The sequence below is a fragment of the Vipera berus genome (genome assembly GCF_964194415.1).
Source record: "Vipera berus genome assembly, chromosome: 3".
In the NCBI taxonomy this organism is placed as follows: Eukaryota; Metazoa; Chordata; class Lepidosauria; order Squamata; family Viperidae; genus Vipera; species Vipera berus.
In genome coordinates this window covers 53,706,252-53,778,340 of record NC_138204.1, presented here as the reverse complement: position 1 = coordinate 53,778,340, position 72,089 = coordinate 53,706,252, and the positions used below count along the sequence as shown (strand labels likewise).

General features: G+C 38.6%; 3 protein-coding genes across 5 annotated transcripts in view; 1 reads left to right on the top strand and 2 right to left on the bottom strand.

Annotated features, from left to right (window-relative positions):
- GNAT2 (G protein subunit alpha transducin 2) overlaps positions 1 to 20,914 on the top strand; it is a gene marked incomplete at its 5' end in the record, with an annotated part of 22,238 nt that extends 1,324 nt beyond the window's left edge. The window contains 8 exons of one of the 2 annotated variants that reach the window (XM_081323180.1): positions 8,351 to 8,393; positions 9,568 to 9,709; positions 12,130 to 12,287; positions 15,017 to 15,145; positions 15,798 to 15,927; positions 18,533 to 18,686; positions 19,727 to 19,941; positions 20,874 to 20,914. In XM_081323180.1, coding sequence (XP_081179306.1) covers positions 8,351 to 8,393; positions 9,568 to 9,709; positions 12,130 to 12,287; positions 15,017 to 15,145; positions 15,798 to 15,927; positions 18,533 to 18,686; positions 19,727 to 19,917 — 947 coding nt within the window. In that variant the 3' untranslated portion in view covers positions 19,918 to 19,941; positions 20,874 to 20,914. Of the gene's footprint in view, positions 1 to 8,350; positions 8,394 to 9,567; positions 9,710 to 12,129; positions 12,288 to 15,016; positions 15,146 to 15,797; positions 15,928 to 18,532; positions 18,687 to 19,726; positions 20,626 to 20,873 lie in introns of those variants that run through there. The other variant, XM_081323179.1, reaches the window with a different exon arrangement.
- A 3,119-nt stretch (positions 20,915 to 24,033) lies between these two features.
- On the bottom strand, positions 24,034 to 55,712 carry GNAI3 (G protein subunit alpha i3). The gene is made up of 9 exons (XM_081325734.1): positions 55,506 to 55,712; positions 38,088 to 38,130; positions 36,190 to 36,331; positions 35,178 to 35,335; positions 28,766 to 28,894; positions 25,853 to 25,982; positions 25,190 to 25,343; positions 24,477 to 24,688; positions 24,034 to 24,388 (listed from the first exon to the last, which is right to left on the bottom strand). The coding sequence occupies exons 1-8, from the start codon at positions 55,621 to 55,623 to the stop codon at positions 24,498 to 24,500; spliced, it is 1,065 nt and encodes a 354-aa protein (XP_081181860.1). The 5' UTR covers positions 55,624 to 55,712; the 3' UTR covers positions 24,034 to 24,388; positions 24,477 to 24,497.
- A 6,107-nt stretch (positions 55,713 to 61,819) lies between these two features.
- Positions 61,820 to 72,089, bottom strand: part of GPR61 (G protein-coupled receptor 61) — a 10,688-nt gene continuing 418 nt past the window's right edge. The window contains exons 2-4 of one of the 2 annotated variants that reach the window (XM_081322805.1): positions 70,717 to 70,840; positions 70,075 to 70,198; positions 61,820 to 63,783 (exon numbers count right to left, since the gene is read on the bottom strand). In XM_081322805.1, coding sequence (XP_081178931.1) covers positions 62,042 to 63,406 — 1,365 coding nt within the window. In that variant the 5' untranslated portion in view covers positions 63,407 to 63,783; positions 70,075 to 70,198; positions 70,717 to 70,840 and the 3' untranslated portion in view covers positions 61,820 to 62,041. The remainder of the gene's footprint in view (positions 63,784 to 70,074; positions 70,199 to 70,716; positions 70,841 to 72,089) is intronic. The other variant, XM_081322806.1, reaches the window with a different exon arrangement.

Below are 72,089 nucleotides of genomic sequence, written 5' to 3'. Positions count from 1 at the left end.
AGCACTCTTCAAGATACCAGTAGGTTGGGACCCATTTGAATTTTGAGAACTCTTATTCCAGAAGGCAGGCACTGCTACAGAGAAGACCAGCTTCTGGGTTCAGACAAATGGCTTTATTTAATTGGTGGAATTCAGAGCGCATACAAATCGAACTGGCCAGATGGATACTATGGGAGGTAAAGTGACCCCAGGTACCAGGTAACCTGTGCCATAGAGGGCTTTTATATGTGGCAACTGACACCTTGAATTGCACATGGAATTAAACTGGCAACAGGTGCAGAGGTGTTCCATAGGCATACTGAGGAATGTCTGTCACTGCCTATATTGCTGGATTCTGGATCAGCTGAAGCTTCCAGATGTCTAAAGCATGTTGCAGTAATCAAGCTATGAAGTGACCTGAGGATAAATGACTGTCTGAAGGGTCCACTCATCTTGGAAAGGAAACAACTGGCACATCAGGTGAAGTTGGCTAAAAGCCTTCCTAGCCATAGCTGTTCACTGAGCAGGAGCTGTGAGTCCAGGAAGACTCCCAAAGTGTGACCCCTCCAAGGTCAAAGTTGGAATATCCCCAGATCTGGGTGATCCAAACATCCACAGTTATTTGGTCTGGGAAGGATTGATGTGGATATGGTTTCTTCTGCCTACTAACATCAAATGCAACCAGCCCAGGACAAAGGAAGAGAACCACTGTAAAACAATGTCCCTAACCTATAGAACCAGCTTAGAAGGATATATTTAATGTTATTGAAAGCCATCGGGAGCTCAAGGAGCTCAAAGACAGATGCTGCACCGTCATCCCAGTTCAACAAGTGCAACCACAGCTGTCTCAATACTAAATCCCAGTCTGGAACCTGACTGAAATGTTATCTATTTCCCATCAGCTGCAGGCTGATTACCTTCTCAACAACCTTCATCACATTTAAGATTTGGCTGCCCAGGTAGCCAGCTCTCAGTTGTGCCTTCATGCTGTGCTCATCTCATTTGTCCTGTGAGCCATATCCAGCAACTTTGCATAATATAACATAATTGAAAGTGTTATGGCCATGACAACAGACATGCCCTCAGTACCATCCATCTCTACTGGTGCACAATAAAAGACATGTAATTAATGCTCACTTAACTTGACTGGAACATATGTCAGAGGTGAGGTGAAAATAACAAGTGCAAGTACAACTCTGACTACCAGCTATTTGGGGCAGTTTACAACACGTTGGATTTTATTTCCTGTATTATCAGTGCCCTAATCCATCTGCTGAAGAATGGATATGGTAGCCAGGAGCAACCAGATGCAGAAGCAACAATCCATCATCCTCTACCAACCTGAATGGCTATAATACATAATGTCTTTGGACCATCCTGTACACCTGATGGGTGCTTCAACCAATGTGCAAGGATTTTGCTGGTCAGCAACCCAGGATCATAATGCTGCTGAGAATGGAAAGGACATCTAGATGATACCTAAAAGATGCTTAAAGCTGAAAAATGCTTGGTGCTCTTCCCTCTGCTGACCTGTGCCTTGCAATAGCTGAAGATAGTTTGAAGTTCTCCCATACCACACTACCCTCTAGCCCAGGGGTAGGCAACCTTGGTTCTTTTATGACTCATGGACTTCAACTCCCAGAATTCCTCAGCCAGCCATGCTGGCTCAGGAATTCTGGGAATTGAAGTCCACGGGTCATAAAAGAGCCAAGGTTGCCTGCCCCTGCTCTAGCCCTAAATGTGCCTGCTTCAGTGGTGGAGGTGCGTGAGAGGCAGCACTATCATTGTGTGCTATAAACTCAAATTCCAATAGGGGTAGCTCCCTTATTCTATATAGCTCCTGAACCTTGACAAAACCAGGGCACACACATCTACATACACACAGAGAGCTAACCAGAAGACTTGACTTCCCCAACAAAACGGGCTTTAACAGGAAGCTAGAAACAGAAATGTTCTTGAAAAATTTAAAAAAATAATTTTAGAAGTACCAGTATTAGGTAGTCCTCACTTAGCAACCATAAATGGAATCAGCAACTCGGTAGTTAAGAGCCACTGTCCTAACTGGGAAAATCACATGACCACAAAGGGTTTGTAATCTCACTTCCCCTTTGGTTGTTAAGCTGCAGACACTAAGCCCCCCCCCCCGAAAAAAGCCTTTTGGATTAACTCTGCTTGTCACAAGACAGTTGTGAAGTACACAAATGGCAATCACGTGACTGTGGAACACTATAACCATTGTAAATGCGAGGATTGGTCACAAAGTTATATTTTTAGCACCATTGTAACTTCAAACAGTCGCTGCATGAGGAAGCTAGTAAGAGAGGACTACTTGCAATGGAATGGGTGGAAGGGTGATGTTCCCTTCCCTTTTCATCTAAGACAAATCACCATACACCCAACTATATTGAACCAAAACTGGTAGTAAAAGTATTAACTAAAATGAGATTGGTGCTAGATACTATTAGATATTATTAGTCACCACTGCTGCAACAGAAGCAACCAGTACAGGGTTGAGTCCAATGGCTTCTAGTAGCAATTTCTTTTTCGATAGTTTGTTCTCCACTCTTACACATGAATTGTTGACCTAGAATTGTTCTATCTGTCCAATGGGCTCTTTCATTCCTAAACTCAGATCACCTCTTCCCCTAACAAGTACAAGTAGTCCTCAACTTATGATCAGTTCAAAGTTACTACAGATCTGGAGGCTATTTAGGATCTTGAGTCGAAATTCCAATGGTTGGGCTCCCATCCATGAACACGTGATCAAACTTTGGGTGCTTGACAACTACAGCATATGACAGCTTTTTGCAGCATCCCAGAGTCATGTGACTTCATTTAAGAATGGTGTTGCTGAAAACCAGCATTTACTTCTGATTTTGGAAAGCCATTGGTTTATTTAACGACCACAGCATTTGCTTAACAACCATGGCAGCTACTTGACAACTGCTGTGGCAGCTAAACCACCACCAGGAAAAAGGTTGTAAAATCATGCCAATCACATGACTAACTGATTGTACAACCATCACAAATTATGACCATGATGGACTGGCTCCATTACATTGAAAAGTCCAGCGCTACCTATATAAGCCACTAGCAACAAGTCTCCCTTGTTTACTGACACAGAGACAGGAGAATTCAAAACTCCCCAACTGAAAGTGTGAAGACAACATTGAATGATAACTAAACCAGAATGAAACTGAAAAGACCTTTTTCCCCAAAGTAATTGTGTTTTTAATCTATGTCTGGAACAAAAATATCTGGGACACAGCTGTTTTTTTGTTTGGTTTGGTTTGTGCATGAATCTCCCAAAACCTGTCTTATTCCTTTCAGGATTGCCTTTCATCCATTAACTGATGAGTTAAAACATGGAAGCTTCATTGTAACATGGCATTACCATTTCCCTGAGAAAAATATAAAAAATTGGATTCAAGTGCTTAGAATACTGTTACTCATTTTAGTCAATGAGAGCTCAAGTTAGTAGTGATAACTACAAGATTTTTTTCGTGAATATTATTAAATCTGGACTCAAACCAAATTTTTATTTTTTTTAAGTGTGATGCCAGAGACCTTAGTTTCTTATCTCCAGCCACATTTTCTGCTTCCGTGAAATTGACTTGTTTATGGAAATTCTCTGAGTATTAGCTTCAATATGCAGTACTCTTCTGATACACACATTTCTAGGTTCTCGGTTGTCACAAATATGCTAGAATTCAGTCAGATGTTATCTAGTTGCAAGTTGTAATCAAGAGCTCAGGTTCCATAAATGCCTCTAGAAAGTGAATTTGTTGAATGAAAACTGCCAGCAGGTTAATTTATTTTAAAAAGTAGCACAAAGAATACTTGAGACATGGAAAATTTAGGCTCAGATGTGTCTCCCTGCCAGTTCTATGAGTTTCTAGTGGTTTAATATCCATTTAGCAAGCAACAAGGAATATTTTTTATGATTAGATCAAGGAAAGGGGTTGGAGTGAAAGAAGTCATGTCCAGTCTAATGTTCTCCCTATGCCAGGGATCTTCAAACTTGGCAACTTTAAGACTTGTGGACTTCAACTCCCAGAATTCCTCACCCAGACATGGCTGGCTGAGGAATTCTGGGAGTTGAAGTCCACAAGTTTCAAAGTTGCCAAGTTTGAAGACCCCTGCCCTATGCGTTGAATTACAATCCTCATTGTCCCTAGTCACCTTGCTCAGCAGTTGTTTGTAATTTAGCTTCTAATTCAATATACCTGGAGGGCACCAGTTTGAGGAAGGCTTTAGGAGGGAGTGTATGAACAGAGATGTTACTATGGCTGGGGTAAAAATCTGCACTCTGCTTAATCCCTGGAGATTTAGAGGCCACAGTGAAGGCAGGCCTGGCCTACTCTGTTGCTATTGTTGCTGTTTAGCTCAGCCCACCCTAATACCTGAAATGGAAACCTCAGTAATGAACAGATGGAGGTTGGATGAGGTGTCCTCCCATATGTAGAATGAAAAATATTTTAATCCTGGCTTCTGCTGCATGGCTTCATGAGACAACATTGCTGTAGAAACAAGTGTACTACAGTTCATGCAGTAGAAGTCACATAGATCAGCAGTGCTGCTTGTGGAGGCAAGAGGCATAATCGGTTCTTATGTGCCTCCTGGCAACATGGATTCATCACAGTAACAGCAGGGAAACTGGAATTAAAGTGTTTAAGCTCTAATTCTAAGCAGCTTCCCGGTTTGAACTAAACAAGCAGCTTAATGTGATGAGATCAAGAAATGGTACAATGGTTGCTTAAATCAGTGAAGAGCAACAGAAGAAACATTTTGTTAAGAAAGAAAAGGAATGTGTTTTAGGAAGGCTGGTGCTTCTGGAAAGCAAATATCTAATGATTTGGAGTAAAAATATGAGCCAGCACTTGCAAAAATAACTTAGTCTTGCAGCTAGGAGTCACTGTATTTTATGTAAATGCATTTCTGAATATCTACAGTATATGTGTGCATATGATTACATTTTAGTAACTTGATAAAATGTTTAATAACCCAACCTAAAACAATGTTTTCTCAGTTTAAGGCTATTAGTCCTCATTAAAACTGGAACTGTAGTTGTAGGTATAGTCAAAGACAGAGGGGAAAACATTTATAGTGCAATCCTATATACTGCATGTCTATGTAAAAATAAAACTCATTAAAGTTGGTATTACCTATAGAAATTCTGGGTATCAGGTTGAAGCCTAAAGATCTTATTTATTCCTGTATGCAAAATGTCTTGGTTATCAAAAGGCAAGTATTTCCATATAATGACAAATTACTACAGAAAATTCTAGCAGTGAATCTATATGAGCTTTTATCTTCACTAGATAAGCCTCCTAGATTATTTTTATGCAGACAGAGATATGCAAATATTTCATCCATATATGTTTCATATTTCATAGAAAAACCTTTTTGCATTGTAGTAAAGATTCTTGTAAGCAAGCTGTGAGAATAATTCATTGTTACAAATTAAGGTAGCAATAGAAATCATTTGGAAAACATGATCATACTTGGCCTCTATGTTATCAATCTACTTGAGTGCTTCCAGGTACAGGATTTTTAACAAGTCCTTTGAACGTTTATATCCCAACCATATTCATGCTATGGAAGATTCACCACAATAGAAGAAGTCAGACTGGGCCTGAATTCCCTCTAATTCCAGTTCGTGCTCACATCTAGTAAGATTGAAAAGGCACTCCCAAATTTCACCACAAAGAATTACAAAGGAAAGGCAATGAGGTTGTGTAAGGAAGCTCCTCACGGTGAGCTGTCCCACATCTGATTTGATTTCCATGGTAATTTTCTCCTTAATAATTAGTGTGACTGTTTTTTTTAAAGGACTGTGTGTCACAGTAACTCCCACAACCATTTTAATTTTCCTTCCTGGCATTTCATGCTGTTAAATTATGATCCTTCTTCTTTTGTAAGCACGTTTAAACTATTCCATTCCAGAAGACCTTCTAGAACAGCGTTTTTGAAACTTAAGAACTTTTAAGATGTGTAGACTACCATTCCCCAAACTCCGCAGTCAGTGCTGATGAGGAACTCTGGGACTTGTAGTTCATACATATTACAATTACCAAGGTTCAAAACACTACTTTAGTTTAGGCAGTCATAACCGGCCCCGATAAGGAGATTCATCACCTTATTCTTAGAGGTTTCAGGGCATCTGCAGAGAGCTTATTTCCCCTCATTTTTGCCACTCTCCCTCCCAATCCTCTGATATGCTAGCATCATCATAGTTGTTGGAAAAGGTGCCCAAATGCAGAATGCTGTCATAGCCCCATTTCAAGTCTTGGTCACAGACTTGCCATGCAATGAAGGTTTCGTTCTGGGTGTCTGGGAAGCTTTTTATGGCTCTCATTGCTTTGGCTACCATTTTCTACACTTGTTCTTTACACACATTGGGATTTTTGGCAAAACGAGGAATAAATGGACAGAAATAAATGTGGAGCAATAATGGAGGACTTGTGTGGGTTGCTAGCCATTCTCTTTTCTTCTGTGACGAGAGATCCTTGTTTACCCATAAACCAGGAGGACACCTTGCAGGCCTAATAAGATGCTTGGTTGCTTATCTTGGAAGACAGCAACTAAACACTGTCAGACACTTCTCTGGGTTCAAGCATTGGCCCATGAATGCTCTCCACTAGCTCTAGGCTTCCAAGCTTACAGCTGTGACTTTGCTCATGGCATCATAAGGTCATCACAAATTAATAGAGAGTGAAGAACACATTCATCATGCTTGACTGGACCTGGAGGTCAACCCAGAGAAAAACATTTCTCTATCTTTAGCTGGATATCATCTTTAGCATGCAATAACTTCAGTGCTGACATAACTCTGAGTGGCACAGAAATAACTAATGTATATTAGTTATTTGTTCACACTGGGGCCTGCCTAACAGAGAGCATCTTTAAAAACATTTGGCCTAAGAGAGGCATTTCATTTATGGGAATGGGAAAATGAAGGCTGCTCTTTCCGTTGCCCGGGGAATTAAAAGGGAAGGCTCCCTTTTATTTACCATTTAAACCAGTGAGGTTTTTTTAGGCTCAGGTGATACATCCTACTAAGCCAGGGGTAGGCAACCTTGGCTCGTTTATGACTCGTGGACTTCAACTCCCAGAATTCCTGAGCCAGCCTACCCCTGTACTAAGCTATGGTTTGTTTTAATCAGGTTTGTTTTAATCAATTCTGTCATAGAATGCTCAGAACGGAGTTCTGGCACCTTGTAGGGTAGGCAAGGCGGGTTGTAGGAACGAGTGTGAGTTCCGGCACCTTTTTCTTTTACAAAAAAGCTCTGGTTTTAATAAATTGCTGAGCCAGATCAATGACAGAATTTACATTAAATTAAGATCAAACAAGTCATATTATGGCATAGTACAGTGTATGAAGCTGGTATCCAATAGACTATAATATGGTTTAAGGTTAACGTATGCGAAACATACTGGTTTGTGTTAACAGTATATTGCAGTAGGTTAGTCAAATGTAGTTCGTTCAGTAGATATGATATAATACCATATTTGAGCTAAGTCAGTTTCACATGTCACCTTTTTAAGCTTTTTCCAAGCACTATAAATGTAGTCCTCAACTTACAACCATAATGAAGACAGAAATCAGAATTGATTGCCAAGCACTCTAATTTTGATCACATGACATGTGAATGCTGTGACTGGTTCTAACACACTTTTCCGATGTCATTGTAAATTTGAACAAATGGTTGAAAGTCAAAGACTACCAACTGCTCTCCTGTAATAAGATTTAACCTACAAGCATGAACATCAGAGAAGAATCTTCTGAGATCACTGATCATTGATCTTCCTTCACAGAAAAATATATGTTTCCCATGATGTTGTCTTTATGATAGGCCAGTCACAATGGCTAATTTTGCATGTTGCACTAAGTTATCATTCTTTTTTTTTTACTTTTGCCTTGGTGCAAGGCATGAATCTAGCCATTTCTTGCAAATGATGGTGTATGATCTAGTTATAATGCCTGTTGTCTGTGCGTGGAAGCTAGGAGTGGTTGAAGCATATTTGGAATTTGAATGAGAGACAACAAGAAAATCTTCAAACTTAAGTAAGACTGGGAAGTTGAAGAATATTCTTGAAAAAGCAATGGCAAGCCATTATAATATTGTTGCAAAAGAGACTACTTGAATGAACCATTAAGCCAAGCTTATTGAGACTTGTGCATGAACAAGGACATTATGGTTGATTTAGCAAACCAATCCACCATGTCCTAATAATTCTTCAGTATAATAGTTGAATATGTTTCCAGTTGTGATCTCACAATAATTACAGTAGGAAAGCAATTCATAATTAACTCAGACCATCCTCTGTCTGCAAAGCAATTCTGACATTAAGCTGTTTTTCATTCTAGGTGCTGGTGAGTCGGGGAAGAGTACAATTGTCAAACAGATGAAGTGAGTATCCCCTTCAAGATCAGCAATCAGGAACTCAAAAGTTAGCTGTACCCAGCAGCATTTTTAATTAGGTGTTGTACCACATTGGTTCACATTTATAGATACTTTTCAGGTTGTTGGCAGCAGGAGCGGGCTGAGGCAGATAACTTAAACCGATTATGGAAGGCTTAGTACACATAAAAATAGCATCTGGTTAAACCAATTGAGGACAACGTGGCAACTGCTTGCTTCATAAATTGATTTTGAATAGGATCAAGAGGAAATACCTTTTCATAACAACAGTATGTCATGGAGCAATCAATAACTGTTCGCCTGCATATATGATTTAAAGAACTCCCATAAGGTTTAGGATGTCCCCTTTTTTTAGGCTGGTGGATGGAAATGACCATTTAAAGCCAGGTGCTCTTCCTTTAGCCTGGTTTTCACTAACTCTTTTTAAATGAACTTTGTAGGAACTAAATTAGGTTTAAGACTAGAGTAATTCTAGGTAAGTGCAAGCTGCACCGAAGACGGAGTGCACAATTATCCACAGGATAATTATCCACAAGATAATTATTTATTGCTACAAGATGTCCCCTCATCAATTGACTATCAAAATTGGAGTGGTGCAGCACTTGGCACTGAAAAGCCTAAAAGTGCTTCAGAGCGCATAGGGGTAAGAACATGGCCTTATCAATAACACCTTCTTGGGGGAAAGTGCATTTGCTTTTACCTGTTGCATGCAAGAACTCAGATCAGAGGCTGTGCTCAGCCTTCTTCAGCAGAAAACATATGTGCCAAGCTGATGTTTTTGATTACCCAAACTGACACTAGTACTCATAGCTTGGAACAAACTAAGCACTCAAAATCCCTGCTAGGTGAGTTGCTACAAAAAGCAGAAGTTGGTAGAAGACAGAAGAGTTGATATGGAAGTCATGATGTTGAGAAGGTTAAGAAGGAATAGCAGAGGAGACCACGGTTTAGACATAACAGGCTGTACCAGATGTTAACATTTTTACTTAGTGAATGAGTAACAATACTTGGATTTGTTTCCAGTCCTTGTTGAACCATACAGACTCCTTGGCAGGTGGAGAATAAAAGCAAAGGCAAAACTAGTACTAAAGCTTTGGAATAAAATCAATGCTAGCATTCCATATTCAAGACTTGAGGTTTTCCCCCCCTCTTTGTACTACAGAATTATCCATCAAGATGGTTACACAGAAGAAGAATGTATGGAGTTCAAAGCAATCATATATAGCAACATACTTCAATCCATCCTATCGATCGTCAGGGCCATGACTACTCTGGGCATAGATTTTGCTGATTCAGGTCGAGGGGTGAGTGTTACCAACAGCACACTGTACTTCTAACATGTGTTCCCCTGAAAGCAATGACAATGGCTAGAAATTGGGATGCAATACAAGCAGGGTGGTTGGAGGTGTCAAAAAGTGGCTGCTATTGTATAATTGAAGTCTAGATATATTTTTTTTGACATTGCCCCCCACTGCACATACAGAGCACAGAACATTTTTTCCCCTTTTACATAGGAAAAATATTTTTGATTTGATCAGGCTGTGAACAGGATTGATGTGTATGTGTCTGTATATATCTGAGACAAGGAGACTGATACAAAGCTTTTTAAATTTGAATCCAAGAATGACCATGGGATGTTTAAATGATAGTCCAGAATACATATGCTGTCTCACTAATTTTATTCTATGGTTTATACATATTTTATATATCGGTTAAAAATATAGAAAACGAAAGAATGTACCTTTATATAAAAAACTAATATTGGAGGACATTTTAGAAGCCTAAAAGATGTACTATGTTCAGATGCAATATATAAGGATAGGATACACACAGTACTAGAGCAGGGGTACAAGTGAGTAAATACTGACAACATGCATCAATTACAGATGGTCTGTGGAAAACAACCATACTCCAGACTGCTTTTTGGTACCAATACAGTCAATGCCCAAAAGCTTATGCCACACAAAATCTCTTAGCCTGGAACATACCACAAATAGAGGGAACACTGCATTTTGATGTAGTGTATTATGAACCGTGTAGAATAATTTGAACTTAGACAATGTGGTTTGTTTATGGTTCAGACAACTCCAGACATTTGATGAACTGTTTAAATCATGGTTCAGTAACCATGGTTAAGTGTGTTGCACAAACACGCCCATCACTTTTTTTTCCCTACACAACCTAAAGAAATTAGCCCCTAGAAGTGAAGTAGGTGTGCCATCTGGTGATTAAAGAAAAGTTTTGGAGAGCATTGTTTGTTTCCTATCCATCAATGTGCAAAAGCTGATTCATAGAATAATTAGCACAGCACTGACCTGAGTTATTCTCAAAACAGTCTTACCTCTTACAGTTCATAACAGGAAGTAATATACTTTAAAAAAGAAAAAAAGAGAGAGAAGATACTGCTGAAAATGTATAAGACATCAATTAATCCAACCTTGACAACTTTAAGACTTGTGGACTTCAGCTCCCAGAATTCCTCAGCCAGCCAAGTCTTAAAGTTGTGAAGGTTGCAGTCCCCTGAACTAATCAACCATATGGTACTGAAAATATCTGTGTTGGAAGAAAGCACTACACAGATTGTGCCAGAATGGCAATACACAATAGCACTTCACTAGAGGAAATACTTTTGGTGGACAATCCAGGCCAAACCAAAGTTTTCTCTCTGAAAAAAGCTGATGTATTGTCAAGAAAGTTATTACTTTCCTCTGGTTTTTTTTTCCTCCTGTACGAATAACAAAAGCAATAGCACTTAGACTTATATATCGCTCCGTAGTGCTTTGCAGCATTGTCTGGGTGGTTGACAATGTCAGCATATTGCCCCCAACAATCTGGGACCTCATTTTGAAGGATGGAAGGCTGAGTCAACCTTGAGCCCCCACCAGGTTCAAATTCCAGGCTGTGGGCAGAGTTAGCAGCCTGCAGTACTACATTTCAGCCATTCCACCACCGTGGCTCAGTGTTCATCCTTCCACCTGGTTCTCTGCTTTGGTGTTTTCTAGTTTGATGCGTGGGTCATATAAAGCCTTCCCAGCTGAAAACAGTGGACATCTTGTATAGGTGACCTCATAACTACATTTATTTATTTATTTATTTATTTATTTATTTATTTATTTATTTATTTATTCATTCATTCATTCATTCATTCATTCATTCATTCATTCATTCATTCATTTATTTATTTATTTATTTATTTATTTATTTAGATTTATATACCGCCCTTTCCCGAAGGACTCAGGGCGGTTTACAGGGTATTTAAAAGAAAATCAATACAAAAGTTAAAACAAACTTTAAAAAGATTAAATGAAACCCTGAGAAAAAATAAAAACCCAGTTAAAATTAAAAATTAAAAAATTCTCAGCCTGGGCCAGAGAGCTCGAAGAGCCAGGTCTTCAGGTCCCGGCGGAATGAACGGGGCAGTCCTCAGCTCCACGGGCAGCTGGTTCCAAAGAGCAGGCGCGCCCACTGAGAAGGCCCTACCCCTGGGTGTTACCCGCTGGCAATCTTTAACCGGCGGCACCCTGAGAAGACCCTCCCTGTGGGAGCGCACTGGACGAAGGGAGCTTGATGCTGGCAGCAGGTGTTCCCTCAAATATCCCGGACCCTCGCCATTTAGGGCTTTATAGGTCAACACCAGCACCTTGAATCATGAAGATGAGCCTGGGATTTCATATCCAGCCACCAAGGAAACAAGATTGTGCTTATGGGCTCTGTGTTTTTATAGGATGAGCAACGGCAGCTGTACTGTTTGGCTGATTCCATTGAAGAGGGTACCATGCCTGCAGAATTGGTGACTTGTATAAAGAAACTTTGGGCTGATGGAGGAGTTCAAGCCTGCTTTGATCGAGCAGCTGAATATCAGCTCAATGATTCTGCTTCATAGTAAGTCTGAGCCAACCACTGCATCTATGAAAGATTACCTTATTGGGAAGGCAGTTAGGCCCACCTCAGAGGATTGTGATAATGAGATAAGACATTTGTGCAATCACATTATCACAACTCCTCAACTTGATAATAGGAAATTCTCCTTGCACAGTTCCTCGTCTTTTCAGATAAAACCAGTTGTCTTGTCCATGCTTCAAAAAGGATTTGGAGAAGTGGTTCAGAATATGTGGAAAATTAGATCAACGTCTCTTTGAAACAGCTACGTGGATGCTTCAAAGAGTGTTGTGCTTGCATTTCTTAAATCCTGCCAAGAGTACTACAAAAATTTGTCCAGGCAGTAGCCAGGAGTCAATACTGACTGAAAGACAAAAAGAGAGAGACCCTTTTCAATCTAACCTGGTTTAGAAACAGAGAGAGAGCAACTCTATTGAATTTGCTTGATATCTCAACACTTTTGATGCTGTCAGTCACCATATCCTCCTGAGCCAGGGGTAGGCAACCTCGGCTCTTTTATGACTCATGGACTTCAACTCCCAGAGTTGACTCCCATGAGTCATAAAAGAGCCGAGGTTGCCTACCCCTGTCCTGAGCCATTTCTGTAAGCTTGGCAGGGAGAGAGTTTGGGCCAGAACCAATATACTGTGGTAAAGCAATTCCATTCCTATTTATAGGGATGGTCCTAGAGTGTCTCTCTGCTTTTTTGTGGAATAATAGCAAGTATTACATTAATCGCCGTGGGATAGACATTAGTGAGAAATGTTGTCGGTATGCTGATGATGTTACTGTTCTACTTTTCTATAATGCCTGAATCAAGAGGTGTGGCATTTATTCTGGAAATTGGGGTGATATGGATGATGATCAAGAAGTTAAGGCTGAACCCTGGAGAATTAGGGAGTCTGTATCAGGTAACTGTAGTTCCTCAGAAAGAATGGATACATGGTTTTGCATGTTCCTAGAGTCATCCTTGCCATGGGACTCACAAGGGATTGCTGTGGCCAAAAACATCTATTTCCAGACTGTAAATGGGAAAAGTCCCTGCTCTAAATACCCAGCCCTTCTGTGAATGTTGTGTTTGGTTTTCATTTATTTTCCTTTATTCTGTCTTTTTTTTTAAAAAAAATGAATGTCCTATTTTATTCTTTTTAATCTATTGTGTATACTACAGTTTACTGATTGTTCAATTTACAAAACTGTACAAAGTAAAATATAAATATTAACTACAGACTACCCCGATAACATGGATAAGGCTGATCATATTTATTCCTACATCCTCTATCCTCATTAGTCAATTTATTATAGTCCTAAGCTGCTTTTGCACTGGTGGGCAGATTTGTACTTTTGAAAGCATGTTGCATGCGCTTTGAGGAAAAGGCCTTCACAGTGAGCACAGAGAAAATCTAGTATTGGTTCCAGCACGAGCCCAACGCTGATCAGAACTTGCATGGCTTTCTAAATCCTCTTCTGAAGATGCGTATTTTGATTTCTTAGGGAATAGTTGATTAAGATAAAGGAGAAAATGTTTTCTTAGATTTATTTTCAGCTTTCAATTATTGCTTTTCCAAACTCTTTAGGAAGGAAAAGATTAATAGAAATGTCATTATTTTGAAGTCAGTCAGGTAATAATTTAGAATTAGGGGAGAATTCAGGAAGGAGACATTCTAGTTAATAGTCTTGAATAAGTACAATGGAAGTTAGTGAATAAAGTTTTGAATAAATTAGCTCACAGCCCAAGGAATTCTTGTTACTCATATCTGATTTAGGCAGAAAAAACAAGTACTGTAAGTCAAGATACAGCCCGCTAGTTTTCCATGATGTTATAATCTTCTTTAACAATCAACAATGTCACTTCTGGGACTGCAAATCCTGATTATATCAGTCACTGAATTTCATTGTGCACTTGGTTTTGGGTATACATATCTGCAATATTACACTTACCTGATTGATCAAACATGATTCAAACTATTTATTTGCATAATTCTGTACTAATATTCAATTTCAAGGGGGAATTTAGCATTTTGGGACCAAATATTGCTACAATATATAGATATAAGATGGGAGGCATACACCTCCAAATTCCTACTGGTATTGCTGACTAAAAGTTGTGTCTCTTTTTGCCAATTAACATTTTGCAACAGAAGTCTACTAAATCCTTTCAGGCTTCATTCCTAAGCTAATATCCTTTATATGTGATGGGCTATAGCTCTTATCTTCCTCAGCCAGCATGACAGCCAACAAGATTTATCATTCAATATATTTAGAAGGCACTAAATTGGCAAAGGCTGTATTTACAAAATGTTTACGCAATTATAAGAGTAAATGGAGCCAAATATATAACACTATACAATACAATAAATGGTCAAAAATCTGTTAATCTGTTAGCCTTAACAATATAATAACTTGCAATTGCTGTGCAGTCCTAACCAAACCTCGAACAGCAGAGGTTTGCCGTTTCTGCTCTTGCTACATTAGCCAGCTGTTAACCAATGCTTATACCACATTTTCCTTAATGTTATATAAAGGAAAGCAGAATATGTTGACATTAAATCATAGTAATTTCAGTTTTATATTTCTGGAAGATATGAGTTCAAAATCCTACTCAAGCCATTAAAGCTTTAGGAAACTTTGACACAGTTCTATCAAATCATAATATAGATGGCATATGATACATGCTATTATATATTCCTACACCATGCTAAGAAATTAAATTGCATCTCATTCCTCTGTAGCTATCTTAATCAGCTGGACAGGATCACTGCTTCCAGCTATCTTCCCACTGAACAGGATGTATTGCGATCCCGCGTTAAGACCACAGGTATCATAGAAACAAAGTTCTCTGTCAAGGATCTTAATTTCAGGTGAGCAAAACCTCTTGATGCCTTCCTTGCTCTGAAATGATAACTTTTTCTTTCTATTTTCTCCAACTAATTTTTAGGACATTTAAATCCTATTTGAGTTCTATTTTGCCTTTCATTCTCTTGTATACACTTCAGAGTACTTCAGCATCCAGAAGTCTTTTTCCCCACACTTTTTTATCTAATGTGTAAAGCTGGCCATTAGCAGCAGGGCATTCTTAGGAGCAACATTAATTCCATATCTCTTTGTGCCCCTAGCAAAAGCTTAACTTTTCAAGGTATTTCTAATTTGATATCTATTGTTTCAATTTTTTTTGTTAAATGTTTGACTGAAGAAACATTGTAGTCTTCACACGTTTGCTTAAGTAGATTGCCTCAAATTTGTGTCTTCTGGATGACTTCACGTTCAATCTCATAATCCCCAAGATCCAAGGATTTTGGAAACTTATGAATTGAAATCCTACACAAGTGCAAATTGTGGGAAGCTGAACAGTTGCTTCCATATGCATCTTTAACCAGTGTGATAGACTGCAAATATGCATCATTCTAAAGTTTCAAACATCTGTTCATTGAAACTACATTGCTTTGGGAAGATTTTCCTCTGGTTTCAAATGTTCCAACGTCATTTTCACATGCACGGTTCTTCTTTCTTCAGAATGTTTGATGTAGGTGGGCAGAGATCAGAGCGCAAAAAGTGGATCCACTGCTTTGAAGGGGTGACCTGCATCATCTTCTGTGGCGCTCTTAGTGCCTATGACATGGTCTTGGTAGAAGACGATGATATGGTATGTTTGCTACCTCAGGCTGTATATGCGGCGAATGACAGTTCCAAACATATACTTGGTTCTGCTTTGAAATTCATCAGCCCCATAAAGAAAAACCTAGTTCAGTCATCCTTTCTACTTCATGCTGATAAAGAATGCCAGAACTTTATAATTGCATTAGCAGCCTGATTACAGCCAAAGAAGGGAAAATTAAAGGAACTTAAAGGTAGCCAGTCAGGTGGTTTTTGTTGTTGTTGTTGTTGTTGTTTTGAAATTGTGCTGCTCTTATTCAAGCCCAAGTAAAAAAACAATCTGGAATAAGAATTCCATTCCTAGTTTTGCTTAAGGAGTTGCTTGCTGTAGGTCAAAGTGGAGTCATTTTTTGTCCAATTTCAGAAAGTCTTTTATCATTTTTTAAAAATTATTATCTCTGAAAACCCACTAAACCATAGATAATGCAACCTTCACCAGCAGCTATTTGAAGCATCATCTCCAACACACACATAAAATATTTCAGCTATAAAAATGTTTCAGTTGCTTGTTTTTCAGCAAATTGAATTGTAGATGACACTTTCAATAAAGTGAGAGAAGATAACTAAAAAGAATTTGCTGAAATTAACCACTGTTTTCTTGTAACCAGGGGAAAGACTACCTAGTATCCATAGATACAGGTAGTCCTCAACAATTGAGCCCAAAATTTATGTTGCTAAGTGAGAAATTTGTGAAGGGAGGTTTGCCCCATTTTACAACTTTTCTTGCCACATTTGTTAAGTAAATCACTGCAGCTGTTTAACTGGTAACACGGTTGTTAAGTGAATCTGGCTTCCCCATCGACTTTGCTTGTCACATGATCAAGGGACACTTGTCACATGACCTCAGGGACACCGCAACCGTCATAAGTGTGTGTCAGTTGTCAAGCATCCAAATGTAAATTACACGATCATGGGGATGCTGCAACTGTCGTTAAGTGTGAAAAATGGTTATAAGTCACTTTTTCCAGTGCCGTTGTGACTTCAAACGGTCACTAAGCAAAATGCTCTAAGTCGAGGACTACCTGTATTTCTTCTGACATGCGCTTAAAATATGCTTTTGACAGCAACAATTTAAAGCTGGCATGCAACAAAAGAGTCAGAACTTGCAGCATCGTGCTTATTTCTGGGTCTCTCTCTGCCCTTCACCAGGAATGTTTCAGAGAGATTCTTAGAAAATAACAAGGTGAGGAAAGCACCTCATGGCTTCTGGAATTCTGTCCAGACCACTTAGCAATGCAGCCAGGAGGGAAGTGGGGTGAGGTGGGGGCTTCAGTTGAAACAGTCAGCAATGGATTAAAACCACTGCTGAAAGACTTCTCTCTCCTGGGGATGTACTATGGGAAGTCCCCCCCCCGCCCTCCAAGCTCATTTTCAACACAATTTTTATTTTGCCAGTTCTTCTCCTGCGCCTAAAATGTAGTCCCATTCCATTCCATTCTTTGCAGAGCTATTCTGTTAATAGACCAGTGGACAAAATTCGGACCACCTTCACAAATTTCTTGCCAACATTCCATTGGAGTTAGAATATTAATGGATGCATAGCTACAGTCTGTTGTTTTGTTTACAAGTGTCCAACCTTCAGAAATCAAAGCCAAGCTAGATGGTAAAGAGCACTCTGAGAGACTAGATGAGGATCTAGACCAGGGGCCCCCAACCCACTGGTCCATGGATTGGCACTGGTCCACAGCACGCTAGCAAGCGGGCCGCATAAGCAACCAAAGCTCCATCCTCGGGATGCTGGCAGTATTGAAAACCACACCCCCCCTGGTCTGCAGAAAAGCCTTTCTCCATGGCACCGATCCCTGGTGCCCAAAACGTTGGGGATCTCTGATCTAGACCAAGTACTCCTTTGTCATATCCACTGGAGCAAGCATTTTGAATGTGCCTCTCGGGGCAGCCAGTTTAAGCTAGCATGACCTCAACATCTCAGTGAGTTCACCATTCTGAAAAGTTGCTTAGCCTTTAAGATTACTGAAAGATGGAGCATTTCCCTTCCTGCAGAGGAATTAGGAGTGGCAAAGCCACAAAAACACCTCTGAACAGCTCATTTTCATCTTCCAGCTAGCATTATAAAGACTTTGATTAAATGCAATAGGTTGATAAGAAGATATAAAATCAGTTTTGTGAGTTCAGTATTATTTTGTAATCCAAAACCAAAATGCACTGGGGTGGGGGGGAGGAATACAGGATTTAGATCAGCAAAAGGAAAGGCAGGGGCTGCTCCCTTGAGACACATTTTGTCTGGATCCAACCCACTTCTTGCAAGTTGTCTGAAATGTTGTTTTAATGTTAGCAATTATATATGATACTGTTTATTTTTTGGTAGCTTTTTTGCATTTTTCAATGTGAAGTTAAGTCTACAAACAAACAAATTTAACTCTACTGTAAGGAAATCATCGGTAGGAATTTGACTTTTAATTTAATCACTGCTTCTTTGCTCCCATACTGTTGACTGCATACCATATTTTGCATATTTATTGAAATGTTTATTTTTTGTTTAAATTAACAAACAGCAGAATATTTAATAAAATATTAGGTAGCCCCGGGTACCACTGTTCCTTTTAAACTTAACTTTTTAAAGTTCTTCTCTTTAGAACCGCATGCATGAATCTTTGCATCTCTTCAACAGTATCTGTAATCACAAGTTCTTTGCTGCCACTTCCATAATTCTTTTCTTGAACAAGAAGGACCTCTTTGAGGAAAAAATCAAGAAAGTACATCTCAGCATTTGCTTCCCTGACTATGATGGTGAGCTTGGGAACATTTCTCTCATTTTCATGAAAGCCAAAATAATTTGCTAAAACAGCTAAATGAGAAAAAGGCAGTTTCCCCAACTAAGTAACTTCCACATGGAATGGATTAACCACCAACATTCCCAAATAGCATGTCCAGCAGTTTGGCTGGCTTGAAGTTATAGCAGTTCAATACATTTGGTGAGGATCAGGTTGAATATACATAATGCCTAGAGTTGTTTGATATGAGATGGGCAGCAAATACATTTCATAATAAGTAAATGATACTTTATACATTGATGAACAAAGTGCTAGGTTTGAAGTAATTTACTATTGAAATTGAAATGTACCAATTCAATAAGAAATTCACATACATACATTCAATTGATTAAAAAATGGCTTGTTCTATAAAATAGCACAATAAAGAACTTATTACAGTTAAGAAATGTAAGCTTTAAAAATGACTCCAGTTACATTTTAAAGGCTTGTCAGGCTTACTGTCAGAGAACTATCCATTTCAATTTACATGTTCCATTGAGTTACTTCCTATGCTATGTAACATTCATACGAAAGAAACTGGGAATATGAGCATTTTATTGGTTCCCTTTTGTTCAAGAACTGGTTATAACAGTTCTGATAATAAAATAGGTTGTGGGTTGACACACCAAAATAATGTAACACTTGTATCACATAAAAATCATGTTTCAAGATGCAGATGGAAACACATACGACTGGATTGAAAGATGTGTGGGATATTTCCTTTGGTGCAAGAAATCTGCTAAGTGATTTTACCTGCCCCCTCAATATGTAATCAAGGGTTGGGAATAACGTAGGCAACAATATGGAGGAGTAAGCAAATTGTTACATTTACACTGCCTTTCCTCCAGGAACTCAAGGCAACATGTAGCATATACCGCTTCTTTTTCATTTCCACCAGGAGAAAATATTGTTAGATCTAAGGCTCTTCTTGTAAATGGGTAACTCAGGATCCAAACTATAAGTGATACTTTTTAACACTTGTTTAGTTTATGTTTTCCTATTTCCTTTCCCCAACAGGCCCCAATACATATGAAGATGCAGGCAACTACATCAAGCTTCAGTTTCTTGATCTAAACATGAGAAAAGATGCAAAAGAAATTTATAGTCACATGACTTGTGCCACAGATACACAGAACGTCAAATTTGTATTTGATGCAGTAACAGATGTAATCATCAAAGAGAACCTAAAGGACTGTGGTCTCTTCTAAGATTGCAGCTTTTTAAAAGAAAAGGTAATTACATTCAATTATCAGTTCCGAAAGTAGGAATTAGGCAGTAAGTATACTTTAGCATTTCCTTAACTTATGCTTGTAACTATACTTCTGAACAGCAGTGCTTAAAGTCAAATGTGCATAATAACTAAATGAAAACAGTAGCCAAGTCAGCTGGGCTACATATATGATAGGAAGCAGCAGTTAAACTGCAACAGGATGCTTGCATTAAAACTATGCAAATACTCTGCTATCTCACTTCTTTTGCCATAATAATGTATAATAATTATTACATCAGAAGAGTTAGCACCATTGCCAAATTCTTCGCTTAGCAATTATTTCCAAAACGGGTTTGAAGATACTAATGCAACAAAGAGAAATTTTAAGGAAATCACAGGTAATAAAGGTCCCCTGTGATTACAAAACAAGCTCATGTAAGCAAAATCAAAGTTGGTGCTCAGTAAATGACTCAGGAGTTTTTAAAGGTAAATAGTCTCTCTTAAATCAACTCCTAGTAACTACATAGTCACATTCATGGGGAGAGGAAGCAGGATTGAAAATGACATGGAAGTGGTCAGCCCTTGTCTTCTTTCAAGATGTTTTTTCAGCTTTTCAATATACCTGAGATTTCCTGCCAAGAACTAGCCAGGTACAATTCTATTTAGCTATTTCAAGGTCATCCACAGTGCTTACATGGTAAAAGATGTGTAAGGGTGCAACTGTTTCCAAAACATCTGCAGAATCTGTAGATATTGTGAGACTTCACATGCCATGATCACTGAACATGATTAGTAGGATGTTAGGCTTGAACCTGAAAAACACCTGAAGGTATGCATGCATGCATGTATATACATAAAGTCTATCTTTACATCTTTGACATTCTCTTGACAACTTCAATTTCAAATGTAATTTGATTTCATTAGTCAAAATATCATCTCATCTTCATCTGTCAGGAACGAGAGCTTCCAGCGAGCTTCACCATTCTGCTAAGCAGAGCCAACAGAGAAACCCATCATTCAGGAATCTACACTTCTCCATAGAAGATAAACAATTCTAACAAGATAACAGTTCTCACCCAAGATAAACAATTCTACCAAGAACATGCCATCAAAAAAGCTAATGGAACAAAAAGTTAAGAGTCTCCAATTTCTGAATAATTTTCTTTGATAAGTTTCCTTTCTCAAGTACTCTGCAATCTGTGAAAGTGGAAATTGTAACACGGGCAACAGTGAAGACAAACTTGTTTACAAACAATGAATTTATGTCAAACACTGAACCTCTGCATTTAACTATTTATAAATAAGCCATAATCTGTTCACTGGAAAAACACAAACAGTGCTTTGGGGTTTTATTTAACAGAACTGTTCATTTTAAACCAATGGTCTGAATGTCCAAGCCCAAAAACTGTATATTGTACATAGAAATGAGGCATTTCCCAAATTTACATCTATTAAAATAGATCAAACACACAATTTATTTGCAGTTGTCTGAAGCTGGTGCAATTAGAACCCAGTGTCTTAAATAAAAGTTTTCTAGAATCTAATTCAGTGAACTAGAATGGGTCTGTCCCCCCATACCAATTAAACTCATAGAATACAGCAGTGCTTCAATACCTGCTGTGGAGACAACTTGTCTACTTGTCCTACTAATCCTGTGGTAATGAACATACACATATACAGCTTTGAGCCATTGACATCACAGGGGCAGAGAACTTCTCCACACCCATATAGGGAACAGAGGGATACAAAAACAAAACAGTTGTATCAGGCTTTGCATCCTATTTAGAGCTCTGTTGTTTCTCAACATTTGTAAACAAGTTGTATTGTTAGACAAGATACCACTTGCATTAAGATGCAACTGCAAGTTAATTCCTCATGCAGCTTCAAATAAATGTTAAGAGATAAAAAAAATAAATTTGCATTAAAAAGTACGGGTGCGTGGTTGAAAAGTAATTTCTTCCGTTCCTCTTCATATTCCTTTTCCCCAGACATTCCTCTTCACATTTTCTTTTCAAAAATATCTGCTGTGATTCATATGCTGTTTACAAAAAACTGAAGTGGTGGTGGCTCAATACATTATTAATTTATACAGTATCTTTCCCTGATTTGAATACATATTCATGCTTATATGAAATTGGTCTTAAACCGATTAAGTAACCTGTAATATGTTCCCATTTTTTAAAAAAATGTACATGTCACCCTTAGATGGTTGAGTTAATAGATTCATGTATTTATGAAGAGTGTTCTCCCACTGTACACTCAGAAACCTAGTAAGATATTTATTTTTAGCATTATATATATATATATATATATATATATATATATATATATATATATATATATATATATATATATATATATATATATATATATATATATATATATATATATATATATATATATATATATATATATATATATATATATATATACAGACATATACATATACATATGAGTAGAACATTATCACTTTTTTTGCTAAAGTATTTGTAACAGTAGCAAGAGACCCAGGTTTGGTGTAGGGCAGGGGTAGGCAACCTCAGCTCTTTTATGACTCATGGACTTCAACTCCCAGAATTCCTCAGTCAGCCGAGGTTGCCTACCCCTGGTGTAGGGGGTTAAGGCACCAAACTAGAAACTGAGAGACTCTGAGTTCTAGTCCTGCCTCAGGCATGAAAGCCGGCAGGGTAACTTTGGGCCAGTCACTCTCTCTCAGTCCAACTCATCTCACAGGGTTGTTGTTTTTGTGGGAAAAATAGGAGGAGGAAGGATTTATTAGAGTTATTTACAAAAATAATAAAGCAGGATATAAATAAACCGTTACAATGTATCATTTCAAAATAGCCACTGTAATACTTTGTTGATGTGACAAATGATAAAAACTGACAACTGACTTGCCACCATTCTCAGATGTTATTACAGTATTACTCTTTGTAAAGGTTACTAGTACCAATAAAATGGTATTAAGTTGGTTCTGTTCTGTCAGCAACATCAATTTCACTAGTAGCTGGATTTGCCCACTGTTTTGCAATACCTTAACTCTGTTCTTAGGCAACACAGAGAGGGGGGGGAAGGAAGGAAGGAAGGAAGGAAGGAAGGAAGGAAGGAAGGAAGGAAGGAAGGAAGGAAGGAAGGAAGGAAGGGTCTACCTCAATATTTGGTGCAGACTAATGAACTTTTGTCAAAGCAAGATATAACCCTACAACTATTTATATAACAGTTTAGCAATAGCAAATAATTAATCAGACTAACTAACATTTTAATTTGCAAAAGTCAGAAATGCAAGTAAGAAACTAACAAAGATTTGCATAAATGGCACCAATAAAGTTAGGAACTTGTAAGTTTTTTTAACTCACCATTTTAATATTGCCAATAACTACATCATCAGGTTGAAACTGTACATTAAAATTGGGAAAGAGTCTCAGTGTAATGGTTAAGCAAAGAATTACCCTTACTCTGCTTAATTTTCATTACAAGAAAAACAATGGCAAACAGGAACTTGGCACCACATTTACATGCTGTTGGTACATTTCTAAAATCTCTTAAGGACAAAGGGCCCTGGTAAATGCAGAACAAATTCCACTGTCTACAAAACTCCCCACTGCTTTAAGACCAAACACATACACAACAATTAAGTGGTTGATACAGTAGCCCTGTAGCAGCATATATTCTCTCCCTCCAGCTCAGAATTTTACAAAGCACTTTGCTAACTGGTACTCACTTCAGAAATTTCATATAAGAATCAGATTTTATTTGCTACACCAGCTGCATACTCAGCAAATTGATACTCGGCATAAACCAGGCTAAATCCTCCCAACCCATAAGCCACACATAATTTGTTAAACCTGCTACAGGAAATCTACCTTTTAAGGAAGGGGAAAGCCTTACAGTATATGTAGCAGAATGTTGACGTAGTATATATTAGAAGTAAGCCACAGCTTTAGCCATAAGAATTCTAAGGCCCTTTTAAAGTAGTTGCAATACTAGCAAGTTTTGACCATACCAAGTTTTAAAAATAAAAGGTTCCTGCTAAGAGGAATACTTTCTGCATGATCTGGTCACATCATGTGCATAGTTAAGTGTTTTTTTGTTTGCTTTTAAAATGTAAGATTCATTGCGAAGAAAATAAAATTTAATCAATATATAGTTTGATGGAAAAACTTTAAAAATAGAGCAATGATGACTTATTAAAGAAAGCTACATATTGAAGTTCTGGGATGAAAACTTCATAACAGCTGTACATATTTCAAATTATGCAATCCAAGTGATGCTTGGATGATAAAAAAAAATCACACTTAACAATAGTTCCATTTTTTTTTTGGAATCTAACTTCACCATCCATACCAGTAAAATATCCCTAATATAGAAGATTGTGCTAAAGAATGCAAAGTTTTGCATGCTGTTTTCATTCTCCAGTCCTGTTCATGCTTGCAGCTGTCTCACAAGGGAGCAAAGAAACAGTCCACATCCTGAAAGGTAAAGAAGAAAATTCAAAAATTAGCACAAGTTCAAATGGCACATATTTGTGCAGTGCTGAAGTTCAGGCTCACAATTTACCCTTTCTCTCTTTCTTTCCTTTCAGTACAGTCCACATTCCTTCAGATTGTTTTTAATTATGACATCTGTAACAGCATCAAACACAAACTGCACATTCTTGGTGTCAGTGGCACAGGTGAAATGCGTATAAATTTCCTTGGTGTCTTTTCTTCGGTTCAGATCTTCAAACTGGCACTGGATGTATGCAGCAGCTTCTTCATACGTATTAGAACCTAGAAAAATGACACCGAGCGTAAGAGCAGCTCTAACGAATTACATCAAAATCTTATCGAGCCCATCACCTTTAAAGCCCACAGTGCCCAACCACTTTACTCTGGAAAGTAAGACACACAGGGACTAACTCTGCTGCTGCTGTTTTCCAAATCTGATATTCAGAGGAATGCACCATCACGATCACCACTTTTAATGACTTTCCGAAAGTCCCCTTTCCCACAATAACTTTTTTTCCCAACGCTGTAGCAACCTTGAACCATTGTTAAATGAATTGTTGTAAGTCGAGAACTACTGTATTCTTACTTTTCTTTCTTTTTTATTTTCCACATCATTTACTCTTTTTCTATTCTTTCATCTTTTAATTTAGATTTTTATTCTTATAATTATCATCTTTAATGAAATTACTATAAAACACACACACACACACACACACACACACACACACACACACACAAACACACACATGCTGACTTTCTGTTTTGCCTTAAGACAAATCTTACTTGGATACTCCGGATAGCAAATTGTTAGTGGACTCCTCCGTATCTTTTCCTCAAACAAATCCTTCTTGTTCAGGAAAAGTATGATTGACGTATCAGTGAACCACTTGTTGTTACAAATGCTGTCAAACAGTTTCATACTCTCATGCATTCGATTCTGAACAGAAAAAAGAACTAATGAAAGTCAGCATTGAGACTTCATATAATCAGCAACCCCAACCAAATTACTAGGGCAAATTTTGTCAAAAATAATCCCAACGTTAAAGGTAGAACCATCCCTTCAAACCTGCTAAATAATGTCTACATTTTTTTTTCAAATGTTACAAAAAGCCTCTGAAATATCACTCTTTTTTTTGGCAGTTTTCTGTCAGGAACCATTTCTCCCCATGATTCTCAAATCATGTACGTAGATTTAAATGTTCACATTCAATTATGAAGAGGCAATTTTATTCTCCATAACCTCCCAACTTCAAATACATTCACTGCACAAATTATGGGAATGCAGACAAGAAAAGCTTGCCCCTATGCGCTAATGAAATATTACCATTTATAATGTTCAAGGAATAAAAATAGCAAAACATGGGCCATTTGATTAAATTATAGTGTAGTAAGGTGAATTTCTGTCGCAGTCCATATTATTTAGAAAATAATTCTACAGCAACATACCATTTCTTCATCCTCAGCAAGGACAAGGTCATAATCACTGAGAGCTACGCAGAATATAATTGCGGTTACGCCTTCAAAGCAATGGATCCATTTCTTACGTTCTGAACGCTGACCACCAACATCGAACATCCTGGCAGAAAAATAAGGACTTGAAGATTCATTTAGGAAAAAAAAACAACCCTAAATCCATCTGTTTAGTTATCACACAAATACACATGCACAATAGGGGCTCTTTAATAAGCTCGTAAACGATTTTGCCAGCCCTGAGATCTAAAAGTTCATTAAATATCCACTGCTATATTAATTTTACCACAAAAATTATAAAAGGCTTTAATAACTTCTGTCTGAATCTGTTTGAACACATTACTTTATGTAAAGGTAAAGATAAAGGTAAAGGTTCCCCTGCACATGCGTGCTAGTCGTTTCCGACTCTAGGGGCCGGTGCTCATCTCCGTTTCAAAGCCAAAGAGCCAGCGCTTGTCCGAAGACGTCTCCGTGGTCATGTGGCCGGCATGACTAGACGCCAAAGGCGCACGGAACGCTGTTACCTTCCCACCGTAGTGGTCCCTATTTTTCTACTTGCATTTTTACGTGCTCTCGAACTGCTAGGTTGGCAGAAGCTGGGACGAATAACAGGCGCTCACTCTGTTACGCGGCACTCGGGATTCGACCCGCCAAACTGCCGACCATCTGATCGACAATCAGCGTCCTAACCCACTGAGCCACCGCATCCCTCTTACTTTATGTAGCATTGGCTATTTTGATGCTATTTTTGCTTAATCATCAAATGCTAAATCATTATTTTTCATTTAGTGCTATAAAGGGAGGGGGGGAAGACTATGATATAAAAATAGGATGACGGAAATAACATAATTACATTGTTCTAAAAAGCTCTGATACAAACCATATCCCTTTAAGCCCTCTTTCCTCCAGGCTCAAGCTTTTGTAACCTTTTGAGGCCTTATCATGAACACAGTAGATACTACACGAATAAAATAGTTAAGCTTTTTGTTCCAAGTGCTCAGGGCAGAACCAGCAAAAGCTGGCAGTGAAGAAACAATACTGACTGGCATTTCTTTACTACTTGACATTGTAGAGCTGGATACGGAAATATCTAGGCCTCCCACGAAAAAGTTACACCTAAGGTAAAAAGGTAAAGGTTCCCCCGCACATGCGTGCTAGTCGTTTCCAACTCTAGGGGCCGGTGCTCATCTCCGTTTCAAAGCCGAAGAGCCAGCGCTTGTCCGAGGACGTCTCCATGGTCATGTGGCTGGCATGACTAGATGCCAAAGGCGCACGGAACGTTCATCTTTGATGCAAGATTATCATCTCATTATACACAAGGGGTACACAAGGGTAGCAGAGGCTCAGCCACAGTGATTTTTCCACAGCTGATTATTATCTACAAGAGAGTCCTTGACTTATGATCACAACTGGCACCAGAACCTCCATTGCTAAGTGATGCAGTGGTTAACTGAGTCAAGCCCATTTTACAACCACAGTTGCCGCAGTTGTGAAGTGAATCGCCACAGTTGAGTAAATCGTGCAGTCATTAAGCGAGTCCGGCTTCTCCCATTGACTTTGCTTGTCCAAAGCCTTCTGGGAAGGTTGTAAATGGAAATCACATGACCTGAGACACTGTGGAACCATTGTAAACGCTGCCAGTTGCTGAGCCTCAACGTTCTGATCACGTAACTGTGGGGGATGTTACAATGGTCATGTGATGATAAGTCACTTTTTTCAGTGCTGCCATAAATCAAACAGTCATTAAACAAATGGTTATAAGTCGAGGACTCCCTATTGCAATTTCAAGCCCAAAATCTACTTTACCCAATCCCAATTTCTTTAGGTTTACTTTTAGACTTTTATTACAGCTTTAACATTATAATCAGCAAGATAAGTGTGGCGAATGACGGGGAACTATTTGGCTTGAACAGAACCTTAAGCTGGCGTGAAAAGATGACTGTGAGAAATTCAGTCAAAGGAACTACTACCTAAGTCTAACTAAATAGCACCAGCAAGAGTGGCAGCCTGACAGAAGTGAGTATGCCCTATGGTTTCACCATTTGGTTCTTAGACTATCTAACACTTTGGAACTCCAGGAACTGTGAAAGCAAAGGTTTCTTATCCCACCATGAAGCATGAGGATGCTGTGCACCAGGAATAACATGAATTTCTTATTGTTCGCATTCAATCTACATTTTGTTGTATTTTACAAATCAGATCCAGTAGTAGCAGAGCCCAGATGTTTGAAAGTATACAAAAAGAAAACATCACAAGTCCTATAAGGATCAATCAGGAGACGAAGTGGCAAACTACATGGAGCTACATGGTTAATATGTCATTCCGTCATGACATAAATAATTAGGTGTATCACAGTGGAAAATAACACAGCCCCATTCTACATCAAGCACTTTTAAGCATTTAAATAATTATGCATGCTCCTTGCCAATGTTCTCTACTATTGACTGGTTAATGCTATGTCTATTGTTTTGCTGAGAAAGCCATGCATTGTTCAGAGAGCCATGTTAATTTCAACTCCCACTGCAACACCAGAAAATAAATGCATGGCAAATTATAAAGTCTCTATGTGGGGCTTTTGTATTTTACACTTCCAATCAACAATATAAAACAGAAGCCAGTATACCATTAGTATACATGCTCCTGTAAAGCAAGGATTCTGTACCTGTGTTTGTGATCCCCACATAAAAGCAGCTGAAAAGAATGAAACAATGAAAATAAAAATGTGGATTTATCAAGAATCACTAGTAACAGAATCGGAAAGATACTACATTATGTGAGCCAAAGTCAAAGACTGTACCACAAGTGCAGAAGAGCAATAAATTTTACACCAAGAAATTGTGGTTTAATAGTATACATAAATGGCAGCCTGCAACTCTTAATGCCACTTACTTGAAGTACAAGTCCTTGAAGGTGAAATGTGTTTCTACAATGCCTGTAGTTTTCACTCTGGTTCGTAGAACATCTTGTTGGGTTGGAATGTAGTTCTGTTGGGATATTCTGTCCAAATCATTTAGGTAGCTAAAAAAGAATGGGAATGAAGAGGGGACAAGAAAAGGGAAGAAAATATTTAGGAACATTTTGCAAACTGATACTCTAATACAGCATACGTTCTATAATTCTATGTTAAGCTATGTCTTAGTTCAAAGTTCTAATTTAAACTTATTTAAACTAGAATCAATGGTCATAATTTAGGTTCTTATAGGAAGCCTAGATAGAGATCTGCTTTAAAATATAATTTATAAAACAGCAGTCCAATACTTCATGCAAAACCCTGCTGAAAATGTTACCTACTTTGGTAATGAAATGTCCAGGACCTAAACAACAAGCTCGGAGAACAGACCGTTGCCAAAACCTACAACCTGAGCTACAAATATTATCAACAATTTCTAGTCCAATAGTTTCCAGAACCCATACTGTAGTTCTCTATTTTTAAAGAAATTAGGATCTTGTATGCCTTGTATCAATGTACTTTCTATTTTTATTATTATTTAGATCAGAGAGAATCAGCTAGCTGTAGTTGTTGGATTCCAACTCTCACTACTCCAAGCCAACAAGGGGAATGGGAGTTGTAGTGTAACAAGATTTCTATGCCTATAGGTTGCCTGTTTGTAAGTTAAATATCAAAAAACAACCTTACCTTTGTACTCTTCAAAACAAGTACATTCATGGTGCCACACAAAAACAATTATAGTAGTATATTTCTTCTGTTGTTTAAATTCTCACAGATATTCAACTGCCCCCATGTTCACTTACAAGAAGACGCCACCTATACTCCAAGTTCCAGTGTTCAGTGGGAAAGTCTTTGTCATAACAAGCATTAAGAATATTATTCTTCTCTATTTAAATGTTCAAGGTCTTTCTCTATATTTTTGAGATGCTTCCAGTTTACCCTTTTAAAGTTTTTCACTTTTTTCCTACTTTCTCTCTCCTGGCTTGTTGCCTTCTTATTTCCTCGTGTTCTAAACTCTTACATATGAGATGATGAATCTTATATTCAGTTATCCACAAACAGTTACAAGTTATTTAAGAAATGTGGTGCAGAAAGAATGGACAATGACTTCTATCAGAGTGAGGAAAGGGAAGAACAACATGCACAAACGGAAAATGCAATCCTGCCGATCTCTTATTATAAACACTATGCACAGCCAGAGCTTACATACCACTGCCTGATGAAAGAAACTTCAGAGAAATCAGGAACTGGGTGTAATGCAGTGTTTAAGAACACAAAAGATGGAACAAAATCCTTTGTTAAAATCTCATTAAGACACAATTTATCTAGGAAGCTTTAAGAAGTCTCAACTAGGACTCACATAATAGCCTATATTACAGTTATATTCCTAACTTTTAGGATTACCAAATACATACCGTCTATGAATTTCTTAGACAATGTAGAATAAAAACAGTATGAACATCAGATATATGGGCATTGGGTGTTAATATAAGGACCATTTACAAAGACACCAAAGTTTGCAGTTATATCTACATATGTCTTAAAGCAGAGGTCCCCAACCTTTTGGGCACTAGGGACCAGTCCCACAGAGAGGTTTTTCTGCAGACTGGAGGGTGCGTGGTTTTGTGTGCTGCCTGCATCCCGCGGATGGGGCTTTGCTTGTTCGTGTGGACCGTTTGCTGGCATGCCGCGGCCCGGTACTGGTCCACGGACCGGGGGTTGGGGACCCCTGTCTTAAAGAACGAACAGATTTCTGTCTAACCAAAGATCGTATACCTTCAATTGTCTTTACCATTTAGTGAAGAAACATTTTGGACCACAGCTTTAAACAATTAAATTATATAATGAAGTAAAAGTTAGCAGCTGAGATTAGATGCATGTTCTGAATTTCAGTGTGTATTTTCAGGGTGATCTAGAGTGCTGGGGGCTTACAAATAAGTCATATCTTCTATGTTCTACAACCATTTGTCTGAAATGGTATACGGTATAGGACGGGGTAGGCAACCTTGGCTCTTTTATGACTCGTGGACTTCAACTCCCAGAATTCCACGAGTCATAAAAGAGCCAAGGTTGCCTACCCCTGGTATAGGATCTCGTGCTTGAGCAGGGGATTGGACTAGAAGACTTCCAAGGTCCCTTCCAACTCTATTATTCTATGTTCTATGACCAGACTTGCACAAACTAAATGGAAGCACTGTTACAAGCATGGATCTTTCCTGCTAGCTAGTGTCTTTCAGCATAGCATGTAGTACAGGTAGTCCTCGACTTACAACAGTTCATTTAGTGACCAAAGTTACAATGGCACCGAAAATAGTGACTTATGACAGTTTTTCACATGACCGTAGCAGCATCCCCATAGACACATGATCAAAATTCAGATGGTTGGCAACTGGTTCATCTTTATGACGGCTGCACTGTCCCGGGGTCATGTGAGCACCTTTTGCGACCTTCTGGCAAGCAAAGTCAAGGGGGAAGCCAGATTCACTTAACAACCGTGTTACTAACAAATGCAATGATTCACTTAACAACTGTGGCAAGTGAAGTCATACAATGGGGCAAACTCACTTAATAAATGTTTCACTTAGCAAACTAAATTTTGGGTTCGATTGTGGTTGTAGCTCAGTGATTACCTGTAGTGTATTAACGGCCTTTGGGGAATGTGTGTTAATGCACTTCAGTAGTTTTACTTGTTATTTTACATGTATAACATTTCAGAATAGAAAGTGTTTCATTTAAAGGTGACAGACAAGCTAAAATTGACCAATCTGATACGGAATACAGTAGTATTCAATTCAGTACAGTACTGAGGTAGTCCTCAACTTTGGACCAGTTGCTTAGCGACCGAATGAAGTTACAAAAGTTCCAAAAAAGATACTTACAACTCAGGTTCAAAATTTTAATAGCTCCCCCCCCTGCCCCCAGTCACATTTCGGGCACTTGGCAATTGGGCTGCATTTATGGCTGTTTGCAGGATCACACGGTCATATAATGGCATTTACTGTTTTTATTTATTTATTTATTTATTTTATTGCATTTATATACCGCCCTTTCCCTGAGGACTCAGGGCGGTTTACAGGGAGTTAAAAATCAAACATACAAAAGTTAAAAGCCAAGTTAAAAAATATTAAATCAACCCTGTGCTATGTAAAACCAATATTTACTTCTGGTTTCCAGCAAAATAACACGTATTGCAAACAATGGATTTGCTAAATGACTATGGATTTGTTTAATGACCAGGTGGTTTACTTAATGAGCACTACAAACAAATGTCATAAAACTGGATGACCCACTTAACAACCTGTATTAATAAAACCTAAGTCAACAATGTATGAAAAAAATCATACATCTTTTACTGGCATATATATTTCCCTAACACAAGTGAAATTACTGATTTCATTCATGAGGGAAGTTGCACATTATAACTGAACTCTATGGTACTGCAAAGTTTGAGAGTCTGTACAGTGATCTTTTGATGTGCAATTCATTGTGGAAATATTATTTAGCATTTTGACACCATGGCCTAGATATATCTTAGCTCTCTTTATTTTTTCTTTAAATCAGAATGGTCCATCTTGCCAGAAATGCTTGAAAGAAAAGCACAATTGTCTAGCAATGTGACTATTCTACAGCTGGGGGGGGGGGAAATGTAACTTTACTAGTTACAATGAAACCCATTCCAACCTATTCCTTCTGTCCACCCGTTATTTGATCATACTGTATGTACATACCAGAAAATCAGAATATAAGTCTACTTTATGTCTTCCCTTATCTCTCTCTCTCTCTCTCTCTCTCTCTCTCTCTCTCTCTCTCTCTCTCTCTCTGTGTGTGTGTGTGTGTGTGTAGGTTTATGATCAACTCACAATCAAGAGTTTTTCTAAAACAATACCTTCCTTTATGCCATTTGAAAACAGATTCTGAAGAGGGAGAAGTAGTATATGCAGCATCCACTATCATGATAATGAATAAAGTTCAAAGCAATGTTTTTGAAGAAAAAAATATTTTACATATTAAATCTACCTTAGTTGATTCCACAGTAACTTTAAAAGAATAAAAAAGAAATCAATACTACTATAACAAAATAGCAAAAGCAATACTCTACAACTGAAAGCATTTGGAAATTTCAGAATTCAATTTAAGGATACATATTTAGGCCTATAAAATTTCTGCAGGCATATTCCTAACTAGGATTATTGTCAGAATAAAATAAAGCGAGCATATGATTGAAGAAAGGCTGGGACAAGTAGCAGGTTAAGTATACGTAGGCTCAAGTATACCCTATTGTGATTCACCCAGCGATATGAAACAAACAAGTGTCACTGCTAGGTTGCAGTTTCAGGAGCAACTAAGATCAAAATGTAATAGCTTGATGCATAATTTGGACTATGTCTGAACACAACCCAAGTTTCTGAAATCTAACCCCAACAGCCATTAGATGATTCCAGCTTAGTTGTATGATTCTAGATTTCAGAAAAATGTCAACAACTTCCAGCACAAAACATTTAACCTAGACCCTTTAATGCCCACTATATCCCCACCTGTTTCTTAAGTCTTTAAATCATCAAAGAAATTTTAAACTCACTGTATAACTGTTTCACTGTTGAGGCATATTCTTAATTATAGATTTGATATTACTTAATTCCATTGTAGGGAGGGCAGAGTATGCTTACTTCCACTAAAAAACAATAATCTTTTTTTTTAAACAATATTAGAATAGTTACATCATTCACATTTAATACTCTGGCTTCTATTAGAAAGAATACACTGATAGCATATTGTCCTGCTTAAAAACTAAACAACAGACAAGCAAGCTGACAATTTAACCAAAGTTCAAGCCTCACAAGGTCTAAAACAAATTGCCTGGCATAAAAATACAAGAACTTTTCCAAGCCCTAAAAACAGCTTAGAGCTAAGCATTTAACCCACAAGGGCCTGTGGATTGTTTCAATATATGATCTATGTCCTCTACTGCAGGGGTCTTCAAACTTGGTCCTTTTATGACTTGTGGACTTAACTCCCAGAATTCCTCAGCCATCGTGCCTGGCCGTATATAGCAGAACTATCAGTTTAGAGCAGATTAAGTTTTCAGAAGCAAATGGAATAAAACTAACATAGCAATTATCAACTTTTTTGTCCCTCATGTTTCATATCCTGGAGGATTACAGTGCTAATAAAACCTTTTGTTGACTTCAATTTAGAGAAACTATAGATCGTGAAACTCTACACACACACACACACACAAAACCCCTTGGTAAAGTAACTGGAACCTACACAAACCATTATTTCAAGAAAGATTAAAATCCCTGACAGTTTGGACCCCATTACAGCTGCTTCAAGAAAGAAGCGAAGTATAGCAATGGGCAACCCAAAACATTCCTAATGATCCTAGTCAGTTTCATACCACTTTACAGGAGTTCTCTCTTCCACCTAAATGAATGTGAAGTCATGAAAGAAGTAGAGATACTGCAGAACCATAGTTGGATACACACAGAAGAGCCTTTAGGCTTGGTGGACTCCTCCTTTCTTCCAGCACTCTCCCTCCTTCAAAAGGATCCCTTGGAAACTAAAAGAGGGAATGAGTGTCTGTTTCCACTGGGGAAGGGAATTTGGGACAATTCACAATTATCTTTAAACTGTCAGCTATGTTAGCTTGGTTCATTTTTTTCACATAGCTCCTTATCCTTATTCTATTTTTTTATGGATTTTAAACTGTTGATTAGAAATACTTCTCCAATGACAAAATAATCAAAATTGTCTCCCAGTATCTTAGCAATACAATTATTATGGTATAAACACAAACACTTACTCCTATGTAAACAAGGTACCTTACTGTGGATTTCCCCCGTTTCAGTCAAGATAATAGGATGATGGACAGTATGGAAGATGACAAGTTTAGCAAGAGGAGGAAGGAAGAATCAATATCCCTTTGTTCTGTTGTGCACTTCAGTTCTAACAGGAAGACTCCAAAAATGCAATTAAAAAGCAAATTTCCTAATGTCCTTTATAGCAGATGATAAGAGTAAATGTTGTTAGACTTGACCGTTCAGCCCTTTTATGTGACCCACAGAACTTGCTTTGATCAACTAAACATAATCCAGGGAATCTTCAAAGCCAAGCCTCCATTAACTGTCCATTTATTTAACAATTTTCCTGAAATGAATTTGTATAGCTTCATACAGAAATTTCCCATAGCTTGTTGAGAAATACCACAACAATTCTTTAGAGGTATTCCTTCATGCCATAATAATGCTGCAAAATAAATAGTAGTTTTCAGATTATAACAAATATTTATGAGTTATTAAGAGCACGAGGTGATCAATTAAGCTACTTAAATCTATAAGAAAGTTTTCTTACTAGGATGCAGAATCATTAAGCTGATATTCTCTTGATCTGCTGAAACATGCTTGAACTCCTGGATCTCTCCATAGCCGTTTAATCACTCCTGCTAACTCAGGAGTCATAACTCCTTCCTCTGCACTTCCAGCCAGTACAAACAACTGGCGGGCATCATCCTCAAAAAAAAATAATAATAATAATAATTAAATATTGCTGTGGTCATTTGCAATGGCATAATATGCTGCTGAACTGCCAATATCAGAAGTGCTATTTAGGTAAAATATAAAATTATCGGAAACATTATCTACTAGCTACCAAAAATGTCCTTTTTACCCCTTTCTCTGTAAAGCTTCCCACGGGAATAACCAAGTAATACTGAAGAACTCATTATTCGAGGCATAATTTTATATAAAGGATTAGAATCACCAAGAAAATGATAGTTGTGATGTGTATCATTCAAGTTACTACTCAAGTACAAAATTGTCACAACCTATCATTACCATAAACCTTTAAAAAAAACTCTCTTATACAAAAATTGATTCAGTGTCTCTGGAGTGCATTTTCTTGCCAAAGTGCAAAAAGGCACATTGCCAGAAATTATATAACTGACAAACATGGTATATGTATATGGACTACCTAGGAAATTAAGCTATAAGGACAATTAAAACAATATTAACAGTAGATTAAGAAACACAGAATACATTAAAAAGTTAATTTAAAATGTGCAAATAAAGTTTTTCCTAATACCTGTAAGAAAGTAGTTAATAAGTTTCCAAGTGTACAACATTCCTTATGTAGGGACAATAATGAGAAGGTCTTATTTACTTTCAATACTTGTCAAAAATTTCTTGGTGCATGATCACATTCCACAACATTTTCATGTCTCCCAAGAAAATTATAATAATTGCAACTAAATTTTCAAAGCAGATTATCCCCAACTTTTGTGTGTTATATCAGGTGCCTGCCAAAACTGTCTTTTTATTTATTTTTGAACTCTAATATTGTATACAAAACAACTATATATACTCACAGCTCTGGCAATTTCTCCAAAGTCAATCTTTAGTCTTCCCATTGCTCTTATTATTGCAATGATCGATTGAATTGTATTGCTGTAGACAACTACTCTGTACTGCTTGCATTCTTCCTCTGAGTAGCCATCCTCATGAATGATTCTGGAGAAAAACAGAATTAAACATAATCTTTTACTTATGACCAGTCACTTAATAACCATTCAGAGTTATGATGTACTCAAAAAAATGTACTTATGATGATCCTCAAAGTAATAACCATCCTTGTGGTCATTTGATTTGCATTTTGGGTGCTTGCCAGTTGGATAAATTGAATTTGAACTTATGATCCTGTGATTGATCTATCTATCTATCTATCTATCTATCTATCTATCTATCTATCTATCAAATTTAGATGTCACTCATCTCGCAATGTGAGGTGACACTGAGCATAATAAAACATAATAAAACATGGAAATAAGAACAATTATAACATATAAAAACCGGTGAAGCAGTTATTCACTTAATATCACTTGATTTGCTTAATTACTGCGGTGACCTGCGGTGACCATCATAAAAACAGTCACAGAATTGAGTCCAGTCATGAAGTGACTTTGGGATTCATGGCTAAATGGATTATGACAGTAATTTTTATTTTTATTTTATTTTATTTTATTAAATTTATATACCGCCCTTTCCCGAAGGACTCAGGGCGGTTTACAGGGTATTTAAAACAACCAGTACAAAAGTTAAAAACAAATTTAAAAAGATTAAATCATCCCTAAAATTAAAACACCAGTTAAAAATTCTCAGCCTGGGCCGGAGAGCTCAAAGAGCCAGGTCTTCAGGTCCCAGCGAAATGTGCGAAGGTCGGGGGCAGTCCTAATCTACATGTCACAGGATTGCCATATGACATGTGTTTTGACCATGCAATTTCAACCATCCTTACTAGCGTGGGCATGTTACAATGACAACAGCGATAGACAAACATACTTGAAGAATACCAGGTTGGAGAAGATTGTTATTTGGATATGTAAGAGGAAATAACCCTCTTGACCTCTCGTAGGATTCTTGGAGAATGGTCAAATAAATAATGACTACATTTAAACCTTTGCATCTACATGGCAGAGAGTATGGTTACTTGAGGGACTGTCTATCTCCCATAGTATCTGCCTAGCCAATTAGATCAAGCAGGCTTGGTGCACTTCAGGTTCCCTTGATTATACAATACCATTTATCAGGACCCCTGAAAGGTGTCTTCTCTATAGTATCTGACCTTTGGAATCAGTCCCCCCCCCATGACCCCACTCTGGTATTTTGAAGGACTTGAAGATCTGGCTTTTCACCCAAGCCTTTGGTGAGGATAAGCTCAGTTGGGCTGTGTGGATCTGTTCCTTTTTCATTCCAGCTTTTGTCATATTTGCCATCTTTTCTTTATTATTGTCTATTCCCCCTCCCTCCCTCCCTCCCTCCCTCCCTCCCTCCCTCCTTCTTTCTTTCTCTTGTGAACTGCACAAAGTCATTGGGAGTCAGGTATATAAATCTTACAAATACGTTTAATACTTTACTTTGATTTCAGTTATTTAAAATGATAGCTTTTTATTGTCTTTTTTTCTATTCAACTCATATGACCTCTGAAAAGTTAAGGCTTTGAGCCAACCAGAAATATTTGGTACATGCTATGTAATAGTGAAGCTGCATCTAAAAAATAAAAAAGGGAGGGGGGCTTGCACAAACAGAAGTACCTTTTGTTTACGTAATAACCTCACCCAATCCAGTGAGATCCCAGTTTGCATATTTTATACTGTATACATTATAGTTCAGGTACTGTACAAGGAGGAAAAAGGCTCTTTCATATGTAGGCGCTATGCTTCAATTCAAATGAATTGTGTCAATATCATATATTGCATATTTTACTTACTTCATCTGCTTCACTATGGTACTTTTACCAGATTCTCCAGCACCTGAAAGGACAAAGAAAAACTGAGATTATTTGATGTATCGTCTGAGCAAAAGTGATTTTTCCTCTACTAGTCGATGGATCCAGAAGCATCAAAGCACTAGATATAATTTAAGCAATTACACATCTAAAGAACAATCATAAGTAATCTACTGACAGTTTACACTGAAGAATTCTACTTATTCTCCCACTATACAGCCATTAGAAGTGTGAATTACAGACTGGAAAATCTGAGAGGATATGATTTCAGTCAAAGGCAAAATCTGTCTCTATTCGTATTTTGTGGAATGCAAAAATTAAAAAAAAAGACAAAATTGGCCTCTCCAGAAAAGGACACACTTCCTCACTGGTTTGTTATGTATATATGGGAAATGATTGTGTCAACATCGTAGCTAGCTACCAATATAGTTAGTAAAGGCAGTAGAAGTAAGCTTGCATAACAAGTAACAATGTCATAGATATATGCAGATCACTCAAAAAGTGGCATTCAAATACTTGCCTCCTTCCCATTCTTAAAAACAGTTAAAGGTTCAGCGTCTGTAAGGATTAACCTTTAAGACTTAATCTGACTCCCATTTACTCCTTAACAAAGGACTTAAATCTGCCTTAGTGAAGCTGATTTTTTTAAAAAAACAAAAACAAAAACCAGTTTGACCCAAGAGTACATATGGACTGGTCAAATTTGAGTCAGATTACTGAAAGCCGAGTTAAATTTCTAGCTATTTCAACAGAGCAGCATAGGTTTGTACTACTGATTAATGCAAGAGAAGGTAAAATGAAGGTTTATGCTTGATCACCTTAAAAGAAGTTGAGCTGAGAAACTGAATGAAGTTCATAGCAACATTATCTGTGCCATCTTAAAAGAGTTCTGATAAGCAAAGTTAAGGAGATAGTACATTACATACAGTAGCTACATAAGACAATGCCAGAACTCACCACACTTCTAAATTCCTCAATTAGCACTGCCAATATATGAAAGTGAAATTGTACCACCTAATATGATCATGTACCAACGCAGAAGCAGAACAATACAGTAATCAAATCTGCAAAGCACTTTATAAGCACCTGATACAACTCACCACTAAAGTTGGTCTCCATTTTGATTTGTGAATCAGGAATGATATGTTCATGGAATGAAGCCTCATTTAAGCTTTGCACAACCCTAATAACTACTTAATTCATCACACACACACACACACACACACACACACACACACTGCTATCATTCTTTACTGGAGTAATCATGTTTTAAATCAATTTGAAATAAAAAAACCCTCCAACAGCTTTCACATCTCACTGCCAAAGAGAGAGAATTGGAGATCCAAATCCCTAAATATCTTTGTCAGATTCCAGATAGATCTAACAAGTATTTCTTGTTTGAACATAGGTTCTTTATGTGTCATATTAGTTATGGGTTTTCAGACTCTCAAGCCACATAACTAACACACATATGCAATGCAAATAAGGAAGGAGGAATATAGTGGGCTTGGGGTTTAATTAATTCATTTTCTTCTGATATGAATCAACGGAAGGGAAGAAAAATCACCTTCTATTCTGCAACCGACAAACTGGAAATATTTCTTCCTTTGATCCCTTTCTCTACTTCTCCTTAGATTTACTCTGAATATCATATACATCTACATCATCATCATCATCATCATCTTTAGCCATTGTCTATCCTCTGCAGAATGAAGGCTTCTTCTGCATGTTTCCAAACAATACGGTTCTGAGCTTTCTTTCATCAATTGGGCCCTCAATACTTGCTGATGTCGTCAATCCATCTTGTTTTAGATTTCCTTTGTGAACACTTTTTATCAAGTGGTATCTATTCTATGACTGCCAGGGGTAGGCAACCTCGGCTCTTTTATGACTCATGGACTTCAACTCTCAGAATTCCTCAGCCAGCTATGCTGACTGAGGAATTCTGGGAGTTGAAGTCCATGAGTCATAAAAGAGCTGAGGTAGCCTACCCCTGGCCTAGGCCCACCTGCCATCAGGTCTTCTATGTGACCAGCTCATTTCCATTATATATTAAATAGTAAATTGTACCACAAGCATATTTTTACATTGTGTATTTGTCGGTGGGTTCTCAAGTATTACAACACTGGAATTAAAGTAACTGAAGCCTATTATGTATCAACAATATACGGTATCCTTTTTGCTGCTGAGAATATAACAAATTAATTTGTTAGGTGAGCTTGGTATTATTCCAATTATTTCAGTGCTTTAGCTTTACAAAAAACAGGAATCCTGTGAGTTCTGTAAACTGAAAAAGGGTATGTAAGACCTCCCAGATTTCATAGAGCAGCTCAGATTTCCACTCAAAAGAGTCACTAAGTTAACAGAAAAGCCCAAGAGTATTTAAACATCTGCCTACATCTAACAGCTTCCATATACAGACTCATATCTTACTATTAAGAAACAATCCCTTCATCATCCAGTGCAGATTTGGGAAAAGGAAAGCTACAATTGGAAAATACAATCACTCAAAATTATATTATTCCCTATTCTATAATGGAAGATTCCATTCTTCGATCCTAGCTAGATCAAAGAAACTCCCATTATTAGAGAGAAATATTATTTGGAAACAGTTCCAACTATTCTAATCACCACCTCAATTTTTTGGGAACTGCCCCCTGTTGAACTTTAGTCCACTTCATCCCTTCTATGCTTTAGGACAGGGGTAGGCAACCTTGGCTCTTTTATGACTCATGGACATCAACTCCCAGAATTCCTCAGCCAGCACAGCTGGCTGAGGAATTCTGGGAGTTGAAGTCCACAAGTCATAAAAGAGCCAAGGTTGCCTACCCCTGCTTTAGGACATGTATAAAAACCTTCCTCTTCCAGCTGGCAAAAAGGAAAGCACTTTACAGGATGCAAGTAGTGGAGGCTGCGATGGGTGTGGATCTTTAAAATTATTCATATTAATCACCTAAAACCTTTGGGGAATGGGACATACCAATATCATAAATAATTATCTTTCACTAAGGCTTGAAGTGGAGATGCATAAAATCTCAGGCAGTTAATAGAAAATAATCTCTCTATTACAACAAAATAATGAATTGGGCAGCCTATAAAATTAATAAACAAATAACTTAGTTCTTAGAATTAGATATATTTAACCCGAAACCTTATTTCTTGGAATGATAATTAGTTGTAGTAATCTTGTTTCTTTTTATGTACTGTTTCCTAAGAAAAACTTCAAGTAATGTTGGCTCAATATAATATTTAATGGTGTACCTATATTATAGTAAGATAACAAAATGTATATATGTATAATGTTATTATATATTGAATTATATAATTCAGTATACTGAATTACCAATGGACAGCTTTGCTAAGTAGGCTTCTCTCAAAATCCTCACAGGACAATCATATATATGTCTATTCAGAAATAGCTGCCTCCTTCAATTCCCAAGTCAGAGGATGAACAGAGTGTTTAAAAAGTTATTATTATTTCACAGGATTGCATCTATTACAGTTATAAACTAGAGGCAGGATGAAGCAGGAAGTATAGTGTAGCTTAGCTTTCTAGCTCCTGTGTTATCTTATTACACAATTCTTCCACTGCAGCAGGATTCTTAATACCTACTATTTGAGCAAAGGGAGAGGTCATTATAGTGTAACATACACCCACTCATCCAAATCTGTACATACGGATGTAAACTGTACATCTTGAACTGTAAGTTTAAATGTAAACTTTAAACTGAATATACTGATGTAAAACAAAGAATTATAAACAACATAAAAACACATGAAGATATTAATTCTGAAAGTATACAGTATTGAATGCATGCTATGCAATATTTTAGAACCAAATATTGCTACTTGTTTACATACTTTAGACTCTCCTGGGAGTAATAATCTAACAATTACATTTTCCCACAGGGAAAAAAGGTTGTCTCTTAAGTATGTTATACAAACCAAGTAAATCCAGTCCTGGATTGGGGTATGGGGATTAGAGTTTGCATGTATTTCATCATTATAATCTTTTGTTTCAGGATCGATTCTCAGCTGTGATGCTTCTGAATCACTTCTAATTACACTTCTAATATTCCAGTGCAATTTTCCAGGACATAACATGGGCAAAACAAAACAGAAAAAAAGCAGCGGACAGGGAAAACGTTAAATAATTTCTCTCATACTGCCACTTTTCAACTCCATTGCTAAGCCATTACAGCAGTTAAAGTTACATCACTCCAGATGAACTGAAAATATGCAGTTCTTGTACTGTTTGTAAGTTCCACCTCAAAAAGGAATAAAGGTATTATCTCTCAATGAGCAGCAAATTTTCTTTAATAAGAACAATTATATAAGGGGTAAATTGTCACTTTAGGGAAAGTATGCTGACTTTAACTTTGTTTCTCCATTCTTTTAACACAATTAAGTACTATTACTACTCAATATCATCAAAAATATTGTAACTGCAAGAGTTTTATTACAAGCAATAATAAATGTCTTTTTAACTACAAATAGCTCTGGGCCTTCATATATATGCGGAGTATGGCATCTCAATTTTTCTCTAACCCCCTTAATCGCTCTGTTCTGTGACTAGGAGGGAGGCAGTCTTAGAACTGAGGATTTGGCAGCAATCCAAGCTTCTGTCCAATTGCCTCATTGATTGGGAAATCTGGGGGCAGTTCTCCGAAGTTTTCAGATGGATCTGGGCCAGTTTTGAACTCAACCTTTCCTCTTCCGTTCAGCTTCTGGTTACTTAATGTTCTGACAGTCAGATTCTGAGCCCCTTTATAGAATATGTTTCCAATATTATGTTGGGTTAGAGAGAAAAACAAGGTACGTAAATGCATACAGCGCAAGGCTTCTGGGTTCTTTCCAATTCCTATATGCCTGAGAATTGGTTTGTGTGCAGGCACATGTACACATATTTTTTTTTCTTCAGGGATTAATCAAGATGTTTATAAATACTGCCTGCACCTGGGTGTATATGCGTATATAAAAGACAGGTGCAACACACAATTCCTTTGTACATATATGTGTGTGTTTCTACATAAAGAAGCACAGGGCGGATTGTATAGACTCTAATCTAGATCACACTACTAGGATGGGATGGGGGCATAGAATGGAACAGACAGCAGTATTTGACATTGTTGCCTTTCCCATAAGTTGCACTGGGGAAATGTTGTTTCTATGCAGGCTCCTGCCCAATTAATTTGGGTGGCTTCTCTTACCATACCAAATTTGGTCCTATTCAGTTTTGTTTTTAGAAAATTATCTAAACCGACAGAACAAACTGACAGACTTAAGAACAACTGCAACACTCTGACACACATAGGCCTAATATATGTTGTCTCTTGCAAAATTCAGTTAGATAAACAGAAATGGACAGATCTATTTTGACTGGAATTAAATAAGACTTAAAAGTACTCTGGCTCAACTGGGTCAGTGGATTGTAGGGTTTCTCCAAATTACAGTAAGAAAGGGAATTTAAAAATAATAAACATTAAGTGAAGCAGGTAGATCAAAACAACTGCTCTCACATATCCAGGCGCTTTATGTAATAGGAAAATCACAAAACAATACACGTCAGCCAATTTGAATGGTTCTCCACAACAGTGTTTTTCCTGGAAGGTTTCAATAATGGAACAAAAGAACAATAGACATGTTGTCTAATGCAGAAAAGAACATACTGAGAGGAATAGAGGAGGGGTAACAGCAGCATTCCTTGAAATCTTTTTGTTTTCTCACTTTGTCAGGAAAATTGACAAGACTCCAAGGCCTACATAAAAAGAGTGAACGTTGGATTTTATTTTAGCATCCACACAAAGTATCATACTCTTTCAGGCAGTTATTATTATACAGCACTATACCAATAGGCAGCAACTCATTTATACATACCCAAGGACAAAGTTAATTTTATATTTATTTAGTAGTTTTCATTGAATATAGACAGGATTATTGTTTGCGGGGAAATATGCAGTTTTTATATGACTTAAAAGAAAGAGAAAAATATAACTGATTCAATACTTTATGTAACTGCTTCCAGAATAATCTTCACAACAAAAAGCACAAAGTGGTCACAGCATGTGTAGAAAAGCTTGCTTTCCCACCACTTCTGAAGAGAATAAAACTGCAACCAACATACAGAACAAGGACTATGATAGAAGTATAATCATAAAATATTCCGACATTTTTCTAGTGAAGGGGGCATTGTATTTTTGTTTACTACCGTGATATCACTTTTAATATTTTTTTTCTTGGTTAACCCATCAAGATTGATTTTTCAATTACATATTTCTCAAAGTTTTTGCCAAGCTATTTTTATAACATAGAAAACAGTAGTGATCATTATCCAGCAAACTAACAAAGATATCTGCAAAATAATAAAAGCTGTATTGAGAATTATGTAATAAACTTTTATTCTTCTTGGATTTGCAGGATTTCTCCTTTCTTTTAAGGGAAGCAGAGTGTCAACGCTGTGACAAACTGAACTGAAGCCATTTTTCATTTTGTCTTCATTGCCACATTTTAGTTTAGAGATTTTAGATAAAGGAGGGAGAGGGGGGATGTTAAGTTTCTCAGTTAGCCATAACAATACTTCTGTATGAGAACCAAGGTCAGTCCTGATAAAGAGTTTTTGGTGGACTGAGAAGCTGGGAGGAGAGCCTGTGTTTTGAAATAATTGGTGAATGTGATTTATGACAGCAATTTGGGGTGAGAATTGCAACTTGATACTTTGTAGCCTAAGGGAGGGGATTTTAGTCTTGGGTTCACCTTTGTATGTGCCGATATCTAGTTTCCTAAATAAAATGTTCTTTAAGGAAGAAATCCTTGCCTTGAAGTTCTTTTAAATGGTTTCATCTATCAGAACCATGACATAGCCATTTTATGTTGTTTGAAATTTAAAACAATAGAGTAAAACAGTTGACCGCAATTTTGGGGGCACCAGGGACCGGTTCTGTGGAGAGGTTTTTCCGCGGACCAGAGGGGGCATGGTTTTGTGTACTGTCTGCATCCCTTGGATGGGGCATCGCTTGTTTGTGCAGCCCAGTTTCTGGCATGCCGCAGACCGGTGCCAGTCCATGGACCAGGGGCTGGGGACCCCTGAATTAAAATACATTTGGTGTTGTGTAACAACCCTAAAAGATGGCATCAAAACTGTAACATGTATTGAAAAAAATGTCTATTTTTGTTAATCTTAAATCCACTACCTAGAATAGGACCGAAAACCTGACGCCCTCAAATTGTTTGGGCCCCATTTTCCAAAAGATACTTACAAGACTGCCTACTCCAACCAGAAATAACCTGTCCTGGCAGAAGGTATCGATACTGAAAAGGAGTAGGCCAAGGCCACAAAGCACTATTTATTGACTATAGTCCTGGTTTATGTTACCCTTTATCCCCAAATTAAAATTGCCCCTTCTTTAGCAGCATTCTGGTAGATATAAGGACTGAGTTCTTCTGGAGGACAACTGCCATAGTTGTCCTCCAGAAGAAGCTACTAAACTTGCCATAGATTGCTATTATTGCCATCTGCTGTGGTTATTCTTATTGTGTTAAATTTTGAGGATGGCTCCAATAGAATTGTTACTATTATTGCTACGGTTTAACGGGTTTACATTATTACTATTGATATTTAAGTACTGGCTTCTTATAAACCACCAGGAGTCCTTGGCAGATTTAGTGGTATACTAGACAATGTGTAACCTGTTGGATCATCCTCTGAGAGCTATTTCCTTATTAAACAGAGAAAGAGAATCCTATGAGTGGATTGCTATTGTTTTGGTTTTAAAATTAAAGAAGAAACCTTCATTTTATTAAAGAAGAAAGATGCATAGCAAGACAAATGCAGATGCTTTTCTTTTAACAATGGATTTTTTTGATGACAGCATTTGTGGTTGATCTCCCATTCTTTAAAAATGATCTAACGTTTTCACTTCTTTCTTCTTGGCTTAAAGTGACATACCATACTGACCATGCTGAAATACTGGTTTTTCCAAATAAACCAGCACATTCTCCACAGTTTGTCCTCACATTTTATGTATAGTGAGAGCAAAGCATGGCTGAAGGATGGCATCCTCACCTTCTGATAAATTAAGTGTAATTCTTGGAATCGTGACAATATCACTCTTGAATGCACTAATCTTTACCTTTGCTATAACATGATACTTGTGAAATTCTTCTGTGATCATCCAGGTTCCATTGCAAAACCTTGGAAGATCCAAGTTCCTTATTAAAATGATGGGAGATCTTGTTTCCAGTTCTGGTTTTATATGGTGGCAATCCAGAAAGCTCAGTTGTATCAAGGAATTCTGCTGAAAAATGAGTAGCATTAGCTCCTACATTGACAGCATTAAAGAAACAATATTCTTTCAACATTCCAGGGAACTATCTCATCCATGTGGAATTGTTATTTTCCTAACATTTCATTAAGAGGACCAAAGATAGAGTTTTTTGTGAATATTTCTACAGGAATGTCAAAAGTTGAGTGGATAAAATTAATACATTCTTCCATACCAGAACCATACATTCAGGTCATTCTACAGGTAGTCCTCAACTTGCAACTCAATTGAGCTTGAAATTGTGGTTGTAAGCCACTGAGGTCATAGGTTGAGGCAGCATACGACTGGACCACATTTTTCAACATTTCACCATTTTCAACATTTTTTCCTATGGTCAGTAAGCAAATCCATTTTCGCCAGTGGGCATTTTTTTTCTAGAAACCAGAAGTAAATGTCCAAAACTGGCAAAAAATATTACAAGTCATGGTCACATAATAGGAGGCTACAAATGACTGTACAGGTGAGCCAGCTGCCAAGCACCCAAAATGTGACCACATGGCCACAATGGAAGAATGGCTGTTGCAACTTCAAAAACTGATCATAGGTAACCCTGGGGCGGTCCTTCATAACTTCAAAAAGGTGCTAAGGTGTAAGCCAAATATACTTGTATTTCATCATTTTGATTTTTGTCTTCTCCCATATCCAATATAAATTTAGAATATCTTTGTTCTCACACATATATTTTTCTTCAGCTGAAACTTGACAAAGCTTCTTCATAAGTATGACTTTTTTTGGTGCATGAATTCTCCACCTCAGCATCATCATTTCCTCTTTTCACAACTGGCAGAAGCTGACAGAAATCACAACAAATGGTTAAAGTTCACCCAAAGACCTAATTCTTGCCACATATATTGTGAAGAGCCCAGCCTATGGTTTCAAAGCTCTCCCTCCTGACCATGGGGCTCTCATCCTAGACATTAAGTCTCACGTGTTAAAGCAAACTTGCAGTATTGGAGGTTTTTTCAATGTTAAAAAGGGCATTTTCATTTACTTGGAGGAGTATCTTGAACCATGAATGTGCTGTCCTACCAGCATGCATCAAAGTTGCTACAATAATGGATTACTATAGCAATAACAATTATCCAGAGGTTGCAAACTGCCAGTTTCTCCCAGGAAACAGGAATGCACAACAGTGAAGGCAGACTTTGACATCATCAGAAATATTACAATAGGCAAGCCATGAATTTTGCCTCACTCTTTCTCTGTTAAGGTCTTGCTGCTGAAGGAGGGTATTGTCATGTTGAGGACCTCTTACACTAATTAGCATTTACCACATTTTCTCAAGTTGATCTTCTTTGTCCTCCTCCATCTTTTTTATTCTGTACCTTTCCTTGTGATTCTAGAGAGGTGCAGCCCTTTCCTTCCTCCATTCCTTTATCTCTCCTCCTCCTTGCTGCACCCCACTTACTTTTGTTATCATCTCTTGACCATGATACCCACCCTCTCTCTGCACATGGAATAATTACGTTATTTTAATGTGCTTTTTAAAGCCATAACGTTGCGCGTTGCCGTTCTCACCTCAGAACAGTTTATAGAATGCCTGATAAGCTTCTTCAGTGTGCTGTGGGAAACTGTCAAGGGACATTTTTTAAAAAGGATCATGTGTCCTCCTGGGGGCTAGGGTGAATCTGCTCTACATGATCTCTAGCAGCCAAAAGAGGAGTTAGGCTACACTCAATTTCAGAATAGAAACAGTAAACAAAAAACAAAAAACAGGATGAACAAAGGCCAAAGTATAATGGCTAATGTATTTGACTGACACCAGAGAGATCTGGTTTCTATTCCATTCTGCTGCCAAGGCGGTCACTTGGTGACTTTTAGCTCAACCTACCTCAGAGGTGGTTACAAAGAAATGCAGGAAGATGCACCACTATATAAGTGCCTGGAGTTCCTGAACAAAAGCAGATGTAGATATATGTGCATGTTTGTGTAGCAGAGAAAGGGCACATAAAGCAATAAAAATATCCGGGTCTTTCATCATGCACTTTAAAGCCATTGCTTTTTAAAGAACCATACGATGAGTCAACCCCTTGTTGCTGGGTGGGGGAGGGAACAAGGGACTGTGAGACTGGCTTAGAAACTGTCACAGAACACGGAAAAGGAAGATCACATGAGCACAGCTGCTGCCGTGCTGCTTGGCTGCTGGAGATCAGTAGCACCGAAGCAGTCACAGTTTCCCCAAATTTCATTCCCTTGGAAGTCATGGGTCTCAGATTATGGAACGTTCTGTAAGTTAGTCCATTTGAGATACCTTGATTCAAAAATTGTCACCCTGTGATGCACCCTTTCACCCAGGTAAAAGTCATGACAACAATATTGTTGTTGTTGTTAGCTGCAAAGTCGTGTCCGACCCATCGCGACCCTATGGACAACGTTCCTCCAGGCCTTCATGTCCTCTACCATCTTCTGGAGTCCATTTAAGCTCACGCCTACTGCTTCAGTGACTCGACAACAATATTAGAAGTATATAAATACAATACAAAACAGTACTATGCATGACAATACATAAATACAAGGCTGTCCCTTGACCATGCTAGCTATAGGAAATATCTGAAGAAGGGTTGCTAATCCTTACCTTGCAAAAGTCTATATTAATAAATTTACTATACAGTTTGGATAGCCTTTAAAAGTCTATTGAAAATGTCTCACCAGGAAAACCCTTTCCTTGAGAATGTGCCAACATTCACATTAGGTATGGATCCTCAAATAAAGTTTTTACCAATGACCAAATGCTGGGATAGAAACAGCAAAGCCACCTATGGTAAATTCTACTTCTGATAATTTAAATGAGCATTTTCCCCAAACTGACCATATAATTCCAAAGGAAAAAAGCATTAAGTGTATGTAAAGAGACATAATATATTGTGTATTACAAAATAAGTGCAAATAGACCTTGACTTACAATCATTTATTCAGTGATTGTTCAAAGTTATGGTAGCACTCAACAAAGGGACTTATTACTGACCCTTGAAGTTACAGCCGTTTCAGCATCCCTGCGATCAAGTGATCAAAATTTAGGCTCGGGCAGCCCACTCACACTTAAGACTGCAGGGGAACTTCAACTCCACCTATTTATTCATCCTCCCCTACCCCAGTCCTGTGTGCAGTTTTGGCCTGGATACTCTGTGGCCCCTGCAACCTTAGCTGCAGTCTTCTTGCTCTCGCTGATAACCAAGCATGCCCAGCCTGACCCTACATGAGGCAGCTACTAGCAGCACAAGGCTGTCTGTAATCTACATGAGGTCATGCATGGTGAGTTCCTCAGAAGACCTGGGGAAGATGGCCTTACGTGGTTAGCAACTGCATCCTGAATGGGTGGGCATGCCTCAGCAGCAGCAAGAGCAAGAGCAAGAGCAAGAGCAAGAGCAAGAGCAAGAGCAAGAGCAAGAGCAAGAGCAAGAGCAAGAGCAAGAAAAGAGTGAAGGTCAGCTAGAGCAGTGAAACACAGAGTGGTGAGGGCAAATGCAGCTGAGACTGGGCAGAGACAGCTGAGTCTTCCCAGCCGGCTGCTGGGGGCGTCTGAGGCTTCCTGGGTTGGCTGCAGCTTCAAACCATGCCATACTGCTGGGCCGTGGCTTAGGAGCTTCGTGCAGTTCCAGAGCCCTGCTGTGCCAAGAAACCCCTGAGCCACAGCATGGCAAGCTGCCCCAGAGGTCATGGGATGAGCCCTCGGCTAAGGACTGGTGGAATTCAGTGGAAAGCAACAATGGGCAATTGACAGCAATAATGTGATTGCTGTTGCTCAGTGATGCAGTTACATTTTATGACTGCATTGCTTAGTGACAGAAATGCCAAAAACCAAAGTACAGCTATAATTAGGAAGAAAATAGCTGCTAGTGCCTGGAAAAGATAATAAAGGTATGGGAATTTGTTTGCAAGTCAAATACAAACTTTTAACTCAGGAATGTTTTAGACCTTTTGTAAATTTTAATATTTTAGTGAATGCTTACCAATCAAGACTATACACTAACACATAATTTATCACTCTGCACCACCTTTCTGTATCAAAGGCATGGCTAAACCTTTATATTAACAATATATTAGGAATCCTTACAGAGGATATTGAAATATAATTAACAAAGAGATTATATCAGTTATGAGCTCAGTTATTATGGGCTCAGATATCACATAATTTATACTTCAATGCCACAGTTATATTTACCAAGAACTAAATGCTGAACTTGTTGGTAAATAATTGCAAACAGGATTGTAAATTTGTGCCAGCTCCTGGCGGTAATCCAGACAGGAAACCAAAACCATGAGTACTAACGCTACCTAAGGGCTACAGTAAGAGAAACTTTCCCCGCCCCTTCCCCTGCCTTTAGTTTCCAGAGAACTAGGGAAGGTCCCTTATGAAGTGCTTTCTCCACCCGCCCCCATCCTTACTTTGGACTCTGATTTCTCTTTATCAGACCATTGTCTAAGCTGCAGCTCTTCCTCTTCTCTCCCAAGGTATTCTCACAGCTCGTTACAGTTTTTCCCTATGTACTACTGACTTTTTCCAAAATGTATACATAGGAACATCCATGATGTCCTCTGAACATTATTTTTAAATTATGTCATGCTTTATAAGATTCTTTAACCAAATCTACTTTTTCATTGCTTTAATATACCAAAACAAAGTGGAGAAAAATGAGGAAAAACACAAATGGGGGAAAAATATAGTAATATGCTTACAGGAAATCATTACGCCTAGGTTTTAATACACAATTAAACCTTGATTACAGGGAATAATATTGTTCAATCTTTCCACTATGCTGACAGAGAGCCAGTTCGTAAACAGGAAGCAAACATATATGGGTTTCAAAGATTCAAAACATGGACCTGCACTGTCTTTCTAAAATGAAAGATAAATGTTTTTCGTTTTGGTGTTCCTTCCCCCCTCCCCCCCCCGCTTAATAACATAGAGCTTTTCAATTTGATCAATTGTATTTTTAGTGACTTGGGTAACGTATAAAGATATTATAAATGACATTAGTGGAAATAAATAAGGCAACAATTCCTAAGCCCCAGTATGTAAGAGCTTGCCTCAAAGAGCAACCCTGAATCACAAAAGCGCTCCAGTTTTACTAATTTAAAACAGTAATTCAAACCACTACATACAATGTATGAACTGTATACGAGAGGGGAAATACTGTACATAAATAAACTTCCCCTAACAAAATCTTCAGAGAACTCTCCAAAAATTTTTTTTAAATTTTAATCCCATTTATATCCCGCCCTTCTCCGAAGACTCAGGGCGGCTTACAATCTAAGCACAAATCAAATGTGCTTAGCAATAGCCTTCATTCTATGTATATGCCTGCTTATTAGGGCTTTCGCCCCCCCCCCAAGCGGCATTATTACAAAGTCAGCTTATTGCCCCCAACAATCTGGGTCCTCATTTTACCTACCTCGGAAGGATGGAAATGAAGTGGAAGGCTTGTTTAGTCCACTGTTTTATTTCAACTGTAACTAGTTAAATATTCTTAGGGCATAATGTTGATAAGTATCATATTGTTATATCATATGGTAAGCAAAATAACTTCCTAAGAATACAGAATTCTCATTTTTATCTACAGCTGCTAATAACCACGGAGTTACAGTCAAACTAAGACAGTTATTTTTTACTCAGTTGAATATAAAGGAGACCAAATCATGATCCTGATCTCCACTGTTAATAATTTTTAACAGATGCAGCTCCATTTTGGCTTCTCTGAGAGTTTTGATGTTGGAAAAACAAGGGTTGACAAAATTTATCTTATGATTTTTCATGGCACTACAACGATCATAACACTACCTACCAAAGATGGTGGGTCAGGCCAAGGGAATGAATACAACTTTTCTGTTCTGAGCCTATAATCAATCATTTTGACTGCCTGAGTCAAAGGTAAATTTGAATAATTTTATAAAAACACTGCTTATTTAATTATGCTTAATACTTCATATGAAAGTGATTTTGTATCTGCATTATCCTTTTCCTTCTTTTTTCAGCTCTAGAATGTATTTTTGAGATTGGCATGCTAAAATAAATTAGAAAAGAGCAACACAGAATTATTAAATTATAACTTTAACTGGTGTTTTAAAAATCCCCCAAAGTAGATTTTTCTCATTTTCACTGCTTCAGCACACTAAACTGATTCTATTTCTGTGAAAAACCACCTTATTTTGAGCATAAAACAGCTGCAATAACAATTTTTGAAGCTTGGGCTCAGAACTGGGATGTTTTAAACTTGAAACATTTTCATAGTGTTTGAAGTAGCCCATTTTGTATCTTTTGTAAGCATTTGACAAATTAAGAAACAGCAAATTAAAAGGAGGAATCTATGATCTACTAAACATAAGTTGCCCAACTGATCTGGAGTGCTTTTTTCACACCCAAAAGAGCTGTTTAGGGTTAATATTTCACTGTTTGCCAATAACTTTGCATGTAGATTAGGGGTGTCAAACTGCCAGCCCACGGGCTGGATGCATCATAGCAAAACCGCACCCACCCCATTGATACATTGCGACACATGATGTTGAGAGTTTGAAACCCCTGATGTAGATGTTCCTCAATGTTAAGTTTTATGCTAGATACATACTTGTAAGAGTCTCCCACTTTCTATTGATATTCCTAAGGAAATCTCTAAGTTTCTTATTCTCTGGCTTGTTGACCTCCATTCACTAATTTATAATCCTCTACTTCAGGGGTTCCCAACCCCTAATCTGCAGACTATTTGTTACCTGTCCTTGGCCTGTTGTGAATGGGCTGTGCAAGTGATCTTCTCCCCCTCCCCCCCCCCCGCGCCACTGCTGCCACTGGAGCCAGAAAGGTTGGAGACCATTGCTCTATTTGATCTCATGAGTTATATGCTTTTATATAAGGCAGTGATATAGGCAGTAACTTTTCTACGGAAATTTTCTTATTATTTCTGATTTTTATTTTAAACTTTTTTTAAAAAAATTGGACAGAATGGCAGTGTTGCTAGTTTTACTAGGTACCTGCTTATTTTGCTTGTAAAAAGAGTTCCATTTCAATAAATACATTACAAATTCATACCATTTGTCCCTAGGATTTTTTCTAATTTGTCAGTGTTTTGCTTCAGTCACCATTGTCTAAAACTTACTTTAAAGGAACCACAAAAAAAAAGAAAGAAAATGTAGTAGCAATATTGGTAACGGTAGCTCAGGTGTAATTTTTCTTGTCATTCCTTTTATAACAAAGAGCAGAGAAACCTTCTGCACTTGAAAGCCACCCCTTTTATAACCAAGACCATAGAGACCTACTACAAATAGAATTCACCATTTCTAGAAGTTAGACTTCTCTTATGATCCCATAGATATCTTGATATAACCTTTTTCTTTACTTCCTTTTCCATTTAAATAGTTGACGAATAAAGAATGTAATCCTCAAAGAAAGTACAGGTAGTCCTCAAGACTAGCTACTTAGTGACCATTAGAAGTTATGACTGACCCCCAAAAGGGGATTTATGATCTGGATTCAAAGTTCTGACAATCGGTTTCCCTTTGTGGTCTCATGACCAAACTTTGGGAGCTTGGCAACACAGATGCATTTACCGCATTTACGGCAGACTCTATTAGTAGAGTCCCATGGTCACATGACCATGTTTTTACAAGAGTTTGGCTAAAAACCAACTCTTGCTTCCATTTTTGGCAAAAAACGTGCCCTTGGCAAACTATTGGTTTGCTTAACGACTGCACCAAAAAAAGTTCATAAAATTGGATTGTTCGCATGGCTGATCCATTTTACGACTTATATTATGGTCATATGTCAAGGACTACCTGTAAATGGACTTTCGGTTAGACTGTTAACACAGGAAATAAAACGGCAACCCTCCCTCTGCTGTCCAGGGTGCTAGGGGTCTTTATCTCGGTTGAGTAAGAGGAAACCTCATCCGGTCTCCTTTGTCTTCGGTTCCAAAGCTGCAGTAAGATGGAACCACTATCAGATACTTCCTTTTTCTTTTAAAGACGCAGAGTTGTGTAAGTTACAATTTAAATCGTCTTTCAAGCATCCACGTAGACGTGCCTACACGCTTACCGTTTATATAGCAGCTCTTTTTTTCCGCATTAACTGTTTGTGTAGTTAACTCTTTTAAAAGAAAAAAAAAGAAACGTTCGCTCGCTATCTCCTCATTCCACACACACCCCACCATCCAAATCAGATCCGACTTGTCTAAACCAGGGGTCTTCAAACTTGGCCCTTTTATGACTTGTGGACTTCAACTCCCAGAATTCCTCAGGCAGGCACGCTGGCTGAGGAATTCTGGGAGTTGAAGTCCACAAGTCATAAAAGGGCAAGTTTGAAGACCCCTGGTCTAAACAAACCGAGGCGAACGCCTCTCTCTGGACCAAGGCTATAGATTCGGGGAAGGAAGGAAGGAAGGAAGGAAGGAAGGAAGGAAGGAAGGAAGGAAGGAAGGAAGGAAGGAAGGAAGGAAGGAAGGAAGGAAGGAAGGAAGGAAGGAAGGAAGGAAGGAAGGAAGGAAGGAAGGAAGGAAGGAAGGAAGGAAGGAAGGAAGGAAGGAAGGAAGGAAGGAAGGAAGGAAGGAAGGAAGGAAGGAAGGAAGGAAGGAAGGAAGGAAGGAAGGAAGGAAGGAAGGAAGGAAGGAAGGAAGGAAGGAAGGAAGGAAGGAAGGAAGGAAGGAAGGCCTGGAAACCTCTCCTCCCATCGAGCTGCCTCGGAAGAATCGCCTAAAGCTGTCAGGCTATAAAAGCCGTTCAAATCCCGTTCGGACAACGCCTTTCAAGCAACAACTCCCTTTCAGCTGAAAGGAGGCAGCGCGGATCCCGAAGATACGCCTGGATTGAGGTCGGACTCACTTCCGCTGTGCCCGCCGGGGTGGGTGGGGGGTAACGAAAGTCCAGAAGCCCCGAAACGCCCACCCGCCCGAGGCCGCGGAGGAGCAACCGGGACGCAGAGCGAACAAAAGCCGCTAACAAGCGAACAGGCCACCCGGTGCGGAGACCCCCAGCGGCCCCTGACAGCCGCCGTCCCCGCCGCCGCCGCCGCCTTTCCCCTCACTCTGCCCAAGACGCTCAGCGGGGCAGGCCCAGGCCCCACCCTCCGCCTCAGCCCGTTCTTCCTCCTCCTTACCGAGCAGAAGCAGCTTCACCTCCTTGGACGCCTTTTCGCCGTCCTCGCGAAGGTTGCGGTCGATCATCCGACTTCGCTCGGCCGCCGCTTTATCTTCGGCGCTCAACGTGCAGCCCATGGCGGCAACGGGACGGGCGACTCGGCAGCCCTGGCGCTCCTCAACGGCCGCAGAAGTCGGCAGGGGAGGAAACCGAAGAGGCGGGGAGGGGGGGGGGAGAAGAGAAGCGCCACCGGAAAGCTGCCTACTTCCCTCTTTCAAATCGCAGCCCGAGCGAAGCGAATGGCCCTCTGGGAAGTGTAGTCAAAGCGCGGGTCTTGGCTCAGCGCCAAGCACGGAAATTTGGGGGGGGACTTCTGGACGCCCGCTGCGCTGGGCGCAGTGCAAAGTGGGAGCTGTAGGACACGAAACAGTCAACAATACCTGAGTTTGAAGGCGGAACGTCTCGATTGGAACAAAACGTTACATTTTGTTTGCCCCCCCAAAAAATCAGGAGTTTAGCAATACCTTTTCCGACTAATCAATGTTATTAAAAGGCATCAGTTTTCCATGAATTGCAGTGCACTTCGTGACAGGTGCGTACAGTGGCTAAGTGAACCGTAGCTCACCAAAGTTTATGCTTTTTTAAAATGGCTAGTTGAAAAACACGCTGTTAGGTTCCTGGTTTTTTGGTTTTTTGCCACCATAGACTAAGATAGCTTTTCTCCTACAAATTTTTTGTACCCCGATCCAAAGTCAAGAGAAGCAAAGCAAGGATTCCGTTAAATGTTTGTTATTATTAAGAACTTGTAATTGATATACAAATGCAGTCCTAAACTCATGCAGAATAAATATTATAAAGTGCATCATCTTGAGATTTTAAAGCTATTTTACAAAAACACATCTGGGCTGCAAAAATTTTAATGACCACTAGAAGTTGTCAAACGTTTTAGAGTTTTGGATATCTCTTGGTGGTAATCTAGTGATTGGGTATTTTCAGCCTATATATGGCAACTGAAAGCCCCCAGTCCTACTAAGGGCTTGATAGATTTCAGTCCAATGTGGAAAAAACACAAAATCCAACACAACATACTAAAATATAATGGGATTTATCTGGTTTTGGCTTAGATTTGATGGTCTTTGTCAAAAATCAGCTGTTAACATTTACAAAGCCAAAGAGAAGTTGAACCTATTGCCCAGGTGTTTTCCTCAGAGTGTTGGCAGATTCCCCTCAAAGGTTGTCACTTTATAGCAGGGGTGTCAAACTTGCAACGTCACGTGATGTGTTGTGATGTATCGTGACTTTTTTTGCATTGCTGGCAATGGGGTGGGCGCGGTTTCAGCATGATGCATCCGGCCCATGGGCTAGCAGTTTGACACCCCTGCTTTATAGAATCATAGATAAACATTTATGTTCTTGTACACCTCAAAACTCATTTTGAAGATCACATTCTTATTATATATGCAACAGTGTGAAATCACAACTGCCAGTGGGGTTAGCCTTCATGCCTATCAGGTTCCTTCCTAGAATGTTGCAATGTATCAGCGTAGTATTTGTGTGGATTCAAGCAGTGTGGCATTTTGTAACTGACAGATGGAATTTTTGTCAATGCACAGATTTTCTAAGCATTGTTCAAGATTGGGGGGTATGGTCCCAAGTGGTAACCACTGGGATCACCATGGCCAGTTTATGTCATAATCTTTTAACTTTGATTTTCAGATCTTAATACTTTGCAATCTTCTCCAATTCTGTTTTCTATTCTACTGTAGCCTGGTATTGCCAATCAATAATCTATGCTTTCTTCTTTTCAACTATATGTTGAAATAATGTACAAAATAATAGTAATAATAATATTAAAATGTATATGGTGCCCAACAGCCAGTGACTCTGAAGTTTAAGTTCTGGTCATCCATAATAGTTTGTACTTTCTGCCTCCTGGCCTAATCACAAAAAGATTTAATTTTTTTTCAGAAAAAGAAATTATTTACATATCTTCCTATTTTTTTAGCTGGACAGCTTCCCATTTTGAAAACTACTGTGCTAATTTTTTCAAAAAGCCCACAACATGAAGAGTGCCGATATTCTAAATTTGGGGATTAGAGAAAATAATATCTGCTTATTATATTTTAACACCTTTGAGCTTTCTCAGCCTAAAACACAGGCTCTATTTATGGAAATTATTTCTTTTCTTTTTCAAAAGGATATTTATTGCATAGATTTTAAGAGCAACTCACAAAGAAAACAAAGTTTATTACTGCCATTTCACAATTTGGTTTCCAAATAGGGAAGTTATCTATACAAGTGTTGCCATCTAGCGTCCTCTATAAAGTATTTCTGAAGTATTGAACATAGGTGATTGACAAGAAATAAGATGTAGAATATATTCTACTTCCTTTAATGAAACATTTATTTATGTAATATTGAAGCGAAAGGAAAAGATCTCTGCAGAAATTATTTACTGTCATATGATTTCTTTGTTAAAAGTAATTGCAAATATGTTGATGATAACTTTGCTTAAAAAAATCCTTTTTCAAGCATTTGAAGCACTCCAGAGAGGTATAACAAGGACTGTGTTTCCATCTCTGTGTATTAGATATGTAATGTGGTGTAAGGGAAACATCTACAAGGACAGAAACTACCTTTATTAAACTGTTATTTCAAATATGTGTGCAGGGACTCCTTGATTTACATTAGTAACCATCCAAAGTTACAATGGTACAGAAAAAAGGGACATGACCAATTCTAGCAATTATGACTGTTGCAGCATCTCCACAGTGTTGTGATCAGAATTCACACGCTTGGCCACCTGGATGTATTTGTGATGGTTGCAGCATTCCAGGATCACGTGATCAGCATTTGTGACCTTCACAACCAGCGTCCATCAAGGAAAGTCAATGGGGGAAGTCAGATTCACTTACCAACTACATGATTCACTTAAAAGCTGCAGTGATTCACTTAACAACTGTGGCATAATAGGTCATAAAATCAGGCACAACTCATTTAACAATTGCCTTGATAAGCAATGAAAATTCTAGTCTCAACTGGTCATAAGTCAAGGATTACCTATACAGCTAGGTTCTATCTATATTTTACCTGTTGAAGAAAAAACAGAGGATTTTTCTGGATCATGTTCACAGCCATTCTTCAGTGCCGTAGAGAGAGGCTGTCCATTTATTTGCTGCTGTAATTTTTAGGAAGAAGGGCTGCCCTGAAGCGGGAACTAATTTGAGAAAGAGACTTCCTTGCCACAAACATTACTAATTATAGAAAATTCTTAGGGACATTTGGGGTGTCAAAAAAGTCAGGATGTTACTGACACTCAAGCTCTTTTATTTGGTCTTCTTTTAAATAGTTCAGATCCCCCTAACTGTATTGTATTGTGCCAATTTCCAACTGAACTTTTGGTAACCATTCAACGTTCTTTTGCTTCCTGAGACTTTAGTGTGGCAGAGCCTAACAAACAATCCTTGTAAACATATGTAAAGTTAAAGGTAAAGGTTCCCCCGCACATGCGTGCTAGTCGTTTCCGACTCTAGGGGCCGGTGCTCATCTCCGGCCTTGTCCGAGTACGTCTCCATGGTCATGTGGCCGGCATGACTAGACGCCAAAGGCGCACAGAACGCTGTTACCTTCCCACCGTAGTGGTCCCTATTTTTCTACTTGCATTTTTACGTGCTTTCGAACTGCTAGGTTGGCAGAAGCTGGGACGAGTAACAGGCGCTCACTCTGTTACATGGCACTCGGGATTCGACCCGCCAAACTGCCGACCTTCTGATCGACAAGCTCAGCGTCCTAACCCACTGAGCCACCGCGTCCCTAAACATATGTAGACTACAGTATATAAAATAAAAAATGAACACTGAGTCAACAAACCAGCACAACAAACTGAAACAAAACAGCTCTCGACACACATACACCTCATTGCAGAGCATTTTTAGGTCAGAAAAACATACTCCTGGTGTATGAGATCTCAGGGTTACACTAGTTACTAGTATATGAGAGTTAGGAAATACCCTTATGCACTGCAAATTCCTGGTGTACTTGTCCATTTTCTATACTCTCTGAAGTGACCAATTTTGCTTCCTTAAGAGTTGTGAATATACAGTATTTGGCACACCATGTAGTTTTAATATCACCATCTGGCACTTTCTAGAGAAAGCAATTCCCAGAATTCTGAATAAGCATGGCCACTGCTGGCAGGGAATGCTGGGAATTTATTTTCTTACACAGATGGAAGACACCAGATTATGGAAGGCTCATTTTTGATGTCGTAGGCTACTGTATCCAGAAGAACTGAACCAAAAATACTTACTATTGAAAATAAAATGTTTGCAGCTCAAAAATATAGCAAAAATAATATTTTGTTCCCTCGTGAATCACAGGACTCATGTGAGATCAACAACGAACAACTTACAAAGAAAAAAAGGCAATTGAACAAATGTTCTTTCAACCTACTACTTAATTTGAGGAAGGAAGTAGGGAAAGACATTTATTTCTGAAGTACCAGCAATTCTTTATATAAAATTATGCTAAAACTCTAGCTACCCCAGGCCAAAAGGTGGCACTAACTTATATAAGTGATTCACCCAAATGGGTTTGAACTACAGCTTTCTATGGATGGGTATCGTTTCAGTGCACTCCGTAGACGGCACAAATTAAGACAAGATGTGTGACAGCAAAAAGGATGTGCACTAGGACTGGATACACAGAAGGAGTTAGGAAGCTTTCATTCATTCCTGGAATCCTAGACCTCTAGGCCGGAATTGTAATATGCTATCAGAAGGCCCCACAGGAAAAGGGGAAATTATGCTGGAGAGGTAATAGAGAAGCAGTGGGGCTATGAAATAGCCCATGAGAAGCAGCAATGACCTTGGGTGGGCATGAAATGGACTAAGGGAACAGGTGGTCACCCAGTTGTTGCTGAACAACATCTCTCAGGATCCCTGCCCAGCGTAGCCAGTGGTAACACAGCTAAATGTGTTTTTTGAGCCATATCTAGAAAACTGTAGGTATTCCGCTTCTGATCTAAGTAACGAGGATCATATATACAAAAACCTTTGTTTTCTTCGCATGTACAAATACAGTGAGAGAGAGAGGCAATAAGCACAAAGCCCCAGGCTTCAGCACAAAAACTGCTAGTAGATTGGGGTGAGGGTTACCTCTAAATGAGGAAAGTCACCAGTAGATATTACGTGTATTTTAATCTATTAAAGTCAGTGTCTTGTCTTTTTCTGTCAGGTGATCCTGTGCAATTTATTAACTGTTCTGACTGCATTCAAACTGTAATGATAGATTGCAAACAAAGCAAACTACAGGTAGTCCTTGACTTACAAACATTCATTTAGTGACTGTTCAAAGATACAACAGCGTTGAAAAAACTAACTTATGACCGTTTTTTAATACTTAATATGTTTGCAGCATCCCTATAGTCACGTGATCAAAAATTGGACACCTGGTAACCGGCATGTATTTATGATGGTTGCAGTGTCCTGAGGTCATATGATCACCTTTTAAGATCTTCTGACAAGCAAAGTCAATGGGGAAGCCAGATTCATTTAACAGCTGTGTTATTTAACAACTGCAATGATTCACTTAGTGACTAAGGCAAGAAAGGTTGTAAAATGGGGCAAAACTCACTCAACAACTGGCCTGCTTAACAACGGAAACTTTGGGTTCGATTGTGGTGGTAAGTGGAGGACTACCTGTATGTAATGCTTGCGTGAACCAGATCATAGGCTTCATTTTACTAATGTCAAGTCAATGCAATTAAAGTCATAGTTCTAATCTATTTCTGACATTAGCCAGATTCTGCCAGCATTGAACCAAGAGGTTTATTTTATTTTGGCTTAGCGCAACAGCAGAATCCAGCCACTGAGATCATCCATGGCTTGTTTACTTTTAACTACAGAGGAAGCTTCCTGTGACTTCTTTAGATTTGTTGACTTCTTTAATAGTAAGACAATGTAATCCTTCAGAACAGGAGAATGTGGGATTGTAAAATGTGTTCCTACCACATAATCAGTTGTTCATCCAGTTATTGCTTCTACCTAGCCCTGAGCCTTTGTGTAGCTCAGTCATGCCTGGCCCAAATAACGGTGAGCCCTCTCATTTATAATCCTACATGTCAAAGCCAGCCTTGATTAGAAGGTGGTTGGAAGGAGTCCAGAGCAGAAGATAACAATTACTAGAAGAGGGAGGGAAGAAATGAAGGAACAAACAAACGAAAGAAAGAAAGAAGAAAATGTTCGGAATAGTGATGTTTCTAACTGCAAAGGTTAGGAATGAGTTGATGGGGTGGGTGAGCAAGTACCATACAAGTACCTGTATTAGTCAAAATTAAATGAAATTAATTGGATACTAATAGCAGCTGATTTTGTGTGTGTGTGGGTTTGCTTGAGCAACACGTTGCAGAGAAAGGGTTCCAATTTGCCATGGTGTATTTATTAAATACTCCCCCATATACAAACGTACACATTCTTCCTCAGCTGCTATATTGTGCATTTCACACATCAATAAAACAAGATTGTCAAGTGCAAAAAAAGAAAAAAAGAAACCTAGCTACAGCTCAGGCTTCGGTGAATGTGCTACTCTGATGTAGTTGTCAGAGGCAGTGATATCGCTGTTCATGTGCTGCTCCAGGAACTCTGAGGTCTCTTCTGCAATTTGCCCTGGGATCCGGAAATCAATGGTAGCTTGGTCCCTTCTGGGGCTAGGCTGGGTAAGAGCATTTCTGGCCTCAGCATGGCAACCTGTCCCTTGCAGGAATTGCAAGAAGTTCTCCTCAATGGAGCCTTCTCTGCTGGGTAACCTGAGATCCTCCTCTGGTGGTTGCTTGAAAAAACAGGTGAGGTGCTTGCTGAGCTCTCCTCTGATCTGTCGGTTGAGGCATCCATAGAAGAAAGGATTAGATGTGAAGCAAAAATAACCAATCCAAGTGACCACATTCTCCGTCTGCTGGCCAGGAAAATGGGAGCTCAGCACCGAGTAGAGATGGAAGGAGAAATAGGGCAACCAGCAGAAGAGAAATTGTCCCCCCACTGCTAGGAGGATGATGACAGCCTTTCCACCCCCAAACGTCCTCTGAGGGGTAGTTCGAGGGGCTCCCGAGCTAGTCACCATTGTGGACCTACTACTAAGAGATTCTGACCTTTGCCGTGGGGTTTCCATCCAAGTGGGGAGTGGACCATGGTGCATGGCAGCTACTCTGGCCACTTTAAACATATTACAGTAGACCACCAAAATAATGGAGACCGGCAGGAGGAAGTAGAAAACAGCAAAGAAAATCACAAAAAACTTGCAGTAGGCACTTCGGCTCCACTGCAAGGAGCAGGTCTGTCCATTGTAGGCTGGGGATCTATTGATACGGTCTTGGGAAAGCCATCCCAGAATGGGGATGATGGACATAACTACTGCCTTGATCCAGACACCAACCAGGACACAGACCACCAGGCTTACAGTCATTTTGACCTCATAGCGCATGGGGTGCACCACATAGTAGTAGCGCTCTATATTAATAGCTGAGATTGAAAGGATACACATGGTGATGAAGCAAACACTCAGGAAGAGATAGGTATGACATATGGCATCCTCAAAGACTGTGCCATCAAAGAAAGTTGAGCTGGACAGCATGGCTAGAGGCATTAGGGTAACAGCAGCCAAAAGATCCACCAAGCAGAGGTGGAACACAAAGACAAACTTCCTCAGTGCTGGGGTTTTGATAATGACCGTCATAATTGCTACATTGCTCACAATAGCTGTCAAATCAATCAAAAGCATGAAAAAGAGACCCACAGACTCGGAGGCTACATCTCTGGGCTTGGTGTCTAGGCTAGAATTGAGAAGCATAGAACTTTGGGATGTCTGAAGCAGTCTTCTGATCCTGGAAGGATTCCGTACCCACGGGTTGGGAAGAGAAGGCTCCATGGAGATTAGCTCCTCCCTTTACAAGTCCATCATCCATCCTATTCTGGGTCCCCAGAAAGTAATCAGAGAGAATCAAGAGAGATGGTGGTGCACAAGCAGCCACTAGCCATATCGTTTGCCAATATTCAAGTCCAGAATGTCTTTGGGGTACTTATACCTTCCAGTACCACTCAGTTCTCTGAGCCATTATAATTAGGGGCTATGCTTATTTCAGCAAATCTGTTTCATCTTGATTGTATGTCATAGGATATAATAGCATGGCAGTGTAGAAAATCCATGGGACCCAGTCTGATTATGAAGAATAGTCCCTTCCTTGCTAAGTGTATAACGCTTTACCGCATCTTGCAACATGCTGTTTCCGAGGCAAATATTTGCACCTGAAAGAAATACATATATATTTACAGATTAAACACTGTGTCAACCAAAAGCTGTTCACTGGCAGAGTTACATTTGGGGCTGACTGAAATGGGCAGTTTTGCCTTTAAAGCAGATTTTCCTTTTCAGGGAAGCTATTTGGATGGTTGCTGTGGTAGTCAGGCCCTTTGAACTTTCTGGAAAATGATGAAGGTGGTCTGTTTCAGGGGATTTAACAGTGGATGCTCTCAAGAAAAGAGAGTGGGATTCTGAATTCATCCCCCAGCCTACTGAGGGTTGAGTCCTAAATGAGAATGTGCATCTAACTATATATTTATCATGCATAAAAACAGAGTTTAAGTTGGTTTCTGAATATGAGGTTTTTATTTTATTTTTATTTTATATGTTCCCATCTCATTTTTCCCCCACGTTAATAATTTGAAGAATGCGGGAGATATCCCAGCAGTGGAAAGATGGGGTAGAAGAGAGTAGAAATCCCAGTGGGGATGATCACTAGCAACTGAGAGAGGAATATATTTAAAAGACAGAAGAGATACTGTATATAGCAGACCAGCATTCTATTTGGCTCTCTCCTCTTTTAGTCAGCTCTCTGCGGGTAATTACCACATGCTATGATTGCAGATGAAAGAGCTAGCCTTGTGTGCCCTACTAGAAGATGGGTAACTACTCTGAGTAAAGTGTTGCAAACCTTTGTGAGTATAGCATTGTTGTAAATCAGCACCCACCCATCCTCCTAGAGAAGGAAATATTTTGGGAGATATTAAAACAGGCATAATATTATATTTCTCCAAAAGGAATAATGGAGAAAAATCTTAGGCAGAAACCAGCCCCCAGTCTCTTTACCCCAGGCAGGCCAGCTTTTAAAAATGCAGATTTGGGACCACCTATTCATAAACAAAATGCCTTCAGCCATAGCCCCAGAGAAGATTTGAGGTGATGGGATTAGAAAAACAAAGACTCCAAGGACAGGAGTCTTTAGGACATAGCAGGATTAACCCACCATCATTAGAATACTATAAGGACACACCCAAGTTCAGGTCAAAGTACAATGCACAGGAACAGGAACAATCTCAACTACAAAGCCCAAAGAAGGTATAAAAACCCACCCATTCCCAACTTCATTTTGTCAGCTGTCCCAGAACTGCATGCTGTTGCTCTTCTGCTCGTCAATAAACAAACCTTCTTTCCAAATAGCCTCAATTTTTATTTCCAGTGCCTTAGCGTCCATTTTGTTTACTCCCAGCTTGGAACTGGACCTGAAGTTTTTTCTTTCAACAGCATCAATTATGACTGCAGGAATTGTCGAGATCCATTAAATCTTACTGACCAGAAAACTTCTTCAAAGATGATAAAAGCCTTTTCTTGGGGTTTGGTTAAAGATACACTATGTTTACTATTAGTATACAGCCCACTCTCCTAAACAAGCTGACTCTGGTGGACTCAACAGAATTCCATGATAAGCATTTTTAAAATGTTTGTTGGGACTGCCCTTCTTCAAGAAGCTTTAAATTTCACGTGATAGCCATAGGCTTGTTTCATCAAACAAAGAAATAAGGCAGGGAATATCCTTGACTTAATTTTTTCCCCCTTTGGACATAAGGCAAATAGTTCAGATACTGCAAAGCAAGAGTTACAGTTGCTCACTATCATAATGCGGCCATCATCTGGTGATGATGATGAAGCTCTTAATATATCATTCTCTTTCTATAGGAAAGGAACCTTTACAAAGGCAGTTTGTCTCCACAGTCTTTGGAACCTCTTGAGTGAAGATCTTGTCAAGGCCTTTGTTCTATGTAGTGGTGAAACGAAATGGACCACTGAGAAGATCATTCTTAAGAGCCCTCTCTAGTGTTCTGGAGCAAAATTTTCTAGGCTAACACTGAGTAATAAAATGATGTGAAAGGCAGCTAGAAGGTGAATACTAGCTTGCCATTAATTGATCATGTATATAATTTTTGCTTTCCATTGCATCCCCGAGTAGCCACCCAAGGGAACTTTTTAGAGCGATTAAAAAGTTATGTACCCTGTAAAACAGGTTAGAGACCTCCAAAACCTGCTGCGACAGACCTGCAAAGGCACTTTGATGATAAGTGTCAATCATCTTCATGCCAATTTTAACATGGGTTTGATACTGAGGTATAAAGTTCATCACTTGACTTGATCATATGGAACCATTTTCAACATTTGAGGCAGAAGACATGGACAAAATTCTAATATGTATCCTCTTGAACCCTGCCAGTCTTGATTTAAAAAAAAAATCCAAAGAAGGATGATTAAGTGGATCGACAGAGTGGTGAATATGTCTTTCTGTGATCTAGTGATAGCAGCTGGTTGTCTATCCTCTCCTAAATAAGCCCTCCCTAGGTCTAAGGATTACTCCAACTATTGCTGATACATATGTCCTTTGCTAAGGCAACATGCTTGAGAGGGTGATGTCAATGTTGCTTTATGTATTCTTAGAAGAGATTGATTACATTGACTCTTTTAAATGAAATTTAGGCATGCAGCCTAAGTAACCTTGACAGATGATTTCCTGCAAGAGCAACACAGAGGGAATATGACTGATTGATCCTGCTTTGTTTTTCAGTATGTACTTTCGATCTCATTGATCAAGATTATGCCTGAGAACTAGTAGTGCTGTATTATAGCGGTTCATTTCCTATTTTTAGTGTTGATCTCAGAAACCAGCTACTGCAGGGATGTCAAACTCGCAAAGTCATGTGACGTGTCAGACATATTGCAACTTTTTTGCCATTGCTGGCAATGGGGTGGGCGCGGTTTCGCTATGATGCATCTGGCCGGCGGGGCGGCAGTTTGACACCCCGGCTTTATAGAATCATAGATAAACATTTATGTTCTTGTACACCTCAAAACTCCTTTTGAAGATCGCATTCTTATTATATATGCAACAGTGTGTGCTGCCTCAAGGTTTTATGTTGTCCAAAATAGTAATTAGCATTAACATATTTTGAGATATTGAGTTATCAGTCTGCTGTGGATACTCAATTCTAGTTAGTTTCAAAAGTTATTCAAATCATTTTTTTCAACTTTGCACAAGCAAATAATTTTATTAGCTGTCATTAAAGGAACTCCACTTTTTGAGATATCCATCTGAGCTTGAAAAACAGGTGGAGCTGCTGTAAGAGTAGCATTAACTTTAATGAGTGGATTCTTTAAAACAACAGTATCTCTTTATTTCAGGTTAGAAAAAAAATCAGACTGCTTTAATATATGGCAAGGAAGTGATTCAGTCATGCCAGATCCACAGTGCTTCTTCCAAAGTACACAGAGCCCTCATATAAACTATCTGAATAATAGACTGCATATTTTGAATTAGTATTGGGACAAGGTGATGAGAGGGTTGAAGGCCAAGAAACAAGACAGTAACTATCCAAGTAAATGATCCCTGGAAGTGGAGATTCTTCCTGCCCTAAATGGGATGTCACTTTTAGAGTTCCTAGATAGGGAAAGACAGTTTCTGTTGTTCATATACTGGTCACCTCAAGATAGATTACTGTAACTGTGTTTCATCCAAAAGTCGTAGTTGATGCAAAATATGGTGGCCACAGGAAATTATGTTGTAACTTAGAGTGAGATGGCAAAATACAAATGTAACTGCTGTTAGGAAGATTAGAAAGTGCTTCTTTATAACTTTTTCTTTCATTTTTCTATTTCTTTATATATTTTAATTACTTATTATTTTTCTTTACTTTCCTTTTTTATTTCAAAATTTTCTTTGTAATTTTTTTTTAATAAAAATTACACATGCACAAAATATAATGGTCATGTTGTTGAAGAAGACATGCGGATATTCATATATTATACCTCTGTTGAAGCAATTGCACTGGTTGCCAATTATTTATTTATTGCAGGATCCAATCTGAGTCAGTCACCAGAACCAAAGTTTTATTTTTTCAAGCTTTTAGGCTCATGCTGGGAACTTCTCTCTCTCCAGAATATGTGCACTGGGCTGTTCTACATGTTGTACTTATATGGTGCCTGGTTGTGTATAGTTTTTAATTACGGTGTTGGGGGTGGCTATTAAGTCATTTATTTATTAAAGTGATTTTTATTTATATCCCACCTTTATTATTTTTTAGAAATAACTCAAAGTGGCAAACATCCAACACACCTTCCTCTTCCTATTTTTCCCACAACCACAACTTTGTGAGGTGAGTTGGGCTGAGAGTGACTGGTCCAAGGTTACTTGGCTGCCTTTCACAGCTAAGGAAGGACTTGAACTCACAGTCTCCTGCTTTCCTGCTTTTTGGTTTAGCTGTAACCACTAGACCAGTCTGGCTCTCTGTTAGCTCACAATCCAGATTCAATGTTTTACTTCTGCATAAAATATTCTAAGCGATGGTTTTTCATGATAGATCTGGGTGAATCTGCTTTACAAGGTTCTACCTTGACATGATCTCTGCATAATTTCCTTGCTGAAATCTATAAGGCACCAGCAGCTATATCACTGAGGAATCAATCTTTTCACCAAAACATTCACTAAGTCAATGTTACAGAGGAATTGGTCTTTTCCTTTTCCCCTTTTAATTAATGTGATTTGTATTATTTTAATTTATCATGTATGATTACATTTTTCCCTTATTTAGAAACCACTTTTGAAGATAATTATGCAGAAAGCTAAATACTGTAGAAGTACACAAATAGTAATGTGATTGCAAATATTTATATCTTAATAATCTGTTTGAGTTCAAATTACAGTAAGTTAAGCACTATTGCATAAAATATGCTAGCTATGTTTACACATAACATTAGACTATAAACCTTGGTGCATCAGCGACAATGGCTCTATTCGCACATTGCTCTAAAGTTAAACCAACCAAAACACCCCCATTATGTTTTAGCAACATGTGTAATTCCAGCAAAGGCCCTGGGGACATAGGTTTCTTTTAAATGACAATGCTTTCAATACCACTTTCCCTAGAATAATTTCCATAAAATTCCCTGTTTAGTTGATTGGCAGTTTCCTGCTCCACTGTGGAGTTTTTTTTGGGAAAGCATGAGGGGATTTTAGTGTATTTCACAATTTACCTGGTTCAGTTTTAGATGATAGTACAGGTCGTACTTAATACCATTCATTCAGTGGCTGTTCAAAGTTATGATGGTGCTGCAGCAGAACAAATGGTAGTTATCAACAATGGGAGATTGAAATCTCCAAAAAGCAACAGCCTTGGGGACTCTATTGCCAACCAAGATATTGCTAACTCATTATCTGTTGCCAAATGATCATGTAAGGATTTAACTTTCAGAATTTAGTAAAATCTTCCCTCTTTTAACTGCATCTATGTAAGCTGGCAGGCTGCAACAAGTGCCTGCTAAAAATGCAATAGTTTCATGCTGTAAGTGTTGATTTAGAAACTTGAAGCCATTTCCTTCAGGAATTTTCTCTTTCTTTCAGACTGTTATTGAAGGATGAATGAATTTTTCTCGGTTGTAAGGATTTTCTTAATGTACCTTCACAATTCTGAGAAGGCCAAATCAGCCAAAGTGTTTTGCATATAATATTTCAGTGAAATGATCCCCTCACAGATACAATGGAGCCGACAGAAAATTGACAAAGAGAAAATCCTCTAACTCTTTGCTCATTAGTGCCTTTATGTTTGTAAGAGAAATATCACATCTTTTTAAAGGGAAAGGGTTTGATTTTGTTTGTTATGAAACTTGGTTGTAAAGGCTATATTTTAACTTTGGTACATTATGGTATATGGTAACAGAAGACGACTGGCAGGATCCAAGAAGTATAAAAACAAAATAAATTAAGAGAGATGAGTCGTAAATAATAATAATAATAATAATAATAATAATAATAATAATAATAATAATAATAATAATAATAATAATAATAATAATAATAATAATAATAATAAAGTTGGAAGGGACTTTGGAGGTCATCTAGTCCAACCCCCTGCTCAGGCAGGAAACCTTATACCATTTCAGGCAAATGAGATTTCAGTTCAACTGAGGTGAAAGGCTTTTTTAATCATTCCAGATAAAATCCTGCCAGTGATTTCTGATCTAAGACATTCTTGTACTACATACACTCACAATGTCCACCTGGAACATGACAAGATAAAAGCTGCCTTGTCTTCCTATTGATTCAGTATTAACTAAGAGTGATCCCCTTGGATTTCAGAAATAAAGATTTCCCTGCTCTTTTGAACTGGAGGTCCCACTGACTGATGCACAACAAGGCATAGAAGCATTTCTGAAATCCAATTTCCAGAAGATGTAATTCAGAACAAGCTAATTATGGGGCACACATACAGCTTACTTACATTTATTGTTTGAAGACAACTGAACGCCAGGAAATTAGAAGAAATGAGTAAATCACTATGATGAAATTATGGTCAGGTTGATATCCCCAGTGAGAATGATACCAATACATTTTTCTTTAAACATCTGCAATTAGAGGACATAGTGTGGATAGTGCAAGTTAGCTCATTAACCATAGCACAAACTTCTGCCACAGACTTGTTAATTATTATGGGCCTGAGGGCTTTTCACAATATACTGAAGGTTGCATTCTAAAAGGTGGCTGGGCCAGGAACCTAGACCATGTTTGAGGGGGGTACCTAGAGATTTAAGGTGTAAAATGAGTAACTTAAATTCCAGTAAGGCTTAAGGTTCTAATTTTGCTTCTTAATTATTGCCTTCTCCAATCCTCCAATAGAAAAATGGGCCAATGTTTCTGGCCTCACCTATTCTTGGCATTCCTGCTCTATCATGTTAGTTTCCAAGCACATTAGTGAGACTATGCAACTTAGCATGACTAGCAGGCAAAACAACACCTCTTACAAGAATAGACAGCTTTGGTGCATGAGATAATGCAGATTTTCTTTTCTACTTGAGCCTCCCAGGCATTTGGGTTGCTTATGGCCCATATCAAACCTGAAGAATCTGCAGAGGGCACAACTTACCCACTTGAGTTGCTCTGAAGCAGACAACTTCTGACCGGTCATCTTGCTTTCAAGAAGGTCCATGTTGGTGTCCTGGAAATATCCCTTTGCACTCCAGTTCAACAAATATGTTTGGAGTACAGCACTGGTGGGAAGTAAAACAAAACAAAATAAAACAAAAGCAAAGTGTGTCTATCTATGACTTCAGCTTGGCCCTGGATAATATTAGCTTATTCAGTCTTATTTGGCTTCACCCCATTTCTTCTGGCCCAGTGGCCAAAACCTGGTCAGGTCTAGCAGTATCCCTAAATGGAGCAGAGATCGATTCTGGCCTCTAGTTGTACTCTCTGGCACTCTTCTGGGACTTCCCAAAAGTCACTATTTGAGCACTTATTTAGATGTTTCCCCAATGTAGCTTCTTCCTTTCTCCATCTCTTCACCCAAAACTCTCAACCAAGCAGCTCTTTCAATAGACAGGGATGGAAGCAGGGACATCCTCCTTATTCCCCCTGGCAACTCTACCTCCAACTTCTCCCTCATCTTACCAGATGAAGATGATTTCTTTCATTTAGTGTTCCTTCAAAAGAAACAAACACCCACAAAGTGTTTATCTTTTCTATGAACAGGAGAGTTTTTCCTCATTCCCTATATTTCATAATTACTCATGAACAAATATATGCTCCTTGATTAATTATTTGCAAACCAAAACTATAGCCCATCCCACGCATAACAAGGCATACAGTCAAAAACAATCCAGGCCAGAAGAAGGCGTAACCAGGAATGAAAATACAACATATATAAATACAAATTTCCCACAGTGCCACGTTCTTTCTAACCTGAGAAAAACCTCAAGTCTTCAAAGCCAGGGCTTAAAGAAGGGCAGGATTGGGGCAATTCAATTATCCAAGTGACACAGTGGACAGATGCCATGACAGAGAAGACATGCCACCCATCTCTTCTCAGATGGCCTCGTTTTAAAGATGGGACCCAGAGCATGCCACTGTTAGACTTTACTGGATGGTTCCTGTTCACAATAGTTCCAATATCATACCCTCCAAATGTTTTCAACTGCTGAACATTCTTACTGGCAACTCTCCTCATCTATTAGCAGTCATACATACAAGGTAAATAACGGTCTTCAAGAAACACCCACTCTCACGTACAAGCTCAAATCCTGTTCACGTGGATTTCCTCCGCTGTCCTGCCTCCAGCCTTGTGCGAGAAAAAGAGTCCCCCAAAAGCTGGACTTTCCATTCTTCCTTCTGCTCCTTTCCACCTGAAATGAATGGACATCTCCCGCCCTGGCTGAAATGCCATTACTCTTGCCCACTGTTCCTGCTCAAGAAACCTTACCCTAGGCTACTCCTACTGCCGGTGTAGTACTTGGAGACCAG

What these genes read in the sequence shown, in the direction of transcription:
- GNAI3 (XM_081325734.1), bottom strand. Translation starts at nt 55,623, where the DNA reads ATGGGCTGCACGTTGAGCGCCGAAGATAAAGCGGCGGCCGAGCGAAGT. An exon ending in TTGGAGAAATTGCCAGAGCT is followed by an intron (nt 35,336 to 36,189) that starts GTGAGTATATAT and finishes TTTTTTTTTGAG; the next exon opens with GATGATGCCCGCCAGTTGTT. An exon ending in CTTAATGATTCTGCATCCTA is followed by an intron (nt 28,895 to 35,177) that starts GTAAGAAAACTT and finishes ATTCTTTTTTAG; the next exon opens with CTACCTAAATGATTTGGACA.